Here is a 60,550-nt window from a genome sequence, read left to right on the forward strand (position 1 = left end):
TACCGAGTAAGTTTCTAGATAAACAAATCGAGCCTTTAAGAAAAAATCAAGCTTGGAAAAAAAAAATCTTCATCAAATAAATCAGTGAAATATAAATTTTAATTTTAGAAAATAGACCAGATGACTGATAACTACTAAAAAATCAACTCATGCAATTCAAGTGTCTTAAAATGGGATGGTTGGAGTTTTTTGTTTTAAGGGTCAGTAGTTGGAGTGTGTCCGAAAAAGCCAAATCAACCGGTTGAGATGCTTCAAATGTACTCAATTGAACCCTTCTTTTTTTTTTGGGGGGGGGGGGGGGGGGGGGGTTCAAAATTGAACCCTCTAATATTGGAAGAATTGTGGAGCAGTGCCAAAAGAGATTGGGCTGCAGCAATGTGTCTGAAAATGTGGGGCTATGGGGACCAAAATTCCACTATGGCACTGTTGGATTTGAGTCTAGCACATGGATATCAGCATTCTCTTCTGACGGAGTGAAAAGAACCGTGCGGCATGCAGAACTCCATTCACCACCAAAAAAAAAACAAATGCAGAACTCTATTATAATATTATTATTGTAAAATCGCCTTTGTCATTCTAACCGAGAGAGAGAGAGAGATCCCCTCTACTGTTCTAATCTTTTGATTGCTTCTCTGTTTATTAATTTACAAATCTAGAGAGGTGAAGCCCAAAATGTGACATCCTCCTTACAATAAGCAAGATACTTTAAGGAAGACACTGTGTTATAGAGGACTGGCTCATGACCAAAATAAAAGAAATGGCTCTGGGTAAATGGGTTGCAAGACCCTCTGTTATTGATTAAGGAAGGTTCCAGCTCTTGCTGTGATCAGGGCAATGAACCATGATGAATTATTAATTGAGTCCAATTTTGTGGTTTTACATATTTGACTCCTTCCTGAACTAAATAAACATTATATGTGCATGCGCGTACGGGTAAAGTGTAATACTTAAATTTAACATACGTTGAGTATTTTGACCAAAAATGAAATTTACATGTTAATATTTAATTTCCTTTTTGTTTTGAAAATTTATTTTATCAAATACATATCAAAACAGTATATTATACTGTTTTAAAATTAAAGTCTAATTTATTGAGTTTAAAATTTTGTATTAGTATAATAGTCAGTATTAACTCATTGAATTCTAATAACTTGTGATCTCTAAATTAAGTTGATTTTGATTGTAGCTCTATGTAAAGAGGCCTATCTTGATCACATCTACTATCCGAAATCATAAACTATTCTCTAGGATAATATTGGTGACTGATGGTTGTGAGTAGGACTTGGTTTCTGTTCAATAACTTGCATTGAGTTCTCATCATATCACAAGCTTTATGGTTATAATAAAAGTTGAAATACATAAATTAATTTCTTTTATAATGAATTTATCTAAACTGAGCGTATATAAATTAATTTAAAGATTAATAATTGAACGTATAATTAGCAGAAAAAGAAAAGAGTAGTAGTGGTATGTGGGGGGAGTGCATTTGAAAGAGAGATGGAGATCAGAAGGGCAGTGGCGTGGGGCCGTTGACAGGGTGCGTGGGTTATTACAATTATAAAGATAATGGGAAAGAGAAGAGAAGAGAAGAGAAGCATCAAGCATGTGTTATGTTATGTTATGTGTGTAACAAATAACCATAACTATAGGAGTTGAGAGTATTTGGTACACTTGTTCTTGTGTTTGTAATATGGAAATTGAAAGAGAGAAAAGAAATGGTTGGTGTGCGCTGTAATTGGTTGAGTCGGTCACACTCTCTGCTTTGCTCTGCTCTGCTCAGTCTTCATTCTCAACCCAAAGTTGGAGACAGCTGCGCCTACCCCACCTGCCAGATATGAATTCCCATTTTCTATTTCCAAATTCTCTTTCTTTTTGGTTTCATAAACTCCTTCTCCTTCGTCATCAACCTTTTTCTTCCCTTTCATTTCATGCCAATATAAGACCCCACATTGTTTACTTATATCACCACTTTGCCATTCCGTTCATTTGCGCCACAATAACCTGTCGGAGCCACGTGACTCGCAGCTCGCCACATCCAAGACTATCATTGCAACCTTAGAATTCTCGATGGATGAGAATGACAGCAGAAATGACACACCTACTTCACTGTGACAACTTACCATTCATGTTTCTCTATCAATTCACAGTTAAACGTTATGCTTTTTTCTTTTCAATTTTTTTATGCAAAATTTGGATTATTTTCACAAATCATTAGTTTTAAAGGCCGCAATCATAGGCGCTGCAGGCTTTTTTATAACTCCACGGCATGTTTCACTAATATCTATTATAGATCGATGGCAAATAGTCGTAGAAATAAGTTAGGTTGAATCTGGTTTTATAAGATTTAATTTTTTTATTCAAATTTAAAGTTTAACTTTTTATATTTAGGTTAGTATTAAATTTTAGTTTAATATATAAATTTTTTTAAATTGAGAGATTTACTGCTTCAACTTATATAGAGATCAATAAATTTAAATCAAATAAAATAGATATAAAATTTAAAAATATTAAAACAATAATAATACTAATAGCAATAATAAATTTGTATGATATTATATTACTAATATTTATTTAAAATATCAAATTGTTAAATATATAATTTTTTTATTATGCAAATTTTGATTTATTTAATTAGATATTTTAAAAAAATTAATAAAGCTTATTTAATAAATATTTTTTTATTTTTTATCTGATTTAATTTAGATTTGACCAATATCGTACGCTGAATGTGGTGAATGAATCTACCACTAAATTTTTTACATAGAAAAAGATTCTCAAAACATTAAATAATGATTCTAACTTATTAAATAAATAATTTTAACTTAAATATCATCAAATATATAAATTAATGGGCAGGAAATTATTCTAACTTATTATATAAGGATTCTCAAAACATTAAAAATCTTTTGTTAGTACAATTTTTTTAAAAAAATATATATTATTAATATAAGAATTTATACTAGCAATGATTTACATTATACTAATATTTAATATATTGATATATATATATATATATATATATATTAGCATGTTATATTCATAAAATTATTTATTCATACAATATATTTTATTGTATATTTTCTTAATTTATATCAATATTTTCATTTTTTTATAATATATATATATATATATATATATTAAAGTTATTCTAATGTTTAATTGTTGACACGTAAAATGTATGATACATGGTTCACCATTTTTTATACTTTAAATATTTTTTAAAAATTATCGATAGCAATTTTTAGTATTTTCAAAATTTTTTAATTATTTTATGTTTAACTTTTTGTATTTACATTAAAAATTGTTAATTAAAATTTGTGAGTTTTCATATTTTTGTATATATATATTTTTTAAATACCATATAAAAATAAAAAATATATAAGGAAAGGATTAAGTTATTTTAAAAATTGTTTTAAAATGAATTACTTTACTTAATAATTTTTTTATAAATATTAAATTTTATTAATTTAATATTTTATAAAAATGATATATTTATGTTCATCATGTATATCAAATTTTAAATGAATTAAATATTTAAAAATATGTAATTTTATAATTAATATTTTTAATAAATATATATTAAAAACTAAAATAATTTTTTTGATAAACTATTATAAATAAAACATGCTATTTAAGAAATGAGACATTTAATAGAGCTAGTATTTTTCAAACTAGTCACATGTATTCTTAACTAAAATCTACTTTTTTTCACTCTTAGTTACATATACTTTTTAGGATGAAAATTAATTGAAAATAAAGTATGAATTACATCCATTTTTTTACAATTGTTTTAATTTTTACTTAAATTTTTTTTTATTAATTTCATTCTAAATTTTGGAGATAAAAGTTATTATTTATTATTTATTATTTATATTACTTTTTTTATAATTTAAATTTTTATGTGAGTTATGTTTACATTTATAATTTTTTTACTATCTTATATTTCATGATTATAGAGTTAAGTTAAAATAATTTAAAAAATCATTATTAAAAATAATTTTATTCTATATATATTATTTTAAAATTTTATTATTTAATTATATATATATAATAGTAATATATTGTACAAACTATTAATTAGGTAATTTTTTATTTGTATGAGTTTGTATATACTTTATTTATTAAAAAAAACTTTAACTTAACAATTATTTAGTAAATTTTAATATTGATAAAAAATTAATAATTAAGCAAAATAACTCTTACGGGAATTGTTCAACTTATAGTAAGATATACAAGGGCTCTTGGCGCTTTCTCTTATTGGTTGACTTGAGAAGAGAGTGAATGTTTTATGAGGGGGGACTTTTATGAGGTGTCTTGGAACACTTCTTCCTCACCGTCTCCATAGGAATAGTCACACTTATTATAAAAGTCAGCATCCTCGGATATTCAGGTAGCAACATATATGCATCCTTATGTTCTTCTCACTCAGTTCTACCAATTTTGTTTAGCATCTAGCAGAACCCTAATTTTCAGCATTTGAGTTTTTGTCTAATATTGTTATTCCCAATCTAATTAGTATCCCATTGTGTCAATTTCATAAGATGTTCTAGCAGTAATGACTCCTAGACTTAGCAGTGATTATTATTATCATTATTATACCAAATAAATATATGTAAATGTTAAATTATAATAACATTTTTCATTATTTTATGTTTTGAAATTTTAACATGTTGGAAATGCTATTAAACATATTTTTCTAGATATAAGTTATTAAATAATCATTCATCTGTACATTTCTTAATTTGTCGTGCAACCCAAATTTTCAATATTCATAACAAAGTAAGTTAATTTGTACAATTGTTATGGCAACGAGCAAAATCATTGCTAAAAAATGACAAATTTTTATTAATTTTAGTTTGTTGTTAGAGAAATGATTCGCAACACAATAAGGTAAGTTGATTAAAATTTATGCTTTATAATTTTAAGAAAATCACAAAAAATATAAATTTATCCGTAAAAGACTCATAAGACTACTTTACAGAGAGAAAAGTTTTAGGACAAGTATCAAATCTCAGTCACAAAAGGCTAAAAGCAAAAGTCTCTCATCTCTCCCCAACAATGGCGTTCCTCTATTTGTATGGCTGGTTTTATGTCTTCTCCATTTCGATATCATTGCAGCTTACATTGTTTGGTTGTCTTCTCTAGTTAACAGTCAAGCAAAAGTCGTCTTTGACAATACACTTTACCCTCTTACTCCTAATTATGTTTTAGTTAATTTATTGTTAGAAATATTTTGTTGAATTTGAATTTATGAAAATAAAAAAAAAATCTTGACAACTTTTTATAAGTGTTTATTACTATACTCTTACTTTCTCTAAACTCAAAATTGTTATTTTTTTAATATTTTAAAAATTAAAAGATATTTATATTTTTTATAAATAAATTATTAATTGATATAAAATTCACAATCATACTTATTTTACATACGAGAGATTCTAAAATAATTTCTCTTTTAGAGAGCACTGTAAAAATTATTTCCTTTTTATTGTAAAAATATCAAAATTTAAATTTAATAAGTTCAAAATTTTAAATTTATTGAACTTGTAAAAATATTAAAATTCCAAAAAGAGAATTCAATTTCAATTAAGTTTGTGCTTAATAGATTCGAAAATATAGGAATAAAAGTACTTATATATTATTTTTTTCTGAAGTGAGAAGAATGTTTGCCTACCTAACATATAAAGAGGTTTCTCACTACCACTGGCCACTGAGGAACAGTTTTTTCAAGCACTGTGAAGTACGGATAAATTTGGAGGGAAGTTTTTGTACCTATTTGTAATTTTGGAAAGTGATTATTGAGGCAGCAGTATCAGGCTGTTGCCCTTAAAATTATACGGTGGGTGGTATATATTTGAAATATGTTAATTAAAAGTTTACTTTTTCAGTTTATGAGTTTGTTCAATAAAATTTTATTACAATTCTGAATTAGATCAAAATTCTTTTTTGATGATTTAGAGAATGTTTAAAAAATTTATAAACAATTCATGAAAGTAATTTAAGATTCTTATAATTTTTAAGCTCATTTTAGCAAAAAAAAATAATATTGTATAACTTATTAGAATAAGCATGTTTTTTCTTATTTTAATGATTTTTGTACTGAAACTTATGATTTAAATTATCTTGCAAATGAATCATTATTAAAATTTAGGCCTAAAATTAAAATAATAGATATAAGAAAAAAATATTTAAGTAAAAAATTTATGTGATTCATTTATATAATTATTTTGAATCAAATTAAATAAAATAAGACTTTAATCCCCAACATTATCTATAAATTAATAAAAACTTTAATTGAAGTCTTTAATATGTTCAGAAAATTGTTACATTAGTCTTTGCTGTCTGTTGATGTTAATATATAATACTAAATAAATATTTTGGTGACATATTAAATGCTAAATTAACATATTAATTATGAGTTAGTTCAATATCTAAGTTCAAACAATGAATACTAATAGAGATTTAAGATAAGTAAAGAAGAAGTGATAATTTTAATATTTTGTGAAAGAGAATAAATTTAAATACTTTCTTCGATCCTTTTTATAAGAAATAAAATAAAATATTTTTTTAGTCTTTATTATAAAAAATAAATGATAGATTTAAGATGTATTAATTATTAATTTTTTTATACCTTTCTTTTATTAATATCATTAAATATAAAAATTACTAATTATACCATTTAATATTATGAGTATTTTTTAAATAAAATTTATATTTATAAAAAATATAATAGACTTAATTGTTTTTCTTATTATGATGATTTAGTCTTTTGTTTTTTATAAAAATAATTAGAAAAAGTATAATTTTTATTAACTATTATCTTAAAAGTTATTTAATGCCTTTTAGAGCGTAATATGTTATTTAATATGTTAATTTAAAACTTAACGTGTTCGATAAATATTTTATTGATTGTTATTAGTATTAGCGAATTGTAGATATTAACGTTTATATGAAAGATATTATCGTTTATAATGAAGTCTTTATTAAATTAAAGAAGAAAGTAACAAAATTTATAAAATTAGTTAATAAAATAATGATGTACTCAAATAAATCAAACATATGGATTGAATTAATAAAAAAAAAAATCAGTTGATTCCTCTTGAATAATTTTGATTCAACCAACTATGGACTGACTTCTTATCAGTTGAGTAGCTCACAAGTATTATATATATAAAATTAATTATTAAATAACAAAAGTTGACAAGGAATTATTTATAGAATTTGTGTTTTTTTTAAGATTAAATTATTAAATTTGTCTTTTTAAAGTTTATTTCAAGTTTACTAGAAGACAATATTAATTTTTAAATTTTTAAATTAAATTAATTTCAAATTTTAAATTTAATTTAAATAAATAAATTATATAATAATATTTTCTTTAATTTTATTTGTATAAGAAAATAAAAGAAAGAGTACATGTTAAGCGACGGCAATGTTGACTAGAATAATTAAGTAAAAAATTTATTAATATGTTAATTTCACTCAGTTAGGTCTTATGGAGAAAATTGTTAATAATTATTTTTATTATTAATTAAAATTTATTAAAATTATAAAAAATTTAATTATATTTTAATTTAATAAATTTTATTTATAATTTTATAATTTTTAATAAATTTAATAAAAATAAAAAAATGTTGTTACTCCATTAATTTAAATAGGTCAAGTTTGGGTAGCTAAAATTGATATCCCTAATTATAAGATGATAGCTAAAACATTTTCAAATAATAGTTTGTAACAACAAGTCATTTAAAAGGAATTTTCATGTGATTATTGGATAAAAATAGGTCAAATTAATTTTTGAAATCATATACTTTAACCTATATTAAACTTAGGTCAATTTAGATTCATTTATTAAATATGTCAAACTACAAATTTTTTAAAATTTTAGTTAAATAACAATTTAAATTTAAGTTATTTTTTTAAAAGTTTAAAAGACCAATCTTTTAAGTAAATACAAATAATATTTTTATGTTAGCTTATATTATTTTTTTTTATTATTATTAAATTTTATGTATATATTTTGATATCATATTCTTATTTTATTATTTTTAGGCCTATTAATTTATTAGAAATAAAAATTTTGAAGAGATTGAGTTTAGTCTTAAAAATTAACTCATACCAAGTCAATAAATAAAATTTTAGCTTTAAATTCAAGGACCAGTCAGATTGAGGCTATTTTCATGCTTATTTGATTGAAATTTATTAAAATAGTCAAAATATTATTGTTTCATTAATATTTTCATTATTTTTATCTGAAAAAATTAAAACAAAAATTAGATAAAAATAAAATTTATTTATCTATCAATTATTTAAAAGAATATTAATTGTTGGTAAGTTCGAGTTTTTTGAAGTAACAATTTAAAAATCATATCAATGCTGATTGATTTTTTGGCTCATGAGTTCAAATATATATATATATATATTTTAAATCCTGGATTAGGAATGAGAAAGCAATAGGACAACCACCACCAATAATCTCCATTTCTTTCCTTTTTGCTGGAAGCAATTTGCAGAGATAAATAGATATTTCTGGATCGGATTGTGAGGATGGGACCATATAGTTTTGGATTTTAATGCATAGGATGCATGGTTTGCACACTTTCTCTTTCTACATAGAGAGAGAATTGACACATTGAGATCCACTAAGTAGGACCACTTTAAATCATGAGAAGCCATCACCTGAACTAATTATGTGACCATTGTAATTTTGACATTGTGTATAAATAGTAACTTCAAAATAAAATAAAATTACTGCATACCTGATGTCCCATCCCAAAATTATTTAATGTATATAGACCCAACATAGCAACTCGACTATAATTATGGTTTTTTTTATACCTTATATTATTCATTCAATAATTTTATTTAATATTTGTTTTCTTTAAATACATACTATGTTAAATACAAAAAAAAATTGTATAAATACAATATATCTTTTGGTTTTATGACATATTATTTTTTGACGTGCCACTTGCCACAGATCTATTTCTCCATTCCCATAGGTGGATTTATAGAGCATGGACCATGGAATCTAGGTCCATATGCGTTGTGAGATGGGGTTAAGTGACAATGGACCAAACATGAAAGGAAGGTGTTTGTCAGATATTAGTAGAGGGTTATAATTCCTCGCTGCATCAGTGTACAGTTAATGTGCATAAGTTTTGGTAAAACTAATGCAAATAATTTAAAAGGGTAAAATAGTACATGGAAGTGAACATCTTGTACTCAGCATGAAATTTCATTTTACCTCAAATAGAATTGAAGCAATTTACACCCTTTTAAATGGCTCTCACTGGAGTAAAAAATCCAATCTTAAAATCTCTGCATAAAATATTAAACAATAGTTGTGTGCAGCCCTCAACAACACTCCACTAATTCTTTCACTAATCATTCCAGATGAATATCAAAATATTTTTAAAGGAAAATGGCAAATGAAATTGCTATGGTACTAGTTGTTAGCAATTTTGGATGATATATATATTACATAATTAAATGTGTTAGGACTATTATTTTATTAGCCAAAATATTAAAGCGGTCTAATTAATATAAAATTTATGACTAAAGACATATATGTCATGAAAGGTTAATTGTGTAAATACTATTAGTGATATTATAATTTGATGAAAGGCCAAATTATAATTATCAATTTTGAAGTAACTGATGACAGTTACCGATACAAAGGTTATGGTTCTTATTTGTAGAGCAAGTTATAACACGTAAAATTTCAATTCTTTTTCTTTTTATCCCCATCAAAAGAGAAATCCAAAAGAAAACCTAAGGTGCTCTATATTGGAAAGATCAAATACTCATTGTCGATCTCATAACCTTCATCATTCTTAATGGTAAATTCATGTAAGCTTTCACATTCTATTTTCATCATGAATTGGGGTATGAGTTCATAAAAAAATCTATATGAATAATAACATGTTGTTAGGCACAATTATTGTTTGATAAAAAGTTCAACACTAGTTGGCAAAATTCCACTATTAATAAAGTTATTAGTTTAGAGGAGAAAACAATTATCCTCCCTAGATAAAGAGGTTTTATTAAAATCAAAGATTGCAACTATTTCTCTTTAATTTAACATGTTTTAACTTACTTAACGTGCTTTAATTTGGATGATGATATACATAAAAGTACTCGAGATTTAGAAAGGAAGCTAAGAATTTCTCAATACAAAGAAGGGTACTATAACAAAACAAAGTTTATGGTTTTAGGAATTTTTATAATTTTTTGAGATCGTTTCAATTTTTAGTTTTTTAAAATAAATTTAAACATTAAACAGACTTAAAAAAACATTAGAGAATAAAAATTTAAGAGTGCTTTTTCAAGAGTCCTTACACTTGAAAAACGGTTTATTAATTTTGTTAATTTGGAGCAATTCACTTAAGTAAAATACTATGTTCATAGCCTCTCTTCTATGCTGGGCCAATTTACATCACACAACTCAATATTTATTTATACTTAGCATTCAATAATCCATATGCTCATGACAGAAAACTACAATAATGTAACGTACCTATATTACAAGGACATCTAGAATATTTGATGGCTATGTTATGCTAATGTACCACATAAGCATTTATGTAAATTACACATACTTAAGTACTATATAATTAGCAATATATTCTGCCCTAAGGTATGTAATATATTCTCTACATTTACATTATTGCTATAAATATTAATTTGAATATTGAAAAACTTTTGCAAGTTCATCGTCCCTTTTCACTATCAAACTTTTGTACAAACTTCATAATAACATTCTTTGAACTGCATTGGATATGTAACTTCTAAACTCAAAATATATTAGACTAGTTACTATAATTGACTTAACTTTTACTAAATTAATTATTATTATTAAGATGTTTCACATTAATTAGAAAGAGAAACAGAATACTTCTACAGTTAAGACAATCTTTCTCTCATGGACTAGCTTTAGAAGTAAATTACGCATAAATTTCTTAACATAGTATTAGGTCTAAATTTTTTAATATAATAATAAAGTAGAGTCTATTTAGAGGGATTAAACACAAATGCATAAAAACCTTTTGATATTAGTAAAAAATGAGTTTTTATATTAGTTAAAAAATTAATATAGATACATATAACATATAACATATAATATAATAAGGTAGTTTCAAAATCAATTCTATTATAACTAATGTAAAAAATTACATTATACATTAATTTTATCTTGACTGAGGTAAAAATTTATTTTCTATATTAATCATTTAACCAACATAAAATGTTTATGCTTACTATATTATATCTATTTATATTGGCTCTTTATCCAATCATTTTTAATGAGTGTAAAAAGTCTTTTCTATAATATTATTATTAAAAGGACTTTATTTCATAATTTTAAAAATATATATTATGTTAAATTTAATATATATGAAAAAATATCAAACAATTTTAAATCAATCTTAAATTTTGTATGTATATATAATTTATGTGAACAAAACTTTTAATCTAGAGCTTAATTTTAATATTAAATTATTTAATAAAAAATTATTAAACGAAGTTAAAGTGATAATATTTAAGTACGAGCGCACATTGATACGGATAGATAAATAGAGAGACCTATATTTGTTTGCTATTAACACCTCCTTTGTTACAATCAGTATCATCGGTGTACGTTTTATAATATTGCTGCTGAAGATAATTCATAATTTTGAATATTTCCCTTATCAATTCATGTATATTTAGTTGTAGAATGTGTTTTATCTAAATAATATAATAAATGAGGAGTACAGTAGAAAATTAAGTCATATTTTTTTTTTATGAAAGTTAAAGTAATAATAATTTTTTTAATAAATGCAGAGAGAAAAAAAGGTGAAACGATCGAGTATGTATTATCAGCTAAAGCCTGTAAATCATAACTGCATACACATGTATAAATATATATACGGATACGGATTAATTAAGCTTTTGTGGCATACAAGAATACTCTTCTTCGGCTAACTTAATTTGTTCTGTTTAGACTAAATTGAAACAAAATATAAGGTGACCCAAACGTTTGATTAAAGTTTGAATCCAAAATCTCTATATCTTTGATGTTAACCGTTGAGCTAACTCACGTTGGCCTATATAATGCTCAAACAAATAACTGTACATAAGTCATATACAAATTGTATTATATAGAATCTCCAAACTTTTGTACGGGCAAAGATCGAGAACCAACTAATTTAACAAAAACATGGTTTTATGATCTTAACGTATCATCATTGGAGAAGCTCCATTAATTAGTTGAATCACTTCAATAAAATATAAAAAAGGAACATCATGTCTGAATTGGAATATGTAAAATGGACCAGCCTATTTTAATTCCCGTTAGTTTATGGAGCATAAAGAGCCAGCTAATAAAGCTGCGTTTGATCATCCAGTTTCCACCAGATATCAACTACATTTCCTCATTGCATTTTAAGTTCCTTTTACAATTATAAACATTTACTTATTACCTACTTTGAGAGCACCACTTTATAATCCAAGGATTAATCCATCAATCTCATGAACATATATTTAAAAAATCAGAACCGATTACTCAGTTCAATTGAAAGATCCATGATTTGATTAGGTTACTATACTGAAAAAAAAATATCATTTAAGAATTAAGAGTAAGATAATTTCAAAAAAAAAATTGAAAGTTATTCAAATGACAACTTGGATAACAATATATACATGAAAAAAGTTATTCTCACCTCGATATAAATTTTAAAAATTTTATATTTAATTTATATTTAACAGTTAATAAAATAATAATTCGTGTTAAATATAAAAATTTGTAAACAGAAAATTTTATTCTTGTATATATACTCACAGTTAACATAATAGTCAAATAACGTGCAGTAAACAATCACTGCAACTAAACTACCCATAAGTGGATGATGTTGTCAAATACAAATGACATGTCATTGAAGGTCAAACATATTTTTTGTTCAACGAGACTTTATTAGTATTGGTAATTTTTATGAATTATTGACGGTTTAGCCATCGTCAATAATTCTTAACTCTTTAAATGGGAGTGACGGATGCTAATTAATGGAGACTTTAGCCGTATAAAATAAAAGAGTTTTGAATATATACGATATCACTGTAATAAGAACTTATACACAATATATGTATTGAATTAGATTAAATTTTTTAATAAAAATATATTTTCACAGATTGGACAAACCGAATAAAGAATATATCTATGAATTTATGATGGTAAAAAGAGCAATTTATAACAATTTAATTTTTTAATGTATGTCAATATATAATTATTACATTAAATATTTTAATTTTATTATGCATCTATTAAGAATGTCGTTACATTTTTTACTAGTAATTATCCATAGTTACCTTTCAACATGAGATATGCCAGCACGCCTTGTGTTTCCAATATCCGACATAATGAGTAACATCTGTAACGTTGAGGGGTGACTGATACAGAGACTGTGATCATGGATGATAGAGCGTATATAGAAAAATTGAGGTTATGAATATTGGAGTTAATTAGTGCAAAGAGTTAATTTCTAACTTAAATAAATTATAGTTTGAAGATTTATATTTAGGATTTTATCGTATTTTCAGTATTGTTATTTTTAAAAAATGTGAATAAAAACCTGGTTAAAACTTCCAATAGTTTAAAACAAACAAAAATATGTTCCTACGAATTAAAAGTAATTTTTAATTCTTGAAAAATTGTTCATGATATTATAAAATAAATATTTAATGATATGAATATATTAATTTTATATTTTTTTATAAAAATATAAATTTGTATTATGCCTAATATTGCATAGATTAAAAAATATTAAATTCAAATTTATTTTAAAAAGAAAATAATAAAATACATAAATATACTACCGTTGTTGCTATTTATCTTTTTAAAAAGAAAAAAATTTACTCATTTATTTGTCTGTGTAAAAATTTAAGACTACACTATGTAATTTTTTTTATTAATACCATTTTTGTCTATTTAAAATATTTGTATTGTTAAAATAGTCTTAAATTAAAAAAATAAATTAATAAAAAATAATTAATTAACAATTAATTTCAATAAAATAATTAAAATTTTATTTTTATAATTTCTTAGACAAATAAAGAAAAATAAAAGTAATACTATTTTAAAAATTAAACAGTAAAGCTTGTTTGTTTTCTCTTTTTAAATATAATTTTTTAAATAAAAATAGAAAAACTTGTTTGTTAATATAAATTTTAAAAAATATTTTTAAAAATATTTTTTTATTTTCAGTTTTTAAAATTGAAAAATAAAATTATTATTTGGGTATTTTTGTTTTTATTCTTATGTTTTTCTTTCTAAAACTAATAAAAGTTTAACTAAAATAATTTTAAAAATTAAATTATCAAACAATTTTTTTTTATTTTTTCCTAAAAATAGTTTTATAAAATATTTTTAAAATATATTTTTAAAAAATTAAAAATAAAAATTAAATCAAGAAAAAAGCCTTAGTAATTTATATAACACAAGATAAGCCAGCAAGACTTGTTTCTTTACATCAAATTAACATCCATTTAATAATTCTACTGATCGCATCAATAATGTTGTTACCTTTTGTTTCATTAATTTTATTTCCTCAGTTTTTTGTGTGGTAATCTTAGAGTTTTTTTTTGGGTTAATTTATTAGTTATTTTAAAAGTTTAAAAAATATTTATTATTTTTTATTATACTTTTACTCTTTACAAACTTCTTAGTTATTTCAAGTTATTAATATAAAATGAATAATTAATTATTGCAAAGTATAAACATTAATGAGACCAAGTTATAAATCTTTTCATTGCTTGCAAATTAATGAGTAAGATTAATAAAAAAATTTAATTAATTAGGAAAATAAAAATAAAATTTAGATAATTTATATAAATTAAAATATCAATTAATTTTTTAAATTATACAGAATAACTTAAAGTTACAGATAAAAAACAAATTATAGAAAAGTTACCTTAAATTCTAATTAATGAAAGTCAAGTTGGACGAGCTATTCAAAAACAACAAAACTTTAACATTTATTTTTCTTAAATGCAAAACTCAACTTAAAAATCTTATTTAAAAGAAATAAAACTTTTTTAATCACCTAAACCCACAATATAGTACTTCAACTTATTGACTCTATTGCGAATGGGTGTTTTTTTGTTTTTTTTTGGGTGGGTGTAGATTAATTCTAAACAATTTTTTTTAATTTGTTGAATAAATGAAACATTAAATTTTATATTTTAAAAACATATTACATATATTAATCTTTTTTATAATCTCTCATTACATGAGATGGATCTCTCTATCTTTCTGTAATTACTAATACGGTTTAATGCAGTTTCACAAAATTAATAAGTAAGCAATAAATAGCTAATAATTAAACTTAGGTACAAGAAAAATAGAGTTACGAAAATGCTAACTAAAAACATGAATTAAGATATCAATTTTTCAAAAAATAAATACATCTTTATCATGGTTTTTAATATATCTATAATATAATTTTAATAAATTTTTTGTTAAATACATTAATTAACGAAACTCAAAATTATTATAATTACTGTTGAGTTAAATACACATTAGAAAAAACTGCGTGATTGTGAAATTAGTAAAAGTGATAAAAAGGACGAATATAAGAGTATTTTTAATTTCTGTTTTAAAAATAGTTTTTTATTTTTAAATAAAACGTCTCAAAATAATTATTATTCGTTTTGAAAAGATGTTTTTGAATGAGTAATATATTATTTTCGCATTGCTTAACTCTAAACAGAGAAAAGCAAGCTACACCTAAACGCATGTGGTGTTGAGTACAAGACCGCCATTGGACAGTTGACCGTTGACTTCCCTCCACGACACTGTTGACGCCATCTACCGTTCCGTTTTTTTTGCCACTTCGGCCGAAGAAAGGAACCTGGTACAAGGGGCTATTAGGTAATTAACAAAAGTTACGAGGGTAATTATGCACCCCACACCACACCACATGTCTCCTCAAAATAATAGAAAGTGCAAAGACGAAGGAACATAATAATAGTCGCTGCATCATCCACTCCCACGCCCCCATGATTGCGCGTGGACGCAAACTCACAGCTATTCCCTATTTACTACTAATCATAAGCACGTGTATTACACGTCTTATGATCCGGTTCGCTTCAGCTTCAAACCCACTGTGGCTTTGTCATCGGACCGCTCCCATCTTTGGTTTCATTCTGTTAAGACAACATGGATTTCGGCCTTTTGTTTACAGGAATTTCTTTTATCGTATTATGGGTACACAGTATCAATATATATTAAATTATTTTTATATGCTAAGTATTTTCATAATTTTCTATTTTAAGTTTTGCTTATCATGTATCCATAAATAATAAAAAACCATTATATATTTAAGAAAAGTATTAATTAGTTGATTATAAAAGTATTTTTAATTTAAGTAAAAGATGAATTATACGTTGAACTAGGTATTTTAAAGATAATTAAAATTATAAACTATGTACTTGAAAAATTTCAATTGAGATTTGCGTTAAGAGTTTCTTTTAATATTTTACGTTTTTATGTTGCGAGAGAAGGATGATCTTGATGAATTGTAATATCCACCACGTGAACTAATTGATAAAAATTAATTTAGTTTAACTTAGACAATTTTTTTTATTTTATAAATCGAAGTACTGAAAATGAAATGGTGAAAAAAAAGGGCGTAACATACAAACGTAATGATAATGATTAGATTATGTATATCACGTAATCGATCCGATCGAACCAAAAGAAACCACAAGCCGGTCGGGGAGGTCACCGGTTTGGGGTTTGATATTTAAAAAAAAAAATAAAATAATAATAATAAAAGATTGAATAATGGAAGCAGGTGGGGGCTGCTGTGTATATAATTCATGTCCTTATTATGTGAGGCCCTTTCCTCTTTTTCTAACTTTTGCTTTCTCTTCCCTCCCAATTTTCTCTCTATCTCTTTTATTTTTTGATCTCTGACCTAATTGTCTCTCTTCTGTTCTCATCAATATCACCACTCATCTCCACCAAGAACCACCCACAACCTTGAGAACATCCCTCTAAATTTATTGGGTCTTTCTCATCTTCTCGTGCCCCATCACCTAGATCTGTCTGTCTATACACTCATTGTTTGACGAAAAACAAAATAACACTGGGAAGTTTTGTCATAGCTGAGCTGACTCTAGCTAGAGGATAATAAGCACATCATCCACATCCAGAACAAGAAAAGAGAGAGGGAGTTTTTCATTGGTTCTCTGGATCCAGATAAATCAACATGACTCCAGTTAATTTGGCAGGCCAGTTTGGTGACACCACATACACTAAGGTGTTTGTTGGTGGCTTGGCTTGGGAGACTCAGAAAGAGACCATGAAGAAGTATTTTGAGCAATTTGGTGAGATCTTGGAGGCTGTTGTCATCACTGACAAAGCCACCGGAAGATCTAAAGGCTATGGATTTGTATGTTTATCTTTCTCCCCCCTCTCTCTCTCTCTCTCTCTACACACACACGTCTTTCGTTCTTCATTATACTGTATCATATATTCTATTCTTGAATTCTTATCATATACCGTAGCTAGCTAGATCTCAAGTCTAAATGAAGTATGCGATAACACATATATGGTTTCTCTCTCACTAGGAAAACTAGCCTGTTCATGTTTATTATTTCTATTTTAGGTTACTTTTCGTGAACCAGAAGCTGCCATGAGAGCTTGTGTGGATGCTGCTCCTGTAATCGACGGTAGGAGAGCTAACTGCAACCTTGCTTCTTTGGGTGTCCAGAGATCTAAGCCTTCAACCCCAAAGCATGGTCCGTATATAGATACATATACCAACTTATCTTTTTAGCCTCTCTACAAATTGTTTCTTCAGATTTCATTGTCTAATAATCTCATCTGATCTGGGTTTTTATCTGAATTATGGTTCTAATTGATATGATGGATAAGATCTCAGAAAAAAGTTACATAAAATCTTTTCATTTCAGTTTGTCACTGTTCAAAGATGCTCTCACATATCTCAAACCATTCTTATCAATATACTACACGTACAAGCTCGATGTTAATGGATATTCCTCTCGCAAATTATTATTGTGTTTTGAGTGAAATCCAAGTCATACTATATGTATCGATCAATGTCTAAATATTCTTTGATAAGAATGGAAGACACACAGCTAAATGGCAGCTAAGCTTGAATATTCTTCCAGAGTGGAAAGTTCCATTATGTGAGAGTTTAATTTCATGTATATTTTTGGGAAACAAGTGGAAGAAATGTCCCTAAGAAGCATGGAACCAAAGCAGTCTACTGCATTTATTCCCTTTAGTTATTTTTTGGTTTTTTATTTACTAACTGAAATCTATCCTAGCTTAAACTCATTAATTCTGATTATGTAATTGACTGAAACAAATATTTCTTTTCTTCAATATGATAATAGCTTAAGACACAATTTTCTTTATATTTTGCAATTAATCATTTAAAATTCTATATATTAAGTCTGGTGTAATGATTTTTGCAGGAGGAGCAGGGAGGAATTTTAGGGTAATGGGTTCTTTCCAGACAGGATTTGGAGGGGGAGTGGGATCGGCTTTTCCTTCAGCAGCAACCTTCCCTCATTATGCCATCCAGCAAGGGATACCTTATAATGTTTATGGGTATGAATATACTTTTACTCTTTATGGCATGCTACTCCTCTCTCTCTCTCTCTCCCCTCCACATTTGTACTAAGGTGGGATCATGGCACGTGCAATGCCAACTCATGACATTTTTTTACTAGCCAGCTTATCACTAATCAGTCACCAGGCACGCCTTGCCAGTTCACCTGCATTCTTTTATCACAGAATCAACCTCCACACCACATGATACCTATATATATATATAGACACACACACTGTACAGAGAAAGCTTTTCCGTCAACCTTCTCTCTCTCTCTCTCTCTCATGTGCGGGGGGGACAAAGAGAAAGGACGACGCCAACTGTAAATAGTCTTTGACGTCCTTTGACCTTTGGGATCTGTTGGCTAATTTTAGTGTACGCGTTTCATGAATGTGGACTCATGCATGTATACTCCACATTCTGTAGCCTCCTAGAGGCTGCATGCCAGTAGTCTCATGCATTTTACTTGCTTTGTTAAATTTTTAATTTGGGGTGCTTAATTAACTTTGCCTAATTTCTCTTTTCGTTATTCTTTGATCACTACTTTCAGGTACTCTCCTTACTCGCCGGATTACACTTACCCTACGGTTTGTATTCTTTTACTTTTACTTTGTTCTTTGTCTACTCTCCATCTTTTTACCTCGGATGCGTTTTGAAGCATAGCTTTTAATTAGGACACAGTGGCTTTTGAACTTTCATGCAATCGAATTATTTCCACTGTTTTCTCTATTTACTATTTCTTTATTTCATTCAAATGTTTAATTAGTAAATTTCTAAAGACAATATTCGTCTTAAACAACGTCTAAAATCCTATATAAGATATACTCTCCGACTTCTTAAATTGTCAATTACTCTTCCTTTCTTTAATCATCTTGATTAATCACATTTTGTAATAGTTTAAATTGGATTAATTAGGATCATGTTTCTAACATTACCGTCACGTTAAAGCGAACTGCGGAACTGTGGAATTTCTTCAAAATTTGATATTCGATCAACAAATCTTCATCGTCACAAAGAAAAAATAGTGATCCAATCAAGGAAGACTAATTAAAAGTAAATATCAATTTATTTGAGTCGCAGCTAGCTACTTGAAACTTGAAAGATCCATCACTTATTATTATTATTATAATGAATTTGATTCTCTATCTCTCACACACATGCGCATTAAACTTTTGTAGAATGGAAATAAAAATGAATTTTATGTTTTTCAAATCTGTCTAGCCACCTCTCTTCTTGCTATATATATTTTGAAATTTGTGTGGTCCGGCTGAACAAAGAAGTTAATGCATGAAATAAAAGATTGGTATTAAAAGAAAGAAAAGTATTAACAATTTTCGTAAAGACATTAGTTAATTTTTTAAAATTTATTAATACATTTTCATAATAATTTTTAATGAATTTTTATTTAATTTCATATATAATTGTCCCAACTTCAACCTGAGGGTAATGGCTCTCAAACATATTGTACTACAATTATAAGAAAGTAGGGGTATGATGGTAATTATGGTGGAGCTTTCCTTGTTTATGTGGGGATGCTCATTTTTTTACAACTCATTATTGTAACGTACAGGATGTGGAGATGAACGTGGTGAGTCGGTGGCCTCGGCACTGTTTCTATAATTGATGGTTCCTATGGGACAAATGAATGAATGAACATTAGTCAAAGTGCTCCTTTCCTGTCTTTCCCCCACCCATTTTCTTTTCTTTATTATTATTTTTTCTGTTGTTGAAGAGGATAAACCAGACGCTTGTGGTCCAATTTCAGATCAGTCATACACACTTTCCCAGACTTCTAAATTGAAGTGGCACCGCAGAACCAACAATTACCAGTGGTCCACCATTTAAATAAAACATCTTAATTTATACGAATAAGATGATCAATTGATAATGAAACCTTATTGAAATAAGAAAACAGAATTAGCTAATTTAAAGAAAAAACTCCTCTTTTTGGTACATGTAAATTAATATATTGATGTAAGAAATGGGAATTGAAAATGCAGAGCTACTATAGTGTATATGGAGGAGCAACAGCACAGTACCCAGTTTATGGAAGCGGACCAGGAGGGATGATGACGGGAGCCGCAGCGTTCTACCCTTATCTGCAGTACGGTGAAGGGAGTGGCGGCGGCACTACCGGCGGCTACACTTCCGGTCAGGGTTATAGTGTGAACTACCCACCTCAGCTCTTTCAGTATTCCCCCATTGCCTCAACTGGTGGCTACGCCCAGCACTATGGAACACCCATGTCCCTTGCCCCTTCCCCTGCCTTGCAATCAGGTTTGTACACTACTCCTTCAATTTCCCCTTTGCTATGCTAACTTTCTCGTCACCTACATGCTTTTAATAAAAATAAATGTGTGATATTTGAATCTAAAGCACTTTTGGGTCAAAGAATTTAATTTATACTTTATAGTAAAGTAATGGGAAAAGGCTTAGCTTAGTTGTTACTTTTTATATTAAGAATATCAAGTTGACGTAGGAACCTAACTGAGGATGAACTGATTAATTGTAGATGTAGTGGATGAATGAATGGTTATGTTTTGTTGAAGTTTGGGGAATGAGGCGCTAACATCTTTGACAGTGTGTTTTGCTGTGCCGCAGGCGTGACGATGGCTCTTCAAGCTCCAATTCCTCATCGCTAGAGACTCATCTCAAACTAGCTGTGTCAAAACTTCCCAGTCGCTTCTTGAAGTCTCTCATAAACCTTTGGCCTAACCATGGTGCTCTCTTTCACACACGCACTCTTTCACTAACACAAAAGAAGTCCATCAATGGCATTTGGGCTTTTCCTCGCATAAGAGGCCCCCCGTAGGGGCTTAAATGTTCCTCCACATTTGGAGAATCATGCATTCCTTTTTCTCAAAAAAAATGTTGCATCTTCTTGAATGAAAGGTTCCTTCAAGAGAACCAAAGATGTCTATCACCAACACAAGCTATCGGAAATAGCTTAGTTGGAAAAAGAATAGCAAAACTTGGCCCTGGAAAGGCTAAGCCGAAGAACCATCTTGTTTAACTTGGGCCCAAGACGGGCTAAGTAAAAGTACAGAATGGTTTCAAAAATTGTAAATTGGAAATCACAGATAGCTAGCTCATCAACTAGAAATTAAGTTAGTTCTGCAAAAATAGGTTTTCCCTCCAATCACCTCTGGATGAAGAGGAACTTTTAGCAACCGTGGACATTGGATGTCCCAGCTTTTTTGTATGGTAACATCTAGCTAGTCTTAGGCTTTAGTGTTAGGATCAGTCATGTCTTCATAAATATGCTTTATCAACTTCATTTCAATTTTCACAAAAAAAGGGGTTTAACCAACCAATCGATTAACTAATCTTCCCTTTGGGTAAGGGAAGCCAATATCTAACTAATGTTTTTTTTCCCTGTAAATTCATTGCGGCTAAACTATGGAAGTTTAAGCCCAATTTACTAATCTTTAGGAGGGATAGTATTTTATTTTCCCACTTAGCATATGTAGTACATTTCATCATCATCTTGAGAACTACATCAATGGATGTGGAACTCAAAACACTTGCATGTAACCTTGGGAGATATTTTGGTTCCCTTGGGTACTTCACTTACTCACCAACCATGGTTAGGACATAGGTGAATCTCATCACTCTCTACCTCTCTCCTTTTTATCACTTCTCCCTGCTTTCTCTCTGGAAACTTTCACATCGAGATGGACCTTGATACTCTATTAATTATATGTTTAAGCCTATATGGTTTGGATTGTAATTAGGAATGCTAAATTAGGAGGATTTCATTCTCTACCTATGCTGGATGAGAATGGATTTGCTTCTACTATGTCTTTAATTTGATACTATGCTTGCTTTTATTCGACCTATATAAGTAAATCAATTTAATGCTTCGCGCAATGTTCAACTTTTTTGTTATACCTCGATCAATGATATTTTCTTCCATGGCAAAGTCTGCTTTGTTCTAATTTGAAGTTTACACACGGGTAAAATTTTCAACCCCATTTAGATCTTTCTAATACCTTACCCGCCATAAAGAAATCTTTGAAGACCATCGTGGATGATAGATGGAAGGTCGAAATTTGGAATTTTTCTCTCTCTATTTTCGATGTATAATGGGTACTTATATGTAGATATTCACCAATCTCATTATGAAAATCAAGAACAAATATCCACGTGAGTATAAGAAGGTGAAAGTGCGTTTTCATTCTATTACAAGGATTGGCGGACGGGGGATTATTACCCACCCTTGTCCATGGATCCTAATTGCCCTTGTTGTGTAAGATGTATAGTAAAATTTCAATCACTATATAAATATTAATCACACAATTTGACAGATTCTTTTCAACATTTCTTTTGTTAGCTCCATCAAATATCTTGAACCTTATCGAAATTTCACAGCAACAAAAATGATTTTTAACGATAATTTTTATAATTTTAAGTGGTAATAAAAATAGCCATTAAAAATTTTATCAGTAAAAAATTAGTTGTTATTGTATCCAATATTAGTAAAAATTTTACTAATTATTATAAACAATGCTGGTAAAAATTTAATATATTACCACTAAAAACTTTAATTTATAATGATAAATGTTAATTGTAATTTAAATGGTCACTAAAATTAATTTTAAAATTTATTTATTTTATTCATTTACTAACTTTTATTATTGTCGTTAAAAATTTAAAATTATTTTTATTAAATATTTATAATCTTTTAAATATTAATAATTTGATTAATAAAAATTTTAATCATAATAATATACATGCAATTATTTTAAATATATAATAGTAAATTATTTTAAATAAACATTTTCTTGATTTTATACAGAACACTTAACAAACAGTATTTATGTCATGAGATAAGTTCAAACTCAAAAATATTCTTAAAGGGGACCTAAAAGTTATTGGATAACACATATCTTTCAACAAAGTAAATCTAGATTATACACCATTACTTTTCTAAACTATTAAAAATGATAGGACAGTGAGTATGAAAGACTCGTAGGTAAATGTTGCAGAACCAGTAAACCTACTATCTTTTTTTCTTAAAATTTGTCAGTTAGTCCCTAAAATACATAACTAAAAACTCATATGTTCCCAAAAAATAAAATAGAAATGCATCATCTTTATTTTAATATAAATCATTTTATTATAATTCAACTTTTAGTTCGTATTATGAAATAAATTGTTCATGAATCACCAAAATTTCACTAAAGCAACATTATGTGTTTTTAGTAATGTTATAGTCAACTATCAAGAGACAACTTCGTGCAGAACTTGAAAGCATGGAAACTTTGTTAAATATATTCTCATTTTAGTCTTTTATATAGTAAACATAGTCAGTCTCTGATGTTACAACATCACCACTTCAATTATGACTCGATAGATCAACATTTATTTTAATTTTTTATATATGTACAAAACATCAATAGTGAAGTGAAAGAAACTAAGACGGATAACTTTTTATAAAATAAACAATGGAAATGAAAATTTTATAAATTCAAGGATTAAGGTCACTAACACTGACAATTTTAATAAAACCCTCACAAAAATTGTCATTTTGCTTTTTTATTTTTTATACTTCACACCAGATAAAGTAGTAGAATATAATTTAAACTACATAAATAAAATTATAAATCAAAGTGATGTCATAGCTCACCTTAACAGTAAGACAACATGCATGAACAAATAAGAAAAGAGAATCATACTCTTTTTACTAACCTTTAATTTGTGTTGGTTGCAAGAACCAACATGGACCATTTTTTTTATAATAATCTGAAAAATTCAAACCAAAAGTTACACAAGAACTAAACATAGCTGGTGCGCTCTTTCAATAATTATTATTTATTAATTTATTTATATAAAACACAGTAACAACACTGATAATAGAAAATAATCACATGAAATTATCTTGATTTTATTTCATCAATCTCATTTCAGCATCATGAAATAGTAGCATGTAATATATAATATAACATATAATTAAAATATTTGTTGAGCTGAACTATGACATGAAGCTTCTGAATCTCCACCTTTTTCACCACTTAACTTAATTTTCAATAGTTGCTACACATAATACAAATACCATAGAAGATTGCAAATTAATAGCAATAATTCTATAATTATAGTAGGTAAATATGTGAAAAACATAAAAATAACAAGAATGAGCATTATATTAACGCGTAAAAATAAAAATATAATATCATGAGAAAGTGCACACTTTCGTTAATACCATGTGACTGAAGTGTTTGTCCTACTTGTTCAGGGCTACTATAAGTATCAAGAATCTAGAAAATATTATGTTATGAGAAAATAAACTTCTTATAAAAACATCTTTTAAGAAAAAATAAAGTATAAAAGCTTAATTTGAGATCCTTTAATGTTTTAAATGAGCTTCCAGTACAATTTTGAGTTCCAAGTAACTTAGTATTAAAAATTTATCCATAACTTGTCTCATGAAAGACAACTTTGATAGTAACTTATCTTGATTTTGTTTCATCAAGCCCGTTTTAACATGTTTTTCCTTTAGTTCTTTTATCTCTTGTGTGGATAGCTTCATTAGATGTATTATCCACAACAATATTTTTTAAGGAAGATTTACTACCCCATAGCAAAGAAGGAGTTGGACCAAGTCCCAAACTACAAACATAGCCACTTCTTTCATTCCCAACACTTTGGGATACATATCTCTTTCCCAAGCAACACAATGAGGTCTCATAATTATTCAACTTTTCTTGCATGATTTCCTAAGTATAACAAATATTGCAATTCATAACATACTCAAGCTCATTTACAAAATAATATAAATATAATTTATTAAAGACAAAATTTTATAAAAAAAAAATCTTATTATTGTTTTTGCAGATGCTTCATCTAATGACCTATCATCTTTACATTTTTTATGAGTTAAAATAAAAATTTCTACTCGTGTAGGCTTTATTCCATCTTTGGCCTAGTATAGATAGAGTTAAATTAATCAAAGTCTAACCACAAATGTATGTATATAATATTTTGTAAAATTTTAAAATTAGATTTTCATCTATCAAAGTTTCAATGCCTTTAGATCCTCTAGTATGAGGCATCTTTTGCTTTGCTTTATTGTCTCAATTTGTTTGACTATGTTTCTGTTATTACAATGAAAAAGTAGGTTAATATTATATCATGACAGTTGTAATAAGCCTCTAATCATAGACGATGTTGCAATGAAAGCATTTTATGCATACATATTTTGAAAACAGCCCATATTAACATCGTAACATCATTTTATGGTTATAATAAACTAAACCCAAAATGATGTTTCAACTAGTAAGTTTCACCGCATCTCACATAGAAAAGTTATTACCTTTGCTTTTTCAGAAATCCAATAAGAGATAAGACCAATCCATTGATCCCTTGGTGTACGATTTAATTGATTTTTTAACAAGGCATATTTTGTCTTCTACTTAGTCATATAAAAACTCTTCAAATCACATTTATAATCTTTTCATTTCTTTTCAAGCGATTTTTTAACAAACTCTACACTATGTGCAGGGATAAAAAACTTATTCTACAAATAAACAATAAAGTTACAAGTTCATATCATGCATGATAAACATGAATAATAATTAAAAGCAATAATTTCATACTCTCACTTTCCACTAACTTCATCTTTTCATCTTTGTCAAAAACTCTGCAATTATCTATATTTAAAGGTGTTAGTTTAGGAGTTTTAGCTATAATGTCAAAAAAGCTAGAAAGCTTTCAACCTTCCTTTCCTATAGCTTGATTGCGATTATTGAATTTCACATATATTATTTTTCCTGTAGACATATTCCATATATCTCTTAATAAGGTTGGACCACGAACTTTTTTTATATTTGAAGAACCTGACATAAAATTATTTCAATGTCATAATTGAATTCAATCAAATATAAATAAATATAAGGCAATTATTCATTACAATAATGTCACCTGATTCATCATTTTCCTTAACATTAATGTTATCTAGATTATTTAATTCTCCAAATTGAGCATGAGAGCTATTGTGGACATTTATTAATTGCTTTATATAAGGCCGCACTACTTCATCATGTCATTGTTCTTCAACAAACCTAATGTTACATTTTTTAACCATTATGACAAATTTTCTTGCAATATTCTTTAACATTAGTACAAAGATCATGATGTATTTATATAAATTTGACATATATATATATATATATATATATATATATATATATGAGTTTTATATCTATTCCAACTATCAAAGTTTGATATAACCTATTATAAACAAAGAACTAGAAAAGAAAGTATGAAGATAGCTACGTGAACATACAAAGAAAGTGTGAAAATGATTAAATATAAAACTTAAATAAAAAATATAAATATTTTTTGAATTACCTATTTTATTTAGAATCATTATCATAGTCATTGTCATTTTCTTTATCTGCAAGAAGGTTGGACTGTAGATTCGTATTAATTACTATCCTTTCAACATTGATTCTTATCCAATCATTATTGTCATGGTCTAAATTAGAAACACTTTCTAACAAAGATATGTCACTAGCACCATTTTGCATTGATAATTCAAACTGTATATTTTTTTATTCCCATATAAAAAATGTATCGAGATTTTATGGGCCTAGGGACAAACCTTTCATGATTATAGGCATCTTGTACAAAAATTACTTGTTGAGCTTGACGTACAAATATAAAAAGTTCATCACTTGCTCAATCGCCTAAGTGTATTAGGTGTGAAAAGTTCCTTAACTTCTTTACCTTGAGTTACATCAACCCAATCACATTTGAATAAGATAACTTTAAATTCTTCAAAGTAATTCAACTTAATAATATTATTCAATCTATTATAGTAAGTAATATTTCTAGACTTGGCAGCATCGCCATTTGTGCTCGCATAACTTTCTGTTTTTGATACAACCATCACCCCACTATTTTGAGTTTTCATTGATTTTTCATGTTGTTTTATTCTAAATTGATACACATTATATCCATCAAATGCTTTGAATCTTTTAGCAATGAAGCTAGGACCTTATGCTAGAGCTTTTAGATCATGTTGAACATTAGAAGTAATATCCAACTTATTAACCTAACCAATAATATACATTAACTCAAAATGTCAATATAAATACTAATATTTTAATTTACATTAACTAAAGAATAAATCACATTACTTACTTGCTCTTTAAACCATTCATGAAATGAATCAAAATGCAAGCGATCAAGTTGATGTTATGCAAAGTGACGCTTACGATATAATATCTTAATCTCAGCAATATATTCATTACACATGTAACTCACATGTATCAATAATATCAAACCTACAATTGAATATAATAACAATATATCACTTTTTATAATTTTCAACCATGTTGTACCAACAATTGAAAAGTACATATCAATGTGCTTGTAATCATGTTTTATCATCTATAAAAAATGGTTTTATTTTGTCATGTGGTTGTCTAATAGTAAGAAAAAACATCCTTCTTTATCATTTTCATAATCTCATTTTGATTTTTTCTTGACCAATAATATCTTAAATCACCACCTTTCATGTACTGCGAACAAAATGTCAAACACTCATTTGCAAGATATCCTTATGCTATTGAACCTTCAAGACATGCACGATTATGAACATATGATTTTAATGTAGACAAATACCTAAGACATAAAATAATGTTATTGATATAGGTAATAAAAGAAAAATATTACACAATAAACTAGGTACACCCAATCTTAGTCTTAATTAGGTACATCCAACAATAATGAACTAGCCTTCCAATCTTAGTCTTAATTGCTAAATGAATAACCAAGTGTCCCATAATTGTAAAAAATGATAGAAGGAAGAGTTTCACCATATTACACAATGTTAGTGCAACTTTTTCTTCAAGTAAAATTAATTCTTCCATTTTTAGGACTTTGCTGCACAACACCCGAAAGAATGTATATAACTCAATCAAGGTAGAACTCACTTTTTGATCTATTGTTTGCCACAAAGCAAGAGGAAGAAGTTCTTTGAATAGACTATTCAGTATATTCTTTTCATCATATTTTTAATTCTTGTTAAATTAAGTTGAGATTCATTTGTTATTTTTAATCAAATATGTATGTGATAAGTCTATAATTAGGCCCTCTTTTATAACATATATATTCATATTCAATCTTTATTTTATTTAGATTTTACACTAATTTATTTATTAATCGTGCAGTTTTGTATAAAGAGGCCGCAAGTATATTTTGGGTGCATTTTGGGCCCAAATTGATAGAAGATTAGAGCTTCGCAGCAGTCAGCACGCCCAACCCCTTTAAACAAGCACATGGGTGCTTCGAGCCTAAGCACAGTTGTGCTAAGGCCTTACACGACCGTGCTCATCTGCGAGAAACCCAATTAATTAGAGTTTTTAGGGTTTTCAAACCCTATTAAAAGGAAGATCGAAGGTATCTTGGATATGCGTTTTTACACCGTTTTTACATCTTGGCTTTTGCTCTAAAATACATCTGATTTCGTCTCTCTTGCACGGGATCCTTGACACATGCTTGGGGAGACTTGGAGCTTCAAGCGATCGTACTTGAAGACCGGGAACACATCTCATACTCTAGTTTGCTATTTCTTTTGATTATGACTTTGTTTATGATTGTTTTAATTCTTTTCTTTAGCATGAGTAACTAAGTCCATAGTTAGGGCTATGGGAAATATTGTTTATGAATTTATGAAATTTTGAAGTTTGAATCTAAATTTGATTTCCGTTTTGTGATTAGATTTTCTCCTATTGCATTTCTTTCTTAATCCTAATTAATTACATGGTCAGGCGACCGTACCTCAATTAATTAATAGATCTATAGGGTAAAATGAGACAAAAGATTAGGTAGAACAAACTAATCTTTCTCTTCTAATTGTTATTAAATTAACAAGTTCATAGGTTCCTTATGCTTTCTTAAATTGATGTCTTGCATGACCATTGAGATGTTAATTTAGAGAAAAGAATATTAATATTGCATGACCATTGAGTATTAATAGTGTTTGTATGAATGATTGGCAATCACAAGGAAATCGGATTTAGAGTTAAACAGAAAAATAACAAAGGATTGAATGAGAAAACCCATATGCCCTAGGTTCTTCTCTGATAAGTTTAACCAAGGCGTGCATTGTATTCCTTGTTCTTAGTTTATAATTATAAATTCTTATTTTAATTAATCTCATATCTTTGAAACTTAAACAATTGAATTAGGAAATTCTTAATAATTGAAAAATAATCCTTGTGAGACAATATTTCGGAAACTTAATTTAAGAACCCTTTATTACTTCTCGATGTATACACTTGCCCTCCGAATAGTATGCAATGAATAATAATGAAACATATTAATCGAAGTGACATCATGCATATTTTCCATGCATGAATTAAATAAAACTACTAATCATTATTAATTCAACAACATACCTCTACAACAAAATTACAGCAGGTTAGTGATATGCACAATTGATCCTCCTTTTTACCTAGGTCAAAGCCCCAAAGATGTCAAGAAGGTTGTTACCAGTAAAATCAATTCACTCTGTATTTGAAGAATATTTAAAGAACATGAATACAATTAGAGTACTCAACAATAATTACACTGGTCTGAAAGTTTTGACTACTTAAAGCCACCTCTAGCTGCTTCCCCCTAATCCTGCAATGCATTGAAATTAGTATATAAAGCATATTGAAATCACCAAAATGTGATTAAGGTTCAACTTGCAATATTTTTTTATTTTTAAAAGTGATCTAAAAAGTTGGAAGAGGAAAAAAGATTATTTTTTATACCATAACCTCGTCTTTAACTACTTTTTTTTTTTTTAAAGATATCCTTAAAATACACATAAGATATGTTCCCTCACAAATCTTAAAAAAAAAAAAAACACAATATGCACTTAAATTAAGGGAGAATACAGATCCATCAAGGATGAGCACACTTTATTCACATTACTCCTAGTCCTTTTACAACTTTATAGAAAAAATTCCTTTAGAACGAGTTTATTTTAAAAAAAAAAGACACATAAAAAAAATACAATTTGTGAGTTTTCGCTTTGTTAATCAATCTCCTTTAAATACACACAATTACAGAAAATTTCTCATCCCAACAACAGCCATGGTCCTCCATTCACTAAAGAACCACATAAAAACAACCACAATATAGTCATGAAAATATAAGAATGTCATCAACAACAGAAAAAAAAAAAAAAAACAACATTCACCCACAAAAAAAAATATAAGAATGATGAGCGAGAACTGAAAACTTACCTTACAATGAGGAGTTACAATATTTATAGATTTGAAAATTAAGAGATTGAGTGAAATCTAAAACTCACCTTACATTGCCATGGAATGCATTATATTCTTCAAAATGAGAGTGTTGAACAAGTAGAAAAGAGAATGAAGTATAGATTTTAATTAACAGCCATTTTTAATAATAGTTACTATTAATTGATTTGTACAGACTAATATTTAATAAATATATTAATTTATATTTAAAAATAATTTATTAACAAATTATTTATAGTTATTAAATAATTGTTACTAAAGATTATTTTTATTGTATTGTTTTATGACAAACATAACTTTTATGGTATAATAATTTCTTAATTTAGAGACTAGGAAAGGTAGCTCCATAAATTAAGGAAGTAGTATGCCTTCTCATTCATTCTATTATTTTTTTTATAGTAGTGCATGCATATAAAGAAAAAACAAACAAGTCAAATGGTGTATTTCACTCTATAACATGGAATTCAATGAATACGAAGTTGAATTCCATAACAAGTAGTTCATATAAAACAAAACAATTAAAAGCAAAGATGGACAGGCAACGAGCTATTTATCATGAATTTTCTCTACTTTTACAACAAATTAGATTTGGATGGAATACAGAAACTAACACTGTCACTACAAGTGAAGAAGTATAGCAAAATTATCTACGGGTATAATTTAATTTAATTGTATTTTTATTTTTTATTTAATTTAGTAGTTAATAATTAATATTGTATTAACTATTTGTTTATATTATTTTAGGTACATGATAAAGTTGCTCAATTTCAAAAGGATGTGACCAGTATAAATTATTGGAAATGATATTCAATAGAAGTACTGCAACTGGAGTACTCCATCATTCATCTATCCAAGATCCACCAAATACAGATAAAGAAAATGAGCTTGAAAATCAATACCTCGATAGTGGAAGTTATGTAAATGTTGATAACGATAGCTCAGATGATGACACAATAGAAGTGAAGCGCATTTCACATTGTGAAAAATCCACAATTCAAGTAAAAGAGCACAAGTCTAGGAAAGAATCTAAGATATTACAAATGGGAGAGGCACTTGCAGCATAGGCTGAAGAATCTAAGGCAAAAGATGAGAAGTATAAGGCTAGAAGTATGGAGGATACTTCTTCACTTATTACACCAAATTATTCTATTACTAAGTGTGTGGTTGCCCTCAAAGAGATTGAAGGCATGCTAGATGATATTTATGTAAAAGCTTTAGAAAAATTTAGGAAGCCTGATTGGAGGGAAATGTTTCTTGCCATGTTTACTGATAGGAAACAAGCATGATTATTTAGGCTTTAAGGATAACACTTTACAAATTCTTTTAGTATCTTTGCTTATTATTTCTATGATTATGTTTCTAATTTGTGGTGAACATTTACTTATGTGTTTTTATGAACTACTTTAAATTGTATGTTATGTTATTGCACTTTTATTATATAATTTTCATTGAATATGTTTTTTTTTATCAATGTTTTTTGTTTTGTGGAATTATATGATAAGTTATAATCATAATGAATTTTGATAAAAGTGATGATTCTTCTTATTCAAATGATGATGAGTTAGTTGAGTTTCTTTTAATTAACATGCTTTACGATTATGATCATAAATTTCTGAACAAAAGAAAGGTTCAAACATCCGCATTGAGTGGTCGTGATTATACTCAAGAGTTATTAAATGGACGTAGAATAGCTTATTTCAAGTTACTTCGAATGAAGAATGACGTTTTGTTAAGTTTTGTGATGAGTTGAGGGCAAAAATTTACTTAAGTGAATCAAGGAGTGTTCTTCTTAAAGATATGTGGCTATGTTTTTATTTATAATTGGTCAAAATGTTCGTCATAGAGTTGTTATAGATTGTTTTCAAAACTCAACAGAAACAATTTCTCGTTATGTTAAGCAAGTATTAAGACCAATGTACTTGTTGGGAAAAGAGCTCATAAAACAAGAATCTACAAAATTGCTTAGCAAGATTAGAAATGAGTCAAAATATTATCCTTACTTCAAGGTATGTATGTAATACTTATTTATTATTTTAATCAATTCTCATTTTATTCTTTTATTCTATCTTATTTTAATTTTTTATTTTAGATTATTGTTATAGCACTGCATAGTTGCAATTGATGGCACTTATATAAGTGCACGAGTTCTTACTGAAAAAAAAAATTGCATGTAGAGAAAGAAAGACAGTTATCACACTGAATGTTATGTGTGCTTGTGATTTTAATATGATATTTACATTTGTGTATTCGGGATGAGAAGAAAGTACACATGATTCAAAAGTTTTTTGGATGCATTTACCAACAAAAATGAAAATTTTTCATGGCCATCTAAGGGTGAGTACTTATATTATAACTCAACTATTTTTAATTGATGGAAAAAAAATTCATAAATATATATTCTATGTGATGTAGGTTTGTTCTATCTTGTTGATTCTGACTATCCATGTACGCAGGGTTTCTTTCCCCTTGTTAGAAAGAAATATATCGCACTACAAGAAAAAACAGATTTAGCTACAAACAATTTCCTAGCTAATTTGTAGCTAAATAGTTTAGCTACAGATTAGCTACAGAATTGTCTATAGTGTAAATTAGGTCACTAATTAGCTACGGAATTATTCTGTAGCTAAGCTATAGCTAATCCGTAGCTAATCCATATCTGATTATTCAATAAACAAAATAACAAGTTCGTAGTTAATTAGCTAGGGATTATCTGTAGCTTTGTCCGTAGCTATTCTGTAGCTATTAATTTTTAGGTCCACAGCTAATCCCTAACTAATTTTCAATAAACAAAATAAATAACAAGTCTATAGCTAATTAGCTAGGGATTATCCGTAGCTTATTCCGTAGCAAAAGTTTCTAACTATTACGTAGCTATTTCATAGCTATTCCGTAGCGAAAGTTTCAAACTATTCTGTAGCTATTTCATAGCTAATCTGTAGCTAAAATCTCTAACTATGCTGTAACAAATCTGTAGCTAATGTCTTCAATTATTTCGTAGTTATTCTATAGCAAATCTGCAACTAAAATTTTATTTTAGTCCGTAACTATTCCATAGCTGATCTATAACTAAAGTTTCTAACTATTCATTAGTCAATCCATAGCTAATCTGTAGCTAATGTCTATTATTCTGTAGCTATTCTTTAGCAAATCTGCAGCTAAAGTTCTATTTTAGTCTGTAGATATTCCACAGCTAATCTGTAACTAAAGTTTCTAACTATTTCATAGCTAATTCGTAGCTAATCTATAGCTAATGTCTTCAATTATTTTGTAGCTATTCCATAGCAAATCTGCAGCTAAAGTTTCTATTTTAGTCTGTATCTATTCTGTAGCTAATTGGTAGCTAAAGTCTCTAACTATTTTATAACTAATGTTTCTGTAACGCCTTACATTTCTTTTCTAAATATATGATAAATTCTCATAAAAATTTAAATGGTAAAGTAAATTTTCTTTCAAAAACTCTCTAATAAGAAAGAGACATTGAAATGATATAAGGTTCATAGAATAAAATTTTATTAATTTATAAATACTTTAGAAAAACAAAGATTCTAGAATTTTCATCAGCAACAAAAAGAAATAGTAGTTTTATAACGGTTTCAAAAGAATGCTATAGAACTGAAAATATCTATTACATAACTCAAAATAACTAAGTCCTATAGCAGTTTTCATCCATCTATGCACTGTGAGCCTGGTACCATTCGTCCTAGTTTCCTGAAAATGTTGTGTAAAGGTGAGTCTCTACCCTACCACTCATACATAACACATATTCACCATAAAACACATCTTATCACGATTAAAGAAAATATCATGGCATTACATATCATAGTGTCATATAAAGCATGTTCTCATCTCAACACATATTATATTCCACAGATTCACAATTTCTTTTACTTTTATCCGCGCTTACCGCGCCCTGTGGCCACAGTTATCTGATGTTTCTATCCCGAGGTCTTACACATCCATGTAAATAGTCGCTGGATGGCCCAATGCAATACGGATATAACGCATGCAATAGACAGCCCCTTAGTAAAGGTAATGGTCAAGAGTCAAGTCAGAAAATGAGTGTGCGACCATGTAGTGGATTCAAACACAATATTCTGTGCACAATCTCGAATGTCACTCACCACCCTACATTTTCTCAAGATATCTCATATCGTCTCCATCTTCCACTCCCTTAGTGTATTTCTGTAACTATTTACATCATATCCTTTCTCATCTCATACTTTTTCAAGTATATTCACATGTTCACATATGTCATTTCTCATGTTCACACATATTTTTCATTATATTTCCATATACTTTTCTTCGTATACATCAAACTATGGCATATTCACAATACACATTATTTTTATATGAAACACAATATATTCAAACATGAAACATCCATCTCTTGTATATTTCATATCATAAAATTATATCAACCATCCTCAATATTTCATCATAAAATCACATAAACAGTCAATTATTCTTACTTTTCACCGATTATTTCTTATAAAACAAGGATTATTCCACATATAATCACATACATGACAAGATCTATGAGAATACAAGTAATAAACATAACAAAATGATAAAGTAGAGCCCCCTTACCTCAAAACAGAGCTTTTACAAAGATTTAACCTAAGATTTTAACTTTACAACGAAGTTTTTCCTAAAAACATCATGAACATCTATAAGAAGAAGAAGAAGAAGAAGAGAAATGAACGATAAATCTAACTTCAAACTTAGATAAACTTACTTGAAATCCTTTAGAACAGACGTAAAATCACAGATCTGAAGAGAAATCTAAGTTTATGAGGGTTTAGTTTGAGAGAAAATGGTGAGATATAACCTCAGAACCTTGGATAGGAGTGAAGAAATGAAAATTTTGTGTGAAACCTCTTTTTTATAGAAATTTTTTGAAATTTACTATTCATCTCCGAAAATACTGTTCGCGATCACTGTTCACGCTAGAAATACTATGCACGTGTACTGTACACGGATGTGACATTAGCCATGATGTCATGCTGATGTCACTGATGACGTCATTAGTCACTGTTCATTTGTGGTTTCACTGTTCATGCGCAGTTTGTACTGTTCATAGGCAGTTTTACTGTTTACATTATATATATATATATATATAAATTCTATCCAAATCTATTCAAATTATACTTTAATAAACCTCATTTTATTTAAATCAAAGTAAAAGATGTTACAATTTCTAACTATTTAGTAGCTAATTCGTTGCTAATCTGTAGCTAAAGTTTCTATCTTAGTTTGTAGCGACTACATAGCTAATTTGTAACTAAAGTTTCTATTTAGTCTCTAACTATTTTGTAGCTAATTCATAGCAATTGTGTAGCTAATTTTAATCCAACATCTTATTTATTATTCAAAATTAACTTCTAACTATAACGTAAAGAATTTAAAGACCGCTATATTAAATATCTAAAGACAGTAAATACAAGAAAAATGTATTAAATATCTGATCGTTAATACAGAAACAAAGTTTAAATTCAAGACATACAAACATAAAAATAGTAATCAGTCTAATTCTAAATTATTATCATCATCTTGTACCTCAACAACTTGATCTAATGGTTCTTCATCTTGAGGGGTGGTACTGGAGTTAAATTTGGCGCTTGAAGTCTAGTGTACTGGGATAAAATTCCTTCCAACATCGATGCTAACTGAGTATTAACAAAAGATGTCATTGCTGCATTTACAGCTGCATCTATGGCTACTTGTGATGGAGTAGACACAGAAAAGGAAGTAGCACATGCTGGGGTTGTAGATGTTGATGATCCATCAGTTGACAGCTCTAAGCCGTGACCCAAGCCATAAACCCGTCCCTTTTTGGTGGGACCCGCAACCTCTAACCACACATTTGGGTCAATCTCAGGATAAGATGATTCTTCACCCTACTTTTGTGACATTGCATTATCAAGGTTGTCCTGCATATATTACAAGCAAAATATTATTCGGGCATGGTACATCCTTATTTCCCACCTTTGATTTATATCATTGATGTCCACAAATTGAGCAAATTATCTTGTCACTATTTTCTTTGTAATACAACATGCAATGATTAGGACAAGCGTCTATCTTCTCATATTTCAATCCTAGTTCATTAATCATTAACCTTGATCTATAATAATTTTCGGGTAACTTTTCTGATGTAGGAAGCATACTTTTAATTATGGCAAGCATTCGGTCAAAGCAACTCTACCTCATGTTAAACTCAGACTTCAAATTAAAGAGTTGGGTAATAGCAGACAATTTTGTGTGCTTATAACAACCATCCCACAGAGGTTTATCGGCATCCCTTAACAACTCATAAAACTTTGAAGCCGATGGATTAGGATATTCTTCCAAATATTCAGAATTTGGATTTAATTTATCACCTACGGCATCAATAACCATATCCACATACAGTCATCAACAACATTAAAAATTAAAGTTTCACCACCCCATACATTCTCACCATGAAGTGTCCAATTTAGATAACCCTCCACAAATCCATAATCATATAGATGTTTTTCTAACAAATATGAATATATTCTAACGTGATTCTTACATCTATCACAGGGGCAAAGAATTCAACCTAATGAATCAATATTCATTGGAAATTCAGTGGCAAATTTCATAAAATCATCAACTCTATCCATGCATTCTTCACTTACACGCCTAGTGGGGTCCTTTCTTCTTAAAATCCAACTTCGATCGGGCCTCATTTTTGCTGAAATTAATTATTTAATTTTTAATTATTTTAGATGTAATAATACAAGAACAGTAAAATTAAATAAAAAAGATGAGTCAGAATAAAACAAGAAAGATAAAATTAAACAAATTCTAACCAAAATTCACAAAAAAGAAAACAAACTAGTTAATGAAAGTTTTAATATATATTTATACTTATCTTTTTAATAATTAAAAAATATAACAATAAAAGATAATTCATTATATATATATATATATATTATTTTTCTCGTTTTATCTTATTTTATCACTTGTTATTTATATTAATTATATTTCATTAAGTATATACACCTAATATAATATTTACCAAACATTTTCCTAACTTAACATAACAAAACTCAATAAATTAATCAAGAAAATAATAACACTATACACATGTTAGTTATTTTTCCTTCAACAAAGAAAGATTGGAAAATGGGGAGGAGAGTGAAACAAAAAAATTATGCAACATCAACCAGTACTCATACAAGAAACTTAAACAAAAACACTTCAATTTAGCTCCATTCAGGTAACACATTCTGTTTGTTGAATGAATGTGGATTTGCATGTTTAGAATGCACTGGCATTATTTTTTCCATGTCTGCATAGAATTATCCTCACCTTTTATTTTGTTTATTAGTAAGAGAGTATCAAATTAATATAGACTGCACAGTTATTTGAGGACTTAGGATTCTACACTATCTTTTGATAGGCCTGGTTATGGGGAAAGTGATCTTCATCCAAATCAAACAGTAAAGCGTCTGACACTAGATGTAGAAGGACTTGCTGATAAATTAGGACTAGGTTCCAAATTCAACGTAATAGGTTTCTCTTTGGGTGGCCAAGTTGTTTAGAGGTGCCTTAAGTACATCCCTCACAGCTATGATTTATTCAGGTTAAATGTAATTTGGTTGGCTAAACGGAAAAATTATTTTTTTGAAAAAAAATGGTATGGAAATTAAATGTTTGCATCTCTTGCTTAAATTTATACTTCAATGGTGTGAATGATACAAGATTAGGCAGAGTTCTGATCATGCATAGGAATATAGAAGCCAAGCCAGACAACCAAGAAATTCTATAGAGTTATTCAATTACAAACACTTTTCTTTGAGAATGACAATTTAGCGTTACTTCACAATCTTGAAAAACAAATTTCCTATTTTGAAGTTGATGCCTCTATAAACCTTCTAGGCAATGACTCATAGTAACAACATGTTGTGCTATTCATAATTACATACAGAAGTGCAATTTGAATAATGATTTATTTAGGATATGGGAAGAAATTGATCCTATAGAAATTGAGTATGAGAATAGAGGTTTAAGCATGAAAGAAATTAGCTCCAATGATAATAATTTAGTTAGATTATTTGATGAAGGTACAACTCAGATGATAGCATTTAGGGATCATATTACAAATCAAATAGATGTTGCATATGTAAAGAAGTTAGTCATAAGTAACACCATTGATCTCATTGTCTTGAAGACCAATCTAAAGCTGCATATCATGCATATTGAATTGTTAAGTCACTTGTATTTATATTAAATTGGTACAATTTAGTGAGACTATTCCTAATGTTGTAAACCCATTTGTAATATAACAAAATTGTTAAAATAGACAATTCAATGCATTTTACAACAAATTTTATAGTGCAACACAAATTGAACGCATAGTCAAGTACTTCCATAAATAACAAAAGATTCTTGACATACATAGTAAAAAATAATAGAAAATACTATTGACCATGTACATCAGGAGGAATTAGTACACATCCTCATGTACATGTCTCACAACCCAATGTTGATTCCTCCTTCGTGGTTACATGTCATGACTGTTTCCTACTACTTCATTACCTTTATCTTGAAATATATAATTGAAATCAACATTTAAATCAATGCCATGAAGGGAAAATCACAGTGACTAGACATCAGTATTATCAAGATTTTGCATCCATGGATTAGGAGCAATTGGTGTATGAATTGAATTATTATACGAGTTAGGTGTCACAAACTCTAAGTGAAGGTACATGATCATACTCATGAATTGAAGGCGACTAGTATGGAGTAAAAGTATAAGGGCCCAACAAATTCATTTTGTGAGCCAACAAATCTTAGATTGTGTCTAGGATACTATTATATGGTCATGTTGCATATGCTTTGTATACCACTTTATGTAGTAAAGAATTAGCACTCAGTAACCCAATAACCATACACTTTGACCTACGATTTCATAAGTCAATGTATGATTGATAAATTCTACACCAATTTTCATTAGTCTTCTCCTTCTGTGCAATCTCATGTAAAATTTCATTTTGCCTTAACTCACTAGGAATATGTCGAGTCATACCAAATTGTCACATTACTCGATTAGACTAAGTTATTCAACAATTTAAAAGAAAAATAGTGGGACAACAACCCTCTAAGTATCCCTTTTCATTTAAGCAAACATGAGGTAATGATGTAATCACATTCAAGTTGTACGAATTCTAATGAATTAGTAATTTAAAGGTCAAACATATTCTCACTACAAGAAACACGATATATGAAAACCTCATCTTTCTTCATTGTCTAAAACATCTGTTTATAAAATGGTAGATTTTGCTTAACTACTTTGAAAAACTAACTTCTCAACCACTTACAAAACCAATCATAAACATATAATTAATAAATATTAAAAATTAAATTAATGTCAAAATTATTATATTAAACATACTTAGCATTGTATAGAATCCTTAGATCCGTCAGTATGATGCATAGGAATCTATTTATGCCTATAATTGAATCAATTATGTCAGGCTAGAAATTTTTCTGTGACGATAATTTATAACTACACACAATTGTCAATATAAATTTGCCAGTGTAATAGAATCTCAACTATATTCTTCATATTTATCTAGATCAGCTAATAAAAGTAGATATCTCAACAGTACTCTATTATCGGTGAATATTACACCTCCAATTAATCTTAATATATAGGCTTAAGTAAATCTTTTTAGTTGAATATCACTATAAAAGTGATTATTTACATTACCGAAATGAAGTAGTAACTAAGTCATCTTCACTGATTCACCATGCAATTTTTCTTTAGGAGGTGAGATTCCTAAAAATTATTCAACAAGTTTAAACTAACTTTAACTTGATTTGCTTCTTATAATTGGTCAATCATCAATGTGCAAACCAACTTAAATAGCAACATCTTATAAAGTAATTGTACACTTTTCTAGAAGCAAGTGAAATATATGTGTCTTAAATTTCCACTGAGGCAATATTAGTTTGAAAGGAGAACATTTGTGCAATGCCTAAAATTTTTTTTGCTGCAAATGTATAATAATTTTATGTGGCAAACTATTCTTATCTTAGCATACTTAAATATATTATTTAACATAATATATACTAATTTATATTAAAACTAACAAAAAATTAATATATAATAATAATAATAATAATAATAATAATAATAATAAATATGTTTAAACATTTTTAACATAATATTACCTTATTTTAAATATAATATGATATTAATTTCTATTATAACCCTAAAAAATAAACAAATTATATATATATATATATATATATATATTAAAATTTAAAGACAGTTACTTAATGTATAAATTAATTATTTAATATAATATCATACTAATTTAAAATAAGGTATAATAATTTTTTATTTTTAATACGACACATTATATTTACATTCAAATTAAAATATATTCATTTATTTCTATAATAACTATTTCAAACTTAATATAAAACTTTCAATTTAATAGACAATTTATTTAAATATTTTTTACTTATATGCTAACAACGCATTATACTGTAACATTTATACATAAATATTTTAATATTATTTATTTTTATATTGTAACTCTTATATTAGAATGAAGTTTAACTTAAAATAAATTGTTGATATTTTCTTTTTTATATAACTCCTAAAAACACATTCCCCTATACAAATTATATTTATATTATCATAATAATGTTAACACACATATAATTTCTTACTTAATAAAATATATTTTTAGCATAAATAACTAATATTAAAAAATTCAAATAATACTTTTCAAGGTCAAATTTTAATTTTTTTAACAGCATCGATATATTATATGTTGACAGTATATCGTGTTATATACTAAGTTTAATTTTAAATAAATATAAATATAATTTAATAGACAATAATTATCTACATTATAAATTTACTTCAAAATAAAATATTAATTAAATTTATTAATATGTAAGAGAATAAAACGTGCCTTTTCAAACTATGCTTTAGCTGATCCACCTCAATGAATACAAGGAACACAACTGCTTCATAAGAGGAAACAATGGAGGTTTTGGAGGAAAAAAAATGCAAAAAAAAGTCTCGAAAAAGAGAGAACCACGTTTTTTTAAATTGGCCAACAACTAATCTCAGAGTTACATGTCTCATTACCCGTGTTACTCACCGGTGCCACAAAGTTGCGTGGCCACCACGTGTCAGCGCACAATCGTGCCACTTGTTGGATGGCTACTCTCATTGTGTGCGTTTCACACGTGACCAACCCAAGTGTTGCGCATATTCAACATGCTCTTTGCATTGTGCCCTGACCCGTGTTAGCACAACAACATAGCCATTAAAATTATCATTCATATAACCCATCTTGATACGTAGTTTCCTCATTATATTGAAAATATTTTTTCAAAACAACCCTGCAGAGGTTCATCAGCCACATACTAATGAATCTTCTCGTTAGGAAGAACAAGCACTCCTGCCCATTATTAAGTCAGTAGTAGAAAGTGTGCAAAATGTCAATGTTCCTCCTTTCTTTTAAAGCATTGAAAGGATGGAAAAGTTCAAGACTCACTGGAAGCACAGGAAAGATTAGTCCAAAAATACAGGGAATCTCGTGGCTTTTAGAAAGTAATGTTATTTTAACAGTTAGTTTGAGAGTTTATATTGGACACTATACAAATTGAAAAGCAATTATGCTACAGTTATATGAAGTGTCTGGCATGGACACTTAAGTGTTAAAATAACATTATCTCTTTGACAAATAGTCATAGTACGATATCAAAATTAGCAATATGCAGGAAAGTCAACCAAGATGTATATATTTAATTCTGAGAAAAAAAAATTTCACTTTCTACTTTTAAAAATTGACATAAATAAGATTTTGATTTTAAAAAATAATTTTTTATTTGATCTTTTATTTTTTTAATAAGTCTTCTAAAAATTATTTTTCTTTTTTGTAAGTCTCTCTAATAGTTATTTGTTATATTTTTTTAATATATATTTATGTAACATTCAATTTGACTTTTGAAATATTCTATAGAGTTGATGTGACATCTGTATATGATAACTGTATATCTCATTCATATTGTACTTCAATCAATTTATATGAAATAATTTGAATGTTATATAAATAAATAATAAAAATTAGTTAACACATTCCTTTTAGAGAAATAGAAAATAATTTTAAGGAGTAAAAAAAAAAAAAAAGAACCAAAGATGTTATGTACACACCACCTTATTACTCCCAATCGCACAACCTATGCTGATGCTGACATGGCCATTACCTAGTAACTACAGATATCAACAGTGCTACTGTCACTGTCCGAGTAGGAACAGTTGGATGCCTCTTTCTGAGGGTCTTGATGCATTTCATAATGGCAAGATGTGAGCATGAGAGGACAGACATGTTAGTACTGAGTATGAGTTCACTTGTTTGTCGCTTGGTTAGGACAAGTGCGAGTAAGTAATATTATTTGCATGGTTGCAAACGTAATCTTGGACAGAGTCATTCACGTAACTCAACTATATCTCTGCCAAATGCTGGCTATTTCAATGAAGAGCTAGTGGGACATGCTGCAAAGTTTCGGACCTTGCCATCCCAGAAATCTCAATCTGCATCTCCCATTCCCTGGACCAAAACAGAAAAACACTTGTCTGGTGTTGCTGATTCGGTCTTCTGAAAGAACAACAGCTCTAGTGCTCTACCTCTATTATGCTTGTCCGCACCAAGTAAAGATTTAAGACTCTAAAATCACCCTACTGCTAGTCTCAGAGAAATGCATAACTGTGAATGTCAACAGCTAAATTTAATTGCTTTTGCTCCATGTTAAACAACCCTCAACATGAATTGAGGTTGTAAAGTTTAACAAGATAATGTTAATGAATAAAGGAAAAGGGTGTGTGACAAAGGTTCAAAACCATGAACCAAACAAAAAATGAAAGAAATAAGAGTAATATTTCGGCCAATAATATAATATAGAGATCGAAATGGCCAGCATAACAGACAAACAAACAAAATCTCCAATTTTCCTTCATGGATTTATAAACATAAATTTATCTATTTGTCACTATATTAGAGTTACATTTACGTTAGAAGCTTGAAGCTATATATTAAGAGCCTGTTTGGTTTGAAAATACATTTTTATTTTCCCTTCTCTCACTCATGATTACAAAAGTATTACTTCATTTTCATTATATTTTCTATTTTCAAAGATTTGTACTGAAAATAAGAAACCAGCTGTACAAGTCTTGAAAACAGAAAACAAAATGAAAATAAAGCATCATTTTCATAATGAGTATTGAAAACAGGAAATATAAACAGCAAACACACTCAAACTAGGCGTGTCACACGGATGACAACAGTTTTAGCAACCAATTCTAACTAAAACAGGTCAAACTCTTCACAACCTTCTGTATCTTTTAAATCATTGGCATTCTCCTTGTGTGAAGCCATGGATTGAACACGAAATTTGGGGAGTTGGGGTGGTGCTGCACACCGTATAAGAGCCCAGTTGAGGCCTTCAAAGAAGGAATGCTGCTTTATTTCAGCAGCTCCTTTTACAGAGCCTAATCGACCTTCAGGATCTTTTATCAACAATCTTCTGATCAAATCTCTTGCTCGAAAGCTGATTATAGGAGTAATTGGAAACTTAAGGCTCTGAGAAACAACATTGGCTAATGTATCTTCATTTGTAGGGCCCTTGAAGGGAGTCTTACCATATAAAAGCTCAAACAAAAATACACCTAAAGTCCACCAATCTACAGAACTCCCATGACCCTGGCCTTTTATGATTTCTGGAGCAAGGTATTCATAGGTTCCAACAAATGAGTTTGAACGAGCACTGGTAGGCTCCACTACAAGCTGTGGCAGTGGACCAACCTGAGCAGCTATATCAGCCTTAATATTTCGAGATTTAGCTCCAGCTGATAATAGAATAGGAGTAAAGCAGGAAACTTGCCAATTTGGTTGAAGACAGAAAGGGTGCATGCAGCTAGCCTCAGAACAGGAACTGAACATGTTCTTTGTTGGATCCGCATCTGGTGAATATGACTTCACTAACATAGGATTGACAGAACATCTTAGTGACAGGTCAAAATCCGTAAGCATAATGTGCCCATCTTCTCTAACCAGGATATTTTCAGGCTTCAGGTCTCGATACACAACTCCTAGCATGTGCAAATACTCCAGGGCAAGGAGAACTTCAGCTACATAAAACCTGATTATGTAATGGCATGAGTTTTAGTCTAGAAAATGTGTGGAAATGACAACATCATGTGTGGCAGAATGTGAGAAATTTGTCTCCACTTTACAATGACATAAGTGCATGTCATTTTAACACTAAACCATCCCACTAATAAGATGCCCATTCACTGATTTAAATGAATGTGTTATCCAATCACAACAGAAAGAGCAAAAAGTCCTAGATGGCTTGAGAACGTGACATCATGCTAAAGGCAGATGATTCAATCTTGAAATAGAAAATGAAACAACTTTAATGACAATGAAGAAGAAAAGAAAGACTGCAAGAGTCCTACACTCCTACCTGGTTGCTTGCTCTGAGAAGCTCTGATACGGTTGCCTCTGGCGCAGCACATGAAGATCTCCACCTGGACAATACTCCATAACCAAGCAAGAGAGATTATCTGTTGCAATATGGGCATAAAGTGTAGGAAGAAACGGATGATCTAGCATCTGCAGGATCTCTCTTTCAATTTGGGACCTGAACATTTTCTTCCGGGTTACCAAAATTTCCTTCTCCACCACTTTTATAGCAAAAAGGCAATTTGTGCCAATTAGTTCGGCAAGATAAACAGTTCCAATGTCCCCACAACCAAGCTTTCTGAGAAGCTTGAAGTGCCTCAAACTTAAATTACCATACTGCTGCTGAACAACATGAACTGCTTCCCATCTCATGTGTTTTGACATGTGAGGCCTGTGGCCACTGCATCTAGAACCAATTAGATTGCTCTCCCCACTGATGCTTGTACTACTACCATAGTCACCAATGCCACTTTCTGAAATTTGGGAAAATTCACCCTTTTCCCTTGATCTTGATTTCTCATCAAACTTTGTCACTACAAACTTATTTCTCTTATTGCCAGTCAAACAGAAACCAGGTTTACTTGAATCCATGCCTGTATTAACTGAGTCAACTTCAATGTTATGGTTTGAATGGCTGCAGGACAGTTTCTCGTTTTCTTTCATTTCATCCTTTAATTCAGAATTTTCAGTCACCTTGTTCCATTTACCGGTACTAGAAGCCAATTCATTGCCATCTTTTCTGGTACATGAAGTAGAGCAGCTTGGACGTAAATCTTGCTTCACTTTCTTGGTAATAAAGTTCTTGTCCTTAAATATTGGCTTTGTCAAAGATGCATCAGCATTACTACTTGTGGGCTTATCCACTCCATTAACCGTGCCAGAACTAGGTGGAGAAATTAGCTTCGCTTCCATCCCCTTATCTGGCACTGAAGAACTAAGAGAATCATTGGTGGAGGAAGAAGGAAGCGTTTTGAGTCTAATCTCCACCTCAGGCACTTCATTACTAGGGTAGGCAACTGATGATGAATTTGCTTGTAGCTCATTTTCAAGCCTCGTGACTAGCTTCTCACCCTGAATCTCTGATGGAAGAGGGACAACTTGATTTCGGGATGCTAACTTAGCTGGCAATGTTTTTGGGTTTGTTGCATCAACAAAGGGAGTAGACTGATGAGCACTTGAAGTTGAACTTGATATCACTGGCACAAGAGAGCATTCCACCGATTCCCCTTGCCGTTCATCTACTTCTGCTATATACAACTTTTTTATGGTTCGAGCCTCTGATATCCTTGATGAATTGGACGGCTTTGATAGTCTCTTCAATGCAGCCATTTCTGATGCCTGTGAGATGCACAACCCTCTAAATGCTTGCTTCAAACTTACAGGTTCTGAGAAGCCAATTCCTGATGGCTGTGATGGATTGACTTTTATGAGCTTTTTAGGAGCTCTCTTGTGTGAATATGGTGTATTAAGACCTCTACTTGAATTTTTAATATAAATTGCCTGGAAAAGATTATTGATATCATCCTCTATACTACACTTTTTTCCTGATTTGTGAGCACAACTACTCTCAGGCCTTTCATCTATTTTGAACTCAGAAATGATCTCTTCCCTAGCTTCCACTATCTCACACGTACTGGCATTGAATGAGTTATACATATTCGCTGGATGTATTTGATGAGGCCAGGAAACTATATCAGCCCGATTCTAAAGATGAGTCACAAAGAGAAAATAGCAGGCAAGTCACAAACCACACTGGGCATCCCCCACGTATCTCTTCAATCATAGTTCTCTTAAGAATTGATCTCTTGACTTGAATCCCTTTATTGAAGACAAAATGAAGCACTCAGACCTGACCTGGCAAGTTTGTAACATTTCATGTTAGTTTAAGCTTTAAGCAAGATTAGAGTGACATGAAAGAAATGAAGAAAACGGACTTATCGAGCATTTGGATTAGTGACAATTGTACAGAAGCATTCTTGGTTTTAGAGCCTGATGGAGTAAACGAAATTCAACGATTAAGTGAAGGAATAGAAAACAAAACTGAAACCAAAAAAGTGCCTTGGATTATAATTAATGTCAAGCTTGAAAATAGTAAGGAGGCCAAACTGAAAATATATTTATATATATGAACTTCATGACTAAACTTCCAAATCAAAGTTAATTTAGCGACCATGCCAACAAGAAAAGTGATAACAAAATGAACAGGAGAGATGGAAGAAAATCTGAACAAAGAAGAGTGATCAAGTTGGGTAAAGTTTGACAGAACAGAAACATCACCTGAAAGAAGATCAAAAGCCCAGAACACAGGTTGGACGGAGAAGCAAAAAGGAAAACACTTTATGGTGAAAATATCACCGAAGACTTTGTGGGAAATAGAGATGGAGAGAAAGGTGGAGGTGGTTGAGAGGGAATGAATGAGGAAAGAGATTGAAATTGAAATAAAGACAACATAAAGAGAGAGAGAAGTAGTACTATTTGTGCTGCATAGAACTAGATATTACATGTGTTTAAACTAATTATAAACATATATATTTTTACGTTAGAACATGAACATATAAATTTAAATTGACAAACAACTAAGCAAGCCCAATGAAAATGATAATAAGGAAAAGAGAACGAGCGATGTAACTGTAATGGCGGAAAATTCAGGTGTGTGTGAGGAATAGAAACAGCAGTACAAAGTACAACTACAAGGAAAGCAGGTTGCAGTTGCAGTTGAAGACATCAATGGGCCCTTCTCACTCTCAATATCAAACTGACACGTCACCACTAAACTCTGCACGCCTTCTTATCCCTTTGAATTTCCTTCTTTCTTAAATGTATTTTCATCAAATCAGACATAAGAAAATAACATAGGTGAACTTGGATCCTTAAATTAAATATTTTTTACTCTACCTTGGATGTCAGGAACTTCAGGATTGTCTATTTAAGTATAAAGATCACACTAGTCACTTTACTAATGGATCTCTATCGCAATTGCAGTGCTATTGATAATGATCTAAATTATTGACTTGTTTCATGCACCGAATTATCAATTTCGGTAGGTGGCATGTGAAATTATCATTCACAGTGGCTATAAAATTCTCGTCCCGTTGAGAAAGTGTTGTTATTGAAGAACATAAATCGTTATTATTAATGAAAAACGCATAGGACATGTGACATAAAGGTTGCCACGCACGAGAAATAACCCACATTTATAGCCCTTAGTTGCGAGTTGCGATCACAAAACTTCCAACTCCACGCAATGATGCCCCCCAAAGGCAACGCTTTACCCATCTCTCTAATAATGATGCTTTATGGTTGTTAATTTGCTTACAAAATATAACTATATTTAGTTTATAAATAGGTTTCCTATTGCATGTTATTATCAATACATTTTGTCATTTTGGGCTTTAATTTGAATATTAATATGAAAAGTAAACAGATAAAAGAGAAAAACCATTTCTTTTTGGTAAAAGCAGAAAAAGAGAAACCAAATTGAAGAACGCAACACATAATTTTACTAATTCTTTTATTTTCTTATCATTTTTATTGTATGAACTTGCTAGCCAATGTTTTTAGGTCAAGGGATTAAAAATATAACTTTTTTTAAAAAAAATACTAATAATATTTTTATTTTTAATTTCTCAAATAAATGCATAGGCACTAGTTAGTATTTATCTGTTATTATATTTTTAAAGAGTTTTTTCATTTTTCTATTAAGAGTTTTATTTTTATACACTGTATAAGTATTACTAAATAAAAACTAAAAATATATAAAATGAATATTTTTAAATTTAATATTTTTTATAAATTAAAAATTATTAAATATTTTATTATATTAAATAAAATTAATTAGAGAGATAATTTTTTTTAAATTAAGAAATAAATTTAAAAAAAGTTGAAATACATGATTGATTTATATAAATATAGCAGATTTTATGATAAATTTTTATTAAAATTTAGTCACTAAAGTGTTAAGATGTTAGAATTTAGTTTAACATTCTTTCTATTAAATGCTAAACCGATTGATAAAAAGTCCAAGAATGAAAAGGGAGAGTGAAATGGGGGCTGTGAGAAAGAGGAGGAGAGCTGAAATGGGAGAAGAAAAATTTACTTAAGTGAATCTGTACATCAAAATTTTTGCATAATGAGAGAGAATATGCTTCCAATAAAAAGAAGTATATAGTTGATTGTTTTAATCAAGTAACAACTAGAAACATAGGAAATTAATCCACAAGCTAAGAGACAACTTTGTTCTTTGCTGCAGAGGCACAAGTTGAATATTTTCATCTGACTCACTAGGAATTAGAATGGGGAGTTGCAATTTGTTCAGAAGAACTAAGGTATAATAGTATATAAAAGGCAAACTTTCAAAATGACTAACACTAATTAACTAGAATAAATTTAATTCTTCTTATTTTTGTTTACTTTTATAATTTTTCAGTTATTAAATAAAGAAATATAATATCTCTGTATTTTTTATTTCATATTTATTTTATAAAGTAATAAAAAGATTATTAAGAAGAAAAGTAAGAAAATTCACATACACAAAATGATCCAGATATTCAGTATAATAATTTTTTTTTCACAGGAGCACATTGAATATTGAATTGAAGTGCATGAATATGCCAAAACGGCTAAGGCCAGCGCTTGCACACGCATATTCTGTTTACAGTATGTTGCATTTCACAAAGCATGGTTGAAGAAGGACAAGGTAGACATAATGGCATAATGAGTGTGACCGGTTTCGGAGTATCCAACAAATACCTTGTTGTCTTGTTGCTCTGTACCTAGTTTGCCGTCCCCGCCCTTAAGCCTTTAAAGATCTCATCTTTTCATAGTTTTCTACTCTTAATTATCATATCCGCTATGAGGCCTGTTGGAGAATTTGCCACAACTCACCAGGTTAATTAATACCTCTTTCATGATTTTGTCTATGCATTTAATAACCATTGACATAGTTACAACAAACCTCTTCAGCTGTATCTTTAATTTTACTTTCAGTCTGCAACTAGGCCAAATTTAAAGTTGCTATGATTTTCATCTCAGTTTTTATTTTCTTGTAATTCTAGTTTTTTTTTTTATCGAATAATGAGTTATTAGCTTGTGTGTCATGATAGACTTTTAAAAAGGGTAAATTATATTTGAAAATATAAGCTGTATCAAGTAAATAGGTCAAATTTTAGCTTATATTTTAAGCTAAGTTACTTCTGAAACCTACCACGCATACGCTTAGTTCTAACCTAGTACAGAATAACTTATAACATTAAATCTTATTATCCGTACATAATTATATCCTTATAGCCTACGATTCCCGGGGGTGTATATGAGATCCGAATTAATGGTTTTTGAAAACATTTTATAGGGAATACCAGGAAGAAATAATTATTTTATCTGTATTTTTCCTTTTAATTGAAAATACACATTTCTTCTTTTTTAATCTTCTTATTGCAAAATGTTGCTGACATCAATCGTTTCAAAACTCAGCTATCTTTCTGTTTCTTTTATGTTTCATGGTTTCATGTTGGATTTGTAGGCATAGTTTAACTTTGAAGGCTAAAACTCATCTTTCACGGACTGCTTCATCCATTCCTCCAGTACTAATTGGACATCCTCAATGATTTTGACTTAATTTCTTCTTCGTTTGGAAAGATGTCATCTTACCAGACCTTGTGCTGTAAAATAAATAACAGAAGAATCACTGTTTAACAGTTATTTTTTATTAAATTATTTTTACTTAAAACTTTATTTTCAAGCTTTATTTGAAAGTTAAAAGAGAAATAATAAAAGAGTTTAAAAAATTTAGGAGAGAAGAAAAAGAAAGAGAAAGAAAAGTTAAACTTCTTTCTTATTTGAATATTTAATATTGAAAAAGAATAATTTAATATATAAATAACATTATTATTATTATTATTTATATTTATATTTATATTTTTTTAAAATACAAATATTAAATACTTTTGTCTCTCTAAAAATTTATATTTTTTATAATTGTTTTTCAAAAAACCTTGGAACATGAAACTAAAAAGACAAAGTTAAATGGATTAATTTAGAAAAACATAATTACTTTTCCTTTCTATTTAATTAACTTCAAAACGTTACTAACTACTTTCCGTAAACACTTTTTTTTTCTCATTAAAGATTGTCCTTGTCTACTAATTTCATTCTTTTCCCCCCTTGTATTCAGGAACCATACATTCGTACTAGAGAGAATCCATACTTTGATGGCCTTCTAAGATCTAATAGTGAGGTTCCCTTGAACTCCCAAGGAGCTAATAGCAGTAATGTTTTCGTATCTATACCAGATATCGGTGAAACAAGACCCAAAAACTTTGTCTCAGATATGTCTGAAGATGTTATGGACTTGTCACTGGACAATTCAGCTGTCTCAATCTTCAACTATGAATCTTCTGAACATTCTTCATCTGAGAGATGGTTAAAAACCAGCAAAATTGCTCCATTCATACAACTAGATATTCAATCTGAGCTTATTGAATTGGCTAATCCAAAACATCTTGGATATGGCTATAGCCCCGGAACTCCTGAACTTGATGAAAAGCTTCAGGTCCTACAATCACCTTCACCTGCAATAATACCTAATACAGCAAAGACGTACATTGTCACTAGAAGAAGAGAAAAGCTATCGAGTATTCTACTTCCACTATCTGCTGCTTCATACTACAATGGAGTGTCACCAGAAATGGAAATTGTTGAATCATGTGAAAGCATTGACAAGCTAAATGCATATTTGAAAGCAAGAAAGGATGATGTCAACGCTGGCGTGCCTGGGAAATTCTTACATGCTGTAATGGGTTCAGATGATGCTGGTAATTTCTTCTTTTTTAGCTTCTGTGATATAAAACTACAAATCTCAACATACACTGAATTTTGGTGAAAATGGATCCGTGATGTCAGAATATGATAGGTTTATAACAGCTTTTATTTTAGTATATGTGGACCGGACAATGTAGTTCAATAATTTCTTTTAGATCAGTTGAAGGTCTTTGTTGGATTGCAAATGTTACTTCCTTTCTGATATAAATGGAAACATAGAAGTTTTCCGAATGAAAGTGTTCAAGGTCTGAGACAATTCAAGGACTTTCTTTTATTATTAGCTCAAGCTTAAACGCTTAATTACGACATTAATTCTACCTTGCTAAGTGATTTTGTACATATTGCAAGTGCGAAGGACTGTTGCATGAGGGTGCATGTTAAAGTGTTAAACCATTGAAGTTCTTGGACTTAACAACACTTGGTCTTTGGCATAAAGAACATAACGAGTTTTTCCTATGATTAAGTGTTCTCAGTTTTTCACCACCTTCATAACCCATTTTACCATCTTTGTCAACTGCTAGGCAATACTCAAATTTCATTTATTGTGCAAAGAATATCAAACTTCTGAAGACATTATGGCCCCACCACTGTTGCGTACAAAAGTAAAATATTGTAACCTCTTCTTGATCCTTATTTATTTATAGGAAAAAATGGTGTCCAGAAAGTATCCCATCAACGAAATGTCAAAAATAGTTTCATTTCATAAATGAAGGATTTGATATTGAAATGCATTCAAGGTGTTGTTTTGTTGGGGTTTCCTTCTTAGCTCTCGTGTTTGGTATGATACCAAAATGTAATTGAAGAGCTGATGGTGCTTTTTACTATCTAGAAGTTGCAAGTTTACTCATGTTTTAAAAGTTTCTTCACATATTTTATATATATATATATATATATATACACACACACACACAAGATATTTTTTTCATCACTATTGTTTTCTCGAAGAATATATTCTTAAGGTCATCTTTGATTCACATTTTACACTAACTGTTCACAGATGTGGGAACTGTAGCTTCAACCATCATGTATTCCTTCTACCTAAATATAAGTTCAGAAAACGATCAATTCTGCACAGTTCCAATTATTAACATTAACCGGGCAAATCTTGGCTCCCATGTTGAACTCAAGTGGTTGCTTGATTCATGTAATATTGATCAGTCATCCTTAATTTTTGCAGATGAGGCAAGTTCTATAACACTGTTCTACGTACAGTTATATGTGAAACAAGCTGTAGGTTACATCTTCCAAATAGGCCTGCTAATTACTTGAAACCTTTTCACTTTAGTTTCTTGAAGGGTATAGAAGTTGATGCAATATATGAAAATATTAAATGACAAATTAATGAAAAGACGCAGAGATTTGACCTCCAATCCAATTACCCAGAGCATCACATTTTGGCGTGTAGTCATAGATATCTAAGGATTTGGACAACAATTAATAATGTTTTTTCTTTAACTGTATTTTTATCCTTAGAATTTGAAGTAAAATTTTTACTCGAAATCAAAAAGTAAATACAGTGATACAAGACATTGGCAGTGATTGTACTACTCACCAACATATTACATGCATTCCAATGATAGTTCGAGACATTTATAGGAAAATTGATTGAAATTGTAATGAGGAAATTAAGCCTTGCGCCTCTACTACAAACCTTATCTTCACAGTAACATCTAAGCACCCTTTTCGTTTGTGTCCACTCTAGATGAATGCTTACTGTAACATGCTTTTTTCTGCTTGAATAAATTGCCAACAGATTGATCTGTCGTACTATGATCTATTTGGAAGTCTTAAGATAGTACTGTTAAAGAGCAGTAGGATTGCCAGAAAGCAAGAGGTAACTAATAAAATAATGCGTAGGACACACTAGTCAAAATTGGTAGAAAATGATGGCTGTTTTGTTCTTTTGACAGCAGAAATTGAAGCGGGCTGTGGTTGAGATTTTTCACTGCAGAAAGGTTAATTTACTCTGCCAATTTTTGTTCCATTTAACTACGGCTTTTTATTCTAAGCATTTCAAAACTAATGCATACCATCTATATTCTAACTCTTCTTGTTCAGGGTGAGACAATACATCCATGGGTTAAAACTGTCGCAACAGAAGAGGTGGGCCATAAATTCCCAAGTCAAATTTCATTGATTTCTTATCCAATCGATTGTGATAAAATATAAATATATAATGCAAGTATTAAAAAGATTATAAGAACCTTTATCGAAATGTGCTATGTTTGGATTCTTCATATCTGGCATTGTTATATCATTATAAAGTGTCAAGTTGATGATATGTAACAGCTAACCATGGCTACAGGAAAATTCTTGTTGTACTGCCATTGCAGACAAATTTGCAACATATTCACCTGAAATTTTGGCTAGCAAATCATTCAGTAAACTTCTGGTACTTAAACTTCTATCTCTATATTTTGGATGTCTTTTTTTTCTCCTTTAACTTACATGTAAGATTCTTTCAAGAAGTCTTTATTCATAGTAGTAAAATTTTATTGAAAATTAAAGAATATCTTCTAATTTTTTGATAAAAACTATCATTTTTAAGTCAAAATAAATCTTAAAAACAAAAATTAATATTTTATAATTGATAAAGTATCGGTTTATTATTCCATCCAATTAATGACATAGGAGGAACTGCTAGAATATCTTCATTTCTCATAAGCCCTTCTCGTTATTAGGATTTTGAGCTTGAATAGAAAGATAGAAATGTCACACAAAATTGTAAACCCTTTATAGTAGTGACACAACATTTCCATTAATTAGATGGAGAGATTGGGAGAAAAATTTTCTTAATAAGTACTATGAATTTTTACCAACTGGTCCTACTTGTTACTGCAGAAAATGAAATTCCCTGACAATGGTTTTGCCATGTTGGTTATTTTGCACTTGTGATGTAAAATTCATCTTTTCTTATATCTTACTGTGATTTCCAAAGTTCCGGAAACAGTTTTTATTATTATTTTTTGGAAAGAAAAAGGAAAAAGAAGGTTCCACTGCAATTATAAGAGCACTAGTCAATTGAAGAAAATTTCAACCATTGTCTTTGGTATTTCTAACATGCTTGCAGCTAGCTGGCATCCTTTTGGATACTGCGAATCTAAAGGACCCCCACTGCACCTCAAAAGATAAGTACATGGCTTCATTATTGATCAATGGTGCCGGTCGTTATGGATTCAATGGTCTTTACCAACTATGTATGCCCAACGCCGTTTCTTAATCAATTTAGTTTTTAGCACAGCAAATTTCGATGAAGAATTAACTGCGATTTCTAGAGTTTTCTAATTTTAGAAGTTTGCAATGATTTCGTGTTTAAGAATGATAATGGATCTTATGCCTATTGGACACTTTACAAATAATATCCACAACAGGTAGGGGTAAATTAAATAGTCACTAAATCAATTTAGGTTTAGATCCTACAAAATTTGATAAGTATAAATACTACAGAATCCATATTCATTTATCTATTTACACGCATGAATAATTTTATTTATAATTTGAAGTAGTTTTAAAAATATTTTTTTATGATGATATATATGCTTTATTAGTTTGTAAAAAATATTGAAAATTATACTTTCGTTAATAAAGTGCAAATATCAGGTATAAATACGAGAATTTAAATACTCAACGAGTATAAAAATGTAAATTGAAATTACTCACCAAGTATTGAATTGAGTTTTGCAAGTTTATTATAGAAAGCAAATACAATTGAATTGATTAATTGTGGTTTCTAGCGTTTTTGTTTTTAAAAGTTTACAATGATTATGTGCTTTGGAAAGATAATGGGTCTTATATTTATTAGGTATGCAAAAAAATACTTACAGTAGGTAAATAAATATTCCACTAAATGAATTTAGGTTCAGATTTAGAAAGATACCTGCAAAATTTGATAACTCTAATAACTATTTATATCCACTTATTTAAATTATACTTTTATTAACAAATTGCAAGTATGAGTATGAGAATTAAGGTATTCAATGAGTATGAAAATGTAAATTAAGGTTGTTACTCAACAAAATATGGAGATGGGTTTTACAAGTTTATTATAGAAAGCCAAAAGATTTGAACTCTATTAATCTATTGCATTTTTGTCTATGATATTTATAGCTTTAAACTTGGTTTAGTTCAGGAACTCTTTCTTACGTTTAAGTGTTTTATGATTTTCAGTGAGGCATAAAATGCATGACCTTTCCTCCCTCCAAGTAGCTGATATCCTACGAAAGGATTTGAAGAAGTGGACAGGACAAGGTATGTATTCACTCTTACATTTTTTATAAAGGTCAATTTTATGTATCAACGAGGTACCCAAAAATACAGATAAAGGCAATTAATATAACTATAATTGCAATTGTAATGTGATTTAAAAAAAACCTTCAAAATTTTAATATTGCGAATTACGGAACACAATTTAAAATTATAATTGTGATACTAAGAATTGCATATCTTTTGTATTTATATACACTAGGTGTGTATATTTGACTCAATACAAAATGCATAAAATGTACTTGTTTCATGTTTTATTTTTAGAATGGTGATAGAACACAACAAAACACAAGGTGAAGCACACAAGAAAGGTCTAAATATGTATGGGTATATAAGAATTTAAGATAAAATTTTCAAATTATAAGGAAATTATAAAATCACATATAACGCTTCGATTAAGTAGCTTAAATTAAGGATTAGAAACAAGTTGATCGGTATTCTGTAATAATTAAGAAATTAATAAATGATAATTTTTTTAAAAATATAATGTTGAGATACATTGAAACTCACTAAAGAAATGGATTGTTATATTTTTTTAATTTTTTTAAATAATATCATATAGAAGATTTATTAGCATTTTTTAAGCATTATAATCCCATCCTACTTTCATTTATATTTAGACTTAGTTTGTTTGCACATTTCCATACTTTTTAAATAACTCGCACATCCAATATTTTTTTTTGTGGAAACAAATCCCTTTCAGTTCACGCAAAAATACGATGATCTAATTTTACTTTCGTTAAAATAAAATTAGATTTGCTTAATCAAATCTCAACTCTCCTCATTTTCTCTCTCCCCAATCTCAGCATTCCCCCTGCTCCTCCTTACCCCACCACAATCTCAGCCCCACCACCCGCATTTGCTCCCCCAACATCTTCTCTACCGCCAGCAGCCACACTCCTACCAGTGAGCTCTCCACCAGTCATGTCTCCTCTTTGAACTTCTCTTCCTCCATTTTTCCTCACTCTGCAACTCTTCCTCTCTTCTCCCTCTGCTCAGTGTGTTAATTTTGCAAAAATTTTAAGATTCACCTAAGCGAAAATAAAATCGAACTATCCTATTCTTGCATGAAGAACGTCGAGGGGATCTGGATCCTCTTTGCTTCGATGTGGTTTATGTTGGAGAAACAAACAATAAATTATAAGTATTAATAATTATTTTAACTTCAGATTTATAAAAATATTCTTTTAATCTCTATCATAAGTCAAGATAAAATGTATAAAATTTATTTGATGATGAAAGACAATTAAGGATTGTTAATGAAATTAAAAACTATAATAATAACAATTCTAAATTTTCTTACAAAATCTTTTATAAATCTTTCTACTTATAAAACAAAGACAAAAAATAAATGGAATTCATTCTATGTCTTCAAGAAATTAAATATATTTACAAATTTATTTAATATTTACTTTCTAAAATATTTTAAAAAATACTTTATAAAATATATTATTTTTTTAACCCTGTCTATTTAAGATTTAAAAAAAATAAAAACGTATCAAAAAGTAATTCATGTTTTAGAAATTTTATAAAAGTAGAGAAGTTGAATTTCATTTGTGTCAAAGTATAAAAAAAAGCACTTTTACTTTAAAAGGTAATATAATTTCATTTCTTTTTTTAAAAAAATAAACTATTTAAAACAGGTTTTCAAAATATTAAAAATATATAAAAAAAAAATCAATTTCAAGTTTAAACGAACACACTAAAAGTTGTTGTTCTTTGACAAACACACTGAATTTCTTAAAAATGACCTTTTAAAATAAAGTGATTCTGTCAATGCTAAATATCCTTTTACTATGGGCCCATTTGTTAAAAAGTATGAACTTGAACACATATTATATTACTAATTAGGATCAAGTTTAAACTTATGCTGTACACGATTAATATGTATATGTGTTTCTCAATGATAACATGGATATAATACCATATTTTACACAGTTGAGACACCAAATTAATAACAAAAACTTTTTTCAAGAATTTGAATAATAACGCCTGTATATCTTTAGAAGATAAATCACATCGCTAAGATATTTTCATTGTTATCAATTATATATCCTTAAACACTATATTTTCTTTGTCTTATCATGAGATGATACGTTGAATTTGCGACAGAATATTAATATAATTTGTTTGCTCTTTTGGGTAATGAACCAGAAAGTGCAGATTCAAGGTCGGTGTCGCAAATTGGCATGAGTAGTATCGGAATTTCCATCGGACAGCTTCTTGCTCACACACAAAATCTAGCACAAGAAATAACATATTTCCAGTGTGCGTCTCAGTTAAAACCTCCATTGTTGAACTTGGATTTGGAAATAGAATATCTATTTTCTTTTCATAGTCTATAACTATATGCATTTTTATTATTCCCATATTATTTGAAAGAAAACTATAGATAGTCCTAGTAAAAATCAACCAATTGATCGGATGATTAAATCTTGGAGAGTGTTTTCAAGCTCTGCATGGTGTCAATATTTTAATTATAAGCTATTTTAAATATGAAATAAATGAATTCAAAACGACGTTAGCTTAGAATAATGCTGTAAAGAGCTATTCATCATTATTCATTGTCATTTTCTTAAAATAGTCGAGTACTTTCTTTGTTGTTAAGTCGCCATAAGAATTGCAGCTGAAAGCGAGTTGCACTGTGCGGGTTTGACAGAAATTATGGCAGTGTATATAGTTCTAGAACATTTTTTTTCAATCTTTTTTATTTTTATTTTGATTGTGCTTCAGTGTCGGAGAGACTTCGAGTACTTATTGTCGTTTCGGGGTATTACAATGAGGGAAAGAATTTCAAGGTTTGTTCCTACTTCCCAAGTTAATCAAGCTCAAAAGTGTAAGAACACTTTAGTATCAGAATTTCCATCTTATATTTTACGATATTTTTTCTAGTTCATAATTTTAATATTTCTTTGGTGATTACATCCACGATCGAGGATGCCAAATAATGCAAACAAACGTAACGGATACTTCGTCGTAGTCATCATCATCATCTTATTATTATATGTTAGTCGAAGTTTGATTTTATTGGGTGTAATATTATACTTTATACAACCATTATTTTTGTTATGAGCACTTTCTATATATGTTTTGAACTCACTTTCTATTTATATAATTGTTTAGAGAGAAGTTTTAGTATCTACGGAGTCTGTGAAGCTATTGGAGAGTTTGCTCTTTTTCTTCGATTTCAATGCCTCCCGGCTGCCACTCAAAAGTTTGCACTTACCAGGTTTAGTTTTAGCTTTTGATTCATGATAGGCTTAATTGTTTTTTCATCTTTCAGTTTGGAATATCTAATTTTATTTTTTTTAATTAAATTGAATATCTTTTAAGCTTTCTTTTATGTAAAAATCCCAAAATCTTGTTTATTATTTATGATGAATTTGAAACAAAATAATTTCAAAAGTTTAAAATATGTTTAAGAGTATGTTTAGAAATCAAATTTAGAATAGGATTTGGAGAAGAGAGGAACAGTAAATCTTGTAGTTTTAACAATCTGATTTGGTATTTTTTTTAAGGCATTTTAAAATTTTAAACGCTGTGCATAATTTGTGGGTATGTCTTCTTGAATATACAATAAATATCAGTGTGCTAGATGGGTAGTTCACTATATATATTTTACTGATAATAACTATGTTTTCTCATCTTCCAAAATGTTACTCGCAATATGCTTGATACTAATTTACGTCATCTTCTCGCAGGTCTGAAAAATGAGATGAAAGCGTACGAGATTGATAAGATTACATCAAGAAAAACATTAGAGCATCTGATAGAAGAGTTCATTGGGATACCAAAAGCCTAATGGGTTAAGGGTTTATTTTAGAATTAGTGTTTTATTTAAATTGTATAAAATCAAGTTATATTTGGGGGGAATAAGGATTCTATAAACAGCCTTGAAACACTCCAGCGACGTTCTTTTACTTGCAATGATTATTATAAAAAAAAGTGTTTTTTTTTTTCTTTCATTAAATTTAATTTATATTTTTCAATTCTATTTTAATTTATTTTAACTTTTAAAAAATTTTAAATATGATCTTTTCTATTAAAAATATAACTTATTAATATTTGTTGTCTT

At 29.0% G+C, this 60,550-nt stretch overlaps 3 protein-coding genes across 7 annotated transcripts; 2 read left to right on the forward strand and 1 right to left on the reverse strand.

The window, feature by feature from the left end:
* The first annotated feature begins 16,832 nt into the window (after window positions 1–16,832).
* On the forward strand, window positions 16,833–22,488 carry LOC113864674 (RNA-binding protein 38). 2 transcript variants are annotated; one of them, XM_027498666.1, is made up of 6 exons: window positions 16,833–17,423; window positions 17,640–17,772; window positions 18,475–18,610; window positions 19,162–19,198; window positions 20,612–20,888; window positions 21,193–22,488. In XM_027498666.1, the coding sequence occupies exons 1-6, from the start codon at window positions 17,241–17,243 to the stop codon at window positions 21,216–21,218; spliced, it is 792 nt and encodes a 263-aa protein (XP_027354467.1). In that variant the 5' UTR covers window positions 16,833–17,240; the 3' UTR covers window positions 21,219–22,488. The 2 variants fall into 2 exon arrangements, with proteins under 2 accessions (XP_027354467.1, XP_027354466.1); XM_027498665.1 differs by having other exon boundaries at window positions 16,897–17,423; window positions 21,213–22,488.
* Window positions 22,489–43,856: 21,368 nt separating this feature from the next.
* LOC113864894 (serine/threonine-protein kinase D6PKL1-like) lies at window positions 43,857–48,096 on the reverse strand. 4 transcript variants are annotated; one of them, XM_027499106.1, is made up of 4 exons: window positions 47,674–48,087; window positions 47,331–47,385; window positions 45,398–47,250; window positions 43,858–45,070 (listed from the first exon to the last, which is right to left on the reverse strand). In XM_027499106.1, exons 3-4 carry the CDS (start codon window positions 47,050–47,052, stop codon window positions 44,236–44,238), a joined length of 2,490 nt encoding a protein of 829 aa, XP_027354907.1. In that variant the 5' UTR covers window positions 47,053–47,250; window positions 47,331–47,385; window positions 47,674–48,087; the 3' UTR covers window positions 43,858–44,235. The 4 variants fall into 4 exon arrangements, with proteins under 4 accessions (XP_027354910.1, XP_027354907.1, XP_027354908.1 ...); XM_027499109.1 differs by lacking the exon at window positions 47,331–47,385 and having other exon boundaries at window positions 43,857–45,070; window positions 48,026–48,096; XM_027499107.1 differs by having other exon boundaries at window positions 47,331–48,087.
* Window positions 48,097–50,247: 2,151 nt separating this feature from the next.
* LOC113866091 (exopolyphosphatase PRUNE1-like) lies at window positions 50,248–60,277 on the forward strand. Its single transcript, XM_027500980.1, has 14 exons — window positions 50,248–50,283; window positions 51,566–51,623; window positions 51,684–51,902; window positions 51,984–52,205; window positions 53,210–53,439; window positions 53,966–54,046; window positions 54,126–54,167; window positions 54,271–54,315; window positions 54,518–54,604; window positions 55,283–55,409; window positions 56,380–56,460; window positions 59,209–59,273; window positions 59,599–59,689; window positions 60,177–60,277. Exons 1-14 carry the CDS (start codon window positions 50,248–50,250, stop codon window positions 60,275–60,277), a joined length of 1,485 nt encoding a protein of 494 aa, XP_027356781.1.
* Window positions 60,278–60,550: the final 273 nt, after the last annotated feature.

This window comes from Abrus precatorius, unplaced genomic scaffold (genome assembly GCF_003935025.1).
Source record: "Abrus precatorius isolate BTA unplaced genomic scaffold, Abrus_2018 Scaffold4, whole genome shotgun sequence".
NCBI classification, from domain to species: domain Eukaryota; kingdom Viridiplantae; phylum Streptophyta; class Magnoliopsida; order Fabales; family Fabaceae; genus Abrus; species Abrus precatorius.

Bases quoted from the DNA above. Each gene is read 5' to 3' on its own strand.
- LOC113864674 (XM_027498665.1), top strand. From the start codon at position 17,241: ATGACTCCAGTTAATTTGGCAGGCCAGTTTGGTGACACCACATACACT. The intron at 17,773-18,474 runs GTCCGTATATAG...TGATTTTTGCAG, and splicing joins GCCTTCAACCCCAAAGCATG to GAGGAGCAGGGAGGAATTTT. The intron at 20,889-21,212 runs GTTTGTACACTA...GCTGTGCCGCAG, and splicing joins TTCCCCTGCCTTGCAATCAG to GCGTGACGATGGCTCTTCAA.
- LOC113864894 (XM_027499109.1), bottom strand. From the start codon at position 47,052: ATGTATAACTCATTCAATGCCAGTACGTGTGAGATAGTGGAAGCTAGG. The intron at 45,071-45,397 runs GTAGGAGTGTAG...TTACATAATCAG, and splicing joins TTCTCAGAGCAAGCAACCAG to GTTTTATGTAGCTGAAGTTC.
- LOC113866091 (XM_027500980.1), top strand. From the start codon at position 50,248: ATGAGGCCTGTTGGAGAATTTGCCACAACTCACCAG. The intron at 55,410-56,379 runs GTATGCCCAACG...TATGATTTTCAG, and splicing joins CAATGGTCTTTACCAACTAT to TGAGGCATAAAATGCATGAC. The intron at 59,690-60,176 runs GTTTGCACTTAC...ATCTTCTCGCAG, and splicing joins CTCCCGGCTGCCACTCAAAA to GTCTGAAAAATGAGATGAAA.